Consider the following 72,089-nt stretch of genomic DNA (forward strand, 5'->3'; position numbering starts at 1 on the left):
AAGCTGGGCGGTGCCAGCATAAGGTGGTGGCGGCGGGGCGACGCCGGCCGGGCTGTGTTTTTCTAGTTTTCTTAGATTTTTTTTGAATAGTTTGTAAAATTTGTTGCGGATTATTTTAGATTTGTGGATGATTTTGGGAATAACTTGTGGAGTGTGGACGATTTTGTGAATGGGCAATTGTGGATGATTTGTTTTACATAATTTGTTGTGCATGATTTGTTGTGAATGATTTGTGGGGATTTGAGGGTGATAATAAATACAAGCAGCAAAAAAACAATGAAAAGAAAAAAAAACTAACCAACCAGATTAATGGCGTCGCCATCTTTAGTTCCGGTTAGTGTACTCTCGGTTATTTTAACCAGAGTGAAGAGCCTTTCTCCAGTAGTGGTAGAGTCCAATGCATCGCAACAAACAAACAAGAAAATATGTTGCCAAAGTTGGAGTAACGAATCGGGCAATGCATATATAGTCCATACAGAACATCTTTGTGTGCATGAAAGTGATATTAGGCTAGTGGGGAAGCAAAGGATGACCCGGCCGCATACAGGTCGTGTATTTCCATGGCTGCAGTCACCTTTTCTGCTGGCAGTGGCCATGAAACCCCACTAGCCAGCCATTGGCCTGCTGTACGTCCAAACCACTTGTCTACTTGCTATATGCGCCAAAAGTAATTAAAACAGCAACCACAAACGTGCATGTCAGATCCTTCTGCATGCCAAGTTGGTTCGCATGCTTCGCTTTCCAAATTTGTGGGTATTTACCACAGCGACCGGGATGGAAAATAGAAAAAACACCCAAGAGCAACCAACGTACCACTTCGTTCCAACAGAGCTAATCCGAGCTCGACCAATTTTGTCCACGTGTAAGAGCTCGCCGGGGTGCATGGTCATCGCCTTGGTGACCGGGTGATGTGATGCAGCAACCAACTTCCCGTGACGAAATGGGGGGCACACACCAAATCCTTCTCGAACCTCAATTTAGGCAATCTTTGAATAAGACCCATTGAGCTAAGCCTTGCAAGCAAATCAAAGCTCAATTGTCCCAATTTCCTATGCCATTTCGGTCACCAACCACCAAGAAAGTCTAGAAGAGATAGAAAAATCAGCTTGAAAGACCCGGTTGAAAGGCAAAATTCGGCAAATCAAATCCCCCCATAATCCAAAACTCGAGAAAGAGCCTTCTTAAAACACACTTCGTGGCCGTTCTCAAGGGGTTGCAAAACTGAAAGCAAGTTAAAATGCAAATTGCAAACCAGCGCAACATCCTTGAGAACAAATCTCTCGTTGACCCGAATGGACCCACGAGAGACAACCTTACCTTTGCTGTTATCCCTCAATGTGATGTACTCCTTTCCGATCATGAGGTCGAGATTGGACATCCATCTAGAGTTTTCAGTCATCTGGCGCTATGGAGGTATAACCCCCAGGTACCAACACCATCATACTGTTAACAGTAAAATTTGGTAAGCCTCTAAAAAAATTATCACGTCGCCAATTATCGGATTCCTGCTATATTCGGTTAAGAAAATTAATCTATTAAAGGAAGCTAATCCAAAAGTGACCGAGTTCAAGGAGAATGTGACATGACAGTTTATCTATTAATTAGGCAATATTTATTAGTTTTCTTTTATCTTTAGGAAAGTGTGTTTAGTGTCCTATAAGGATTTTATGATTTTCTTTTATCTTTTAGGAAAGTTTCTTTCTTGTCCTACAAGGACTAATATCTCCCCATGGGTATAAATATATACACCCAGGGTCATTGTAAACTATCTCTAGATCGATACAACAACTCTCGACGCATCGCCACCCTCTTTACCGAAGTTTTTACTTATCATCCGGCGGAATTTGTCACTTGACGTGGGGCTGCATCCGTTTAGTTCGATCTCCGGCGAAGGGGTAAGTCCTACGTTCCGCCGGCCCTAGTGAATCTATAGGCTACGTTGGTGTTGTTCAAGGCTGCATTGCTTCGATCTCTTGGATCGCTCTAGTTTGGTTGATATATTTGCCTACCTGATATCTCAATTCCATCTCTAATTGCATTGTGTTTAGAGACACATCGGTTTATTCTGGACTGTCTCGGTTAGGTCCGATCTTCTGCCTTAGCCGATATATCTCTACAATCACAATGTTGTTCTAAATAGATTTGTTATATCCATCACATTAGACAGATCTATCGCCTCATCGAGTATTAGATTATCATATACAATCTCGTGCTGTATCGGTTAGGTTCGGCCTACTAGATTGTTGTTCATAATATAAATCTTATTGAGCCGATAGGTTCATGCTAGTGTTTTATCGGGGTGCAAGCCGAAAAGTTATATGGACGTTGCATCGGCTTATAAAGATTACATACAAGTTGGGTTTAGCCGATCGTAAAAAAGTTTCACTTTAATCTAATCGTGTGGATTTTATGACATCGGACCTCCAACGGATGTATGCTTTAACCGTCGGATCAGTGCTTATTCTATCATGTCATTGTTAGCCGATTGGTTTCTACTAGATTATATTATTGCTTTCTTGCATTATCATCAGCCGATTGCCTTTACATTCTTATTTACATCAAGCGTCAGAATCTACATCAGAATTATAGCCGATAGCTCAAAACCCTATCGCTATCGGCTAGTATCGGCATCGGCTGGAATTAATCTATCGGCTTGTCAGCCGATTGGGTCATTGATTTGCTATTTGTTTATCTTGTCAGTTGCAGGGTCAAAATGACTGACACGCCCGCATCTCATCAACCTTCGGACCTACACTGGAGCTAACCAGATCTCCCAGGCCAGTGTGTGTTTTTCGCGTCAACACATTTTTGGCACATCAGGTGGGACACGAATTTTATACCCAACATGTCTGAGGAGGAAGTCAATGCCAAGAAGGAGAAATCTCCCAAGCCGATGGCTGACACACTTCAAGATACAACTGATGAAGCGATTCGTCGTGCCTTATTTGATTAGTCTGGAGTTTTGATGAGTACATTACAAGATGTGATCAGGAAAATAGTTCCTGAGTTAGTTGCTCACAAAAATCAGCTTGGGGGGCAAATCGGTGAACAACTTCAGCATCATCGGCAGCAAAAATTTTGGCTCAGGGGGCAAACAGATCAATAACAGCATGATCAGTCGTATCAATATCGGCGAGAGGAACTTCATCAATATGGGTGTTGGCGGTTATTAAATGCCAATTCTATACCGTCAACATCTGCATAAAGTCTAGATAATAAATCATCCAACATAGTGATAGGTGTTAAATCTTACAAATTCTACAAGTGTTGGCGTATATTTATATGCAGGTGATGAACCCCGAAGTTGGGAGGAAAACTAGACTAAAGTGGGAGAAAATATGTGTCCATACAAGGATGGATTATGAACTTCATCAAAATACCAGAGAATCAGCCCAACACTCCGAGAAATGGATAGAGGAGATGGGCCGAAGGCCAGGCCGGGAGGGCCCAGCCCAGCTTCGGCCAAACTTCTCTGATCGCCGTTGATCCTGGGGTTTAGCAGGGACGGTCCAGATGCACTCCTGATGGCGGTTGAGGGGCACTTCGGACATTTCCCCTTCTACAACCGTCATACCTACCTCTATATAAAGAGCTTCACTGCTTCACTCTCACACACACACTACTACACTATTGATTTTCCTGGACGCCCCTACTTTTTGTTTCCATGCGGTCCATAAGTGGAACCGCACGGATAAATAGGGGGACCAGCGCTAGGTTGTCGCCCACACGGGAAAATCGATTTTCCCGTGCGGACGTCCTAATTCAACCGCACGGGATATTCCTCCTTCCTTTCCCTCCCACCCACTTCAATTTTTTCCTATCTCTCTCTTCCTTTTTCCCTTTTATTCCATCTCAACCACTCCCCTCTCTCTCTCTACCTTATCTGTTCTTTTATTCCGTCCTCTCTCTTAGCCACTCCCTCAACCCTCTCTCTACCTTATCTCTTCTCCCTCAACCACTCCCTCAATCGGCCGCGGTGAGGTGGCGGCGGTCGAGAACGGCGGCAGCCGGGCGAGGTGGCCGCCGGGCCAAGGCGGCGGCTGGGCGAGGCGGCGGTCGAGCACGACGGCGGCTTGGGCGAGGCGGCCGTCAAGACCTCGCCGAGGGCGCCGACCGCATGGCCCTCGCCGTCGACGACCACGAGGCTATCGCCGACGATTTCCGCGGTGCCACCATGTGGTGAAGCAAGACCAAGGCGCTCCCCAATGCCAATGTCATCACCTGGTCCCCGCGCAACGCCGAGCGCTGCAACTACCGCCTCACCTTCCACCTCCGCCACCGCGCGCTCGTCAAGAACGCCTACCTTTGCCACGTCCTTGCAAAGGGCCGCGCCGTCACCCTCCGCAACCGCCAGCACCGCCTCTTCACCAACAACCCCAGTCGATAAGGCATGTTCCGTGACGGCAAGGAATACTGCGCCTCCGTCGGCAAGGCATGGAAGCGCGGCTACCTGCTGTGCGGGCCACCCGGCACCGGCAAGTCTAATATGATCGCCGCCCTGGCAAACTTCCTCGAGTACAACGTCTACGACCTTGAGCGCGGTGGCTTGGGCGAGGCGGCGGTCGGGCCAAGGTGGCGGCAGTCGGGCCAAGGTGGCGGCGGTCGGGCGCGGCGGCGGCCTGGGCGAGGCGGCGGCGAGCAGCTTGCCAAGGCTTCGTCATGCGCTCGTCATCCTCCTCCTGGTCATCGCATGCATCGTCAATGTAGCGATGTGGCGGCCGGCGGCGATTTTGGCATTTTTCTTTTTTTGGTTTTTTTGGTTCCGTGCGGGTGGTATAACACAACCGCATGGGATAATCGATTATCTTGTGCAGTCAGCCTGCCCGCACGCGAAAATGCCGATTTTCCCAGACACCCGGCTGCAGACAGGCCGGACAACCGCACGGAAAAATCAAAATGCCCGCACGGAAAAATCTTGTCTGTAGTAGTGACACACTTCCAAGCTTGAGTTGAATTATAAGAGGCTCTATTGTACTATATTGTATACTAGAATAGGAAGAGCGTAGAGTAGAAGAAGTTGGAAGAATTCCGGAGTTGTCTGTAATCTTTTCTCATTTCTTTTATTCTGTTTATTACTCTGATTTCAATATAATTTTCTTCCAGTGTAATTTAGATTTATCTTGTGAGAGTTATCTCTTGGTTAGTTCCTAAATAGCATACGGGATTATTGTTCACTATAATCAACTAAAATATAATGATTGCTTTGGTGAGTTATAAATACTAAAGTAGATATTAATTGCTTAGACATGGTGTTTAGGTAATTGTTATCCAGTAATTGCTGCGTATCCCACAGTACGTTTGAAGTAGGTGTAGAGGTGGTGACAGCCCTCGAGATCACTTAAGTCTTCCTGTCTGGGTACATAGTAGAGCGACATCTGGGAACAGTGGGTTGCCAGTGCCTGAAGTATTGCGTTAGGATTAAACTTAAGCTTTCCCTAGATACTGTTTCTCACTAGTAAATCCTCTCTATCCTAGCCTATCTTGTGCTTGGTGTCCTTGGATGAACCGGAGGAAGATCTGACCACCCACGTTCCCTTGGATTTGATACCCTTTGGAATACTCCGTAGGGAAAGTGGTACATCGGTATATCAGTGCGCTTGCAGATTTTATTTGTGACCGTGAGAATTACTAACAATGGGCACGGTGAAGAATATCAATATATCAATGATTTGGCTGATAGAATTGCAAAGATAATAGAGGAGCATTTTGGAATTAAACCTAAGCAACATATTTATGTGTATCGGCTGCCATATCCCAAGTGGTTTGATAGGGTTCCATTGCCACACCGATACAAGGTTCCAGACTTCTCCAAGTTTTTAGGGCAGAATGGTACATCTACGATGGAGCACTTCAGCCAATTCTTAGTATTGAGAGTTAATTTTTTTCCACTATCTTTGACTGGATCGACCTTCACATGGTTTTCATCACTACCATCGAATTCTATCAGCGGATGGGCTGATCTTGAGAAGAAATTTCATGAGTACTTCTTTGCTGGCATCATTGAGATGAAGTTTTCAGATTTGATATCAGTTCAGTAGCAAGAAGGGGAATCGGCTATGGAATATATTCAAAGATTTTGTGATGTCCGCAGCCGATGTTATAGTTTGAGCCTAAGCGATGAGCCGCTAGCAGATCTTGCATTTCAAGGATTGTCAGTACCTATCAGAGATAGATTCTTTTGCCACGAGTTTGATAGTCTAGCTCATCTAATGCAGAAAGTATCGGCTCATGAAAGCCGATTGCAAGAAGCGAAGCAAGATCAATTTTGGAGTTATCAAGATCAGACAGAAGATAATTTTGAAGCATGAGTTCTCATACTCCAAAATTAGGGGCATGTGTTAACAGTGAAATTTAGTAAGCCCCTAAGAGAACTATCATGTCGCCAATAGTCAGATTCCTGCTATATTCAGTTAACGAAATTAATATGTTAAAGGAAGCTTATCCAAAAGTGACCGAGTTCAAGGAGTATGCGGCATGGTAGTTTATTTATTAATTAGGCAGTATTTGTTAGTTTCCTTTTATCTTTAGGAAAGTGTGTTTGGTGTCCTATAAGGACTTTATGTTTTCCTTTTATCTTTTAGCAAAGTTTCTTTCTTGTCCTATAAGGACTAGTATCTCCCCATGGGTATAAATATGTACACCCGGGGTCATTTTAAACTATCTCTAGATCGATACAACTACTCTCGGCGCATCGCCACCCTCTTTACCGAGGTTTTTACTTATCATCCGGCGGAATTTGTCACCTGACACTGGGCTGCATCCGTACAGTTTGATCTCCGGCGAAGGGGTAAGTCCTACGTTCCGCCGGCCCTGGTGAATCTATCGGCTATGTTGGTGTTGTTTAAGGCTGCATCGCTTCAATCTCTTGGATCGATCTAGTTTGGTTGATATATTTGCCTACCTAATATCTCAATTCTATCACTAATTGCATTGTGTTTAGAGACATATCGGTTTATTTGGGACCGTCTCGGTTAGGTCCGATCTTCTGCCTTAGCCGATATATCTCTACAATCACAATGTTGTTCTAAATAGATTTGTTATATCCATCACATTAGAAAGATCTATCGGCTCATCGAGTATTTGATTATCATATACAATCTCGTGCTGTATAGGTTAGGTTCGGCCTACTAGATTGTTGTTGATAATATAAATCTTGTTGAGCCGATAGGTTCATGCTAGTGTTCTATCGAGGTGCTAGCCGATAAGTTGTCTAGACGTTGCATCGGCTTATAAGAATTACATACAAGTTGGGTTTAGCCGATCGTAACAAAGGTTTCATTGTTTAATCTAATCTTGTGGATTTTATAACATCGGACCTCCGGTGGATGTATGCTTTAACCATCGGATTAGGGCTTATTCTATGATGTCATTGTTAGTCATGTAGTTTCTACTGGATTATATTGTTGCTTTCTTGCATTATCATTAGCCCATTGCCTTTACGTTGTTATTTACATCAAGCGTCAGAATCTACATCAGAATTGTAGCTGATAGCTCAAAACCCTATCGCTATCGGCTGGTATCGGCATCAGCTGGAATTAATCTATCGGCTTGTCAGCCAATCGGCTCATTGATCTGCTATTTGTATATCTTATCAGTTGCAGGGTCAAACTGACTGGCACGCCCGCATCTCATCAACCTTCGGACCTGCACTGGAGCTAAGCAGATCTCCCAGGCTAGTGTGTGTTTTTCGCGTCAACACATACATGGGCCGCACCACCATGGGTGGCCTAGCTCGCGACATGAAGGCCCACGGAGCTCAGTGGCACCAGAGGCGCTTGGCGTGCACCACCAGTCTATTGGAAGATATCTTAAATATAGAGATAGATCTGATTAGATACGCAAGATATTTTATTCCTTCTTGTATTACATCACATTGATTGCCTGAACCTGTCTAAATCTCATGTCTCTCTGTCATGTGTCACCATCTGGTTCCTGATCGGTCGCATCCCCTACAAACAATCTACCACCGCGGTTAACCCCCTTGGTAGACAATCGACTAGATATCATCAACAATCGCGCGCTAGGTAGGCGTTGTGCGCTTGATCCCCTGGCGAGCCAGATGGAGTATTTTTCTTTCTGTCAATCAGATCTAAACGACAGCAGTGGATTCGATCTGCTACGATCGGTCGGTTACTGCCTGCTGATGGCTCCAAGGTATAGTCTGGAATCCCTCACCGTCCACTCGCCACGACCGTCATTGTCAGCATGCCGATTCAACTCGCCATGACCATCGTCGGCGGCACGCCGATGGTTGGTTCTCGTTGTCCATTCGCCATGACCGTTGTCGTCATCAACTTGCCATGACCATCGTCGTCGTCAGCACACCGACGGTTGGCTCTCATCATCCACTCGCCATAAACGTCATCGTCGTTAGCATATCGATGGCCAGCTCTTGTCGTCCACTCGCTGCAACCGTCGTCGTCATCAGCACGCCGACAGTTGGCTCTCCTCAGCCCACGTCAACAATCCGTCACGCGCGCTGCAAGCAAGTAGCAATGGCTAAACTTTAATCTAACAAAAACCAAGAAACCCTGAAGGGGTACCTAGCTATTTAAGGAGGTGAGAGAACGACAAGAGGGTCCTAGGGTCGTGCTCCACCAGATTGTGGCGCACCCCACATGGGCCTCATGATAGGTGATGCAGCACCTTGTTTCTATGGTTGCAGCCAAACGGGATGGAATTCGGAGATGAGGCTATATCCGTTGGAAAGAGCACTCTGAGAGCTTTCCATCAAGTAATCATGGGCTGAAAACGGAGGTCGTATGCAAATTCGGTGGCTGTTTGAAGTCAGCAGTGTAGTAGGTGGCTGAATCGGATTCCAGCACTTGGAGGACTTGATTTTGATATCTTCTGGTTTATTCATTATGTGAGCAACGATTGTATCTGTATTAGCCATGGTCACATCAGTTTGAGTCGTACAACCTAGACATCCCAACTCCTGATGGCATAACCGTACTTGGGGATGCGGTCGACCTTGTCTCTTGGTGGCACAAAAAGGATATAATCTTTGGGACTGGCATTGATGCTCCGCTGAAACCACCAAGACCTCCTATGAAGAAACCGGTGAATGATAATACGGAAGAACATGAGCCACCTAAGGCCACTGAAGGCCTAGAAAAAGAAAAGGAGGAGAAAATTGCACTGGAAAATGAACCGGTGGTGTAAGAACCGGATGTGCCACAAACAGATGTGCAATTGGTGTCATCACTCGGAGTAGACATGGAAGTCGTACCAGGTTTGGAATGGGATGATGTAGAACTAGACGTCTATGAGGACCCAAATCCTGTAAAAGATGTCGTGGGCCAAACCCTGGTTGATAACAAGGAAATCGGGAAGTCTGAAGTGCCTAGAGTGCTCAAAAGCCACAACTCCAAGTCTATGGGTGATCAAAAGGAGAAGTGGATGGTATCCACCTTCAGAGGGGGTAAGAAACGTGCCAAGGAAAGAGAAGATGACCCAAAGAAGGCCGCTAAACTTGCCGGCCCAAAATTCTTTGCAACTGATGATTGTCCGGAAAAGTTCCAACGTGGCAAAGCATTTTAGCTCGATCATGCAATTGATGACGGTCCATGGGAGATGAGAAGGTTACATAAATGGTACAGGACGCTAGCAAGAAAGGCCTAACTAATTTAACAATTCAATCACCACCTGACTTCTTCGCCGGCAAAGGTTTCTTCTGGCTAGATTTCACTGATATTCACGCCATCTATCGTTGGGAAAAGATGGACGTAAACTTTGTCGGTGCATGGTGCCTGTGAGTATGAGTGCACATTTATTACACAAATAAATTGATATAATTCAAAAACATGTGATTATTATTAACATTCTGCTTTTATAGGTTGCAATACATGGATGCTGAGAAGACAAAGCAATCTATCGAATATCTGGATCCAACAAGGATCTGTCAAACACAGCATACCGTGACGCTGTCATTAAATTCCAAGTAGCTCAAGGACAAGACACGTGAAGAGATAGCGGAATATAAGAAGGGCTTGCACAAGTAGAAGCTGATTATTGTCGCACAGTACATTGGACGAGCCTTCTTACACTTTCAAAATAAGAGTCATCCGAGCCGCGTACAACATTAAGTAAGTCCAGTAGATTTTTTTTACATATCTGTGTTATTTCATCCATGACTAACTGCACCGTCATTACCATGTAGCGATCATTACATCTGTTTCATTATCCACCCGAAGTATGACACCGTGACAGCTCCCCTTGATTATCATCACAAGATGTACAAACAATTTCTAATAATCTTACAATAGTAAGTGATTCTTATACTCTTGTATGTCTACTTTTAATGTAATATAATTAAATCTCCTGCTTAATACGAAACGGTAAAAAATCAATACAGTGTGTACAACTACTACAAGAAGAAGGTGTTAACGGTGAAATTTGGTAAGCCCCTAAGAGAATTATCACGTTGTCAATAGCCGGATTCCTGCTATATATTCGGTTAAGGAAATTAATCTATTAAAGAAAGCTTATCTAGAAGTGACCGAGTTCAAGGAGGATATGGCGTGGCAAGTTATCTATTAATTAGGAATAGTTTGTTAGTTTCCTTTTATCTTTAGGAAAGTTTGTTTAGTGTCCTATAAGGACTTTATGTTCTTCCTTTTATCTTTACTAGTATCTACCCATGGGTATAAATATGTACACTCTGGGTCATTGTTAACTGTATCTACCCATGGGTATAAATATCCACACTCGGGGTCATTGTTAACTATCTCCACGATCAATACAACTTCGGCGCATCACCACCTTCTACCGTTTTCTACTTTTTATTTATCACGACGGAACTTGGCGTAAGTCCAAGATCTCCGGTGAAGGGATAAGTCCAATGTTCCGCCCGCCTAGTCAATTGTATTGGCTACATTGGTGTTGTTCAAAGCTGCATCAGCACATTCGACCTCTTGGATTTCTCCGGTTTAGTTAATATATTTGCCTGCCTATTTATTATATGTCTTAGTTAATCAGTCTTAGTATCTCAATTTAGCTCTATCGGTTGTCTCTCGCTTTAGGGTTTCTGCCGATATCGGCTAAATTGTTTTACTCGATTATATTAGCTAAGGCATCTACCACCCTGAAAATCAGTCAACGGCTTGATTGTCTAGATATTGTGTTTCTTTTCATACTTAGTGCTGCATTAGTTAAGTTTGATCTACTGAGTCGTGCTTAGAACCATAATCTCTAGCTGCTTTTTGACTGCCAATAAAGGTTTCATCAGGGTATCAGCTAATGAGTTATGTGGACATTGCATCGGCTTATAAGGATTGCATATATAAGTTGGATTTAGCCGATCGCAACAAAGATTTTACTGTTTAATCTAATCTTGTGGATTTTATGACATCGGATCTCCAACCGATGTATTATTTAACCTTCGAATCAGTGCTTATTCTATCATATCATTGTTAGCCGATTGGTTTCTTTTGGATTGTATCATTGTTATATTATATTATCATCAGCCGATTGCCATTATATTGTTATTTACTTCAAGTGTCAAATTCTACATTGGATATGTAGCCTATTGCTCAAAACCCTATTACTATCGGCTGGCATCAGCATCGGCTGGAATTACTCCTTCGGCTTATCAGCCGATTGGCTCATTGATCTGCTATTTGTATATCTTGACTGTTGCAGGATCAAACTGACTGACACACCCGCATCTCACCAAACCTTGGACCTGCAATGGAGCTAAGCAGATCTCTCAGGTCGTTGTGTTCGTCGACTTAGTCCGCGCCAGCACAGATCTGGCGCCATAGGCCAAGCGCGGATTTTTCGTCAACAGAAGGGTGGAGAGCAGATTAAAACAAGAGAGAAGCTGCTAGTATATACATATTGGCCGGTAGTACTCCACACACTTAATGTATTCTAATTGTTTTACTAATTACAAAATTTAAGTCTTTTCTTCTATGATATGTCATTAAGTGTCACAAGCAACCTATAGGCACTATCCTCTGCGGGTAACGCATAAGAATTCCTCAGGGTTAATGGAAGATATAGGGTTAACCCAGAGGATGTAAGTCTCTCGACTCAACATATAAGTGCATTGGAGAATTGCGCATCTAGATAATACTAATATATTGCCTTTCATGAATGCAGTTGCCTAGAATAGAACATCGAACAAACTTTGACGATACAAGCATTACAAATGTGCAGCGGGACCTCTACCTCTTCATCCACCGCAGGAGGTATCATATCAAAAGACGATTCTTCGACCTAGACAGCATACTAGCTACAAGCAATGAATACAAGGCACTTCAGGAGTGGAGCAATGCTATGCCATAATGTATTTATTAGTTAGACGATAGTGCATTCGAAGTGGACAAATATAAAGTAAAAAATATTGTAACATATTGACGATACTTTGAATGCAATATATGTCAGTATTAAATGATTATTAGTTCCTAATATTATTTATTTATTAATTAATTAAATAATTGCAACATTACTGAAAAAATATTATTGAAAAATTTGGCGACAATTTTCAAATTCTGGTGCCTATTTTCCTAGGAGGCTTAAACACATTAATGCAGGCGGCTTGTGTACATCTTCGCAGGCGACGCATGTTCCTCCTGTCCAGATTATTTTCCCAGGCGAACCGCCCGGCCGCCTGCGGAGATTAGTGATCTTCACTGGCGTTCCACCTGCAAGTACCTTTTTTCTAAGTAGTGCTAGCTAGCATACATCCACCACGTGAGCCGCCGGGGCAGTGGGATGCCGAGGCTCGCGCACAACAACATCAAGAGCACGAACATACTGCTCGGCAAAGCCGGCAAGGCATGGCTCGCGGACTACGGCCTGGCGCGGGTGGTCTCGTCCCTAGCGGCCGCCGCCGCGAGCTCGGCGTGGTACCGCGCCCCCGAGGCACCCCCGGTGCCACGGCCGTGGGCGTCGCAGAAGGGCGACGTGTACGCGTTCGGCGTGGTGCTCTCGTGCCCGGGCAGCGAGCTTCCCAACGGCGACGCCGCCGTGCCCACCAGCTGCGGCCACGGTTGCGTCATCCCCCTTGGCGAAACCAGCGGGCACAGCAACAGCAGCGAGGAAAAGATGAGCCGGGCAGCTGTGGTAGCAATTGTGGCCGGGGATTTCGCCGGTACAGGTTGAGGCGATACAGAAGAAGAGAGGAGAGAGAAGGAAGAAGATGGAAAATGAAGAAGATGATGGAAAACGTGATGGTAGTGGTATGATCGTAGTTTTGTAAAATTTCGATGGCACGACTACGAATAGATAAATTTAATTATAATGGTATTTTTCTGAATAGACAAATTTACAATGGCATGGACCAATTAACCCTACCTCTTTCCCATGTGGAGAGTATGCAAGCATGCAACAACTAGAAAAGATACTCATGATAGTTAAACTCCAAATAGTTTTTTCTTGCAAATTACATATCCGATCAACAATCCGATTATACCATTGTATTCGTTGTAATTAAATCTTATAACAAGATCTTACAAGATTATATTTTGATAAAAAAAATTATATATGTTGTAATTAATTATATATGTAAGTTACTTTATCGTATATATAAATTACTTCTAGATTTAATTAAATTATATTTTGGACATTTGAAAATTTTATTTTATTGGTTAGTTCTATAATGTGTTCATTAAATTTAATTTCTAGACAGTCTTATGTTTTTATCCCCATAATAGATTTGTTTATAATGTCGTGACAAGTTACTTTATTTTTATGTTACTTCTATACTTATATGCAAATTACATTTAGGCTTTATTGAATTTACTTTTATATGTCTAAGAAGTAATTTAATGAAATCTAAAAATAATTCAGATATATTATAAAAGTAATTTGTATTTTTATAAAAATTATAGCTATAAATATTCAATTGTTACGAACAATAGTGTTATCGGATCGTAAATTGGATGAGTAGTTTAATAGAAATTTTTATTTGAATCATAGGTGGGAGGGATATATTTTTCTACTTGCTTTATGGCCTAGTAGTATCGAGATAAACATTAAGGCTGTGTTTAGTTCACACCAAAATTGGAAGTTTGGTTGAAATTGGAACGATGTGACGGAAAAGTTAGAAGTTTGTGTGTGTAGGAAAGTTTTGATGTGATGGAAAAGTTAGAAGTTTGAAGAATTATTTTGTAACTAAACACGGCGTAAGAGGTCTCTTTGATTTAGATTTTGCATAAAACAAGGGACGGTCCCGCTCTTGCTACTTATTTAAGCACCCCCCTCAGTAGTCCTGACTCCAACAAGCTCCACCGCAAAGATCCTCTGTTAGCTGGACGACCTGTGGACTGCGGTACGTGGCGCTGCGAGCAATGGAGTGTGAGACCGGTCTGGTCGACCGTCCCCTCAACGGCGACCCCTTGTACTGGGGCAAGGCGGCGGAGGGTCTTGCGGGGAGCCACCTCGACGAGGTGAAGAGGATGGTGGTGGAGTACCGCGCGCCGCTGGTGAAGATCGACGGCGCCATGCTCAGCGTCGCCAAGGTGGCAGCCGTCGCTGGCGAGGCCGCCCGGGTGCAGGTGGTGCTGGACGAATCCGCACGACCCCGCCTGGAGGCTAGTCGCGAGTGGGTCTTCGACAGCACCATGAACGGCACCGACACGTACGGCGTCACCACCGGCTTCGGAGGTGCCGCCCACCGCCGCACCAAGGAGTTCGCCGCGCTCCAGAAAGAGCTGATCCGGTAGGTAGGAGAGTAGCTGTACACTAATACTATTTTATTTTATACTCCTAAATTGCTCGCAAGCAATAATTAATTATATGCTAATTAATTCGTTCATTGGGTCTGAATGAAAATAACATATTAAAGATACCTCAACGCCGGCGTCTTTGGAGCCAGCCGCAGCGACGGCTACACGCTGCCGACGGAGGTCACTCGCGCAGCCATGCTGGTGCGCATCAACACCCTCACCCAGGGCTACTCGGGCATCCGCTTCGAGATCCTCGAGGCCATCGCCAAGCTGCTCAACGCCAACGTGACGCCGTGCCTGCCGCTCCGGGGCACCATCACCGCGTCCGGCGACCTGGTCCCGCTGTCCTACATCGCCGGCCTCATCACCGGCCGCCAGAACTCCGCGGCGGTGGCCCCGGACGGCAGCAAGGTGGACGCCGCTGAGGCGTTCAGGATCGCCGGCATCGAGCACGGGTTCTTCGCGTTGCAGCCCAAGGAAGGGCTCGCCATCGTCAACGGCACGGCCGTGGGCTCCGGCCTCGCGGCGATCGTGCTCTTCGAGGCCAACGTCCTGGCCGTCCTTGCCGAGGTCCTCTCGGCGGTGTACTGCGAGGTGATGGCCGGCAATCCGGAGTACACCGACCACCTCATCCACGCGCTGAAGCACCACCCTGGACAGATCGAAGCTGCGGCCATCATGGAGCACATACTGGAAGGCAGCTCCTACATGAGGCTTGCCAAGGAGCAGGGCGAGCTTGACCGGTTGACGAAGCTGAGGCAGGACAGGTACGCCATCCGCACGGCGCCGCAGTGGCTCGGCCCGCAGGTCGAGGTCATCCGCTTCGCCACCAAGTCGATCGAGCGGGAGATCAACTCCGTCAACGACAACCCGGTCATCGACGTCGCCCGCCGCAAGGCGCTCCACGGCGGCAACTTCCAGGGCACTCCCATCGGGGTGTCCATGGACAACACTCGTCTCGCCATCGCTGCCATCGGCAGGCTCATGTTCTCGCAGTTCTCCGAGCTTGCCAGTAGCTTCTACAGCAACGGCCTTCCCTCCAATCTGTCCGGCGGGCGCAACCCGAGCTTGGACTACGGTTTCAATGGCGCCGAGGTCGCCATGGCGTCCTACTGCTCTGAGCTGCAGTTCCTCGCCAACCCGGTGACCAACCATGTGCAGACCGCGGAGCAGCACAACCAGAGCGTCAACTCTCTCGGCCTCATCTCCTCCAGGATGACAGCAGAGGCCGTCACCATCCTGAAGCTCATGTCCTCTACTTTCCTCATCGCACTGTGCCAGGCCGTCGACCTGCGCCAACTCGAGGAGAGCATCAAGGCCGCTGTTAACAAGTGCGTGACAAATGTCGCCAAGAAATCCCTGGCCATGGACGATGACGATCTGCTAGCGCTGCTCGGCGCTGCTATCGACCGCGTGGCGGTGTTCACGTACGCAGAAGACCCATGCAGATCCAGCTTGCCACTCATACAGAAGCTCCGCGCGGTGCTCATGGACCATGCGCTGGCCAACGGTGACAACCAGCTGGCCAAGGTGGCTGAGTTCGAGCAGCAGCTCCGCGCGGTGCTCCACGACGAGGTGGAGGCCGCACGCGCGGCTGTGGAGAGCGGCACGGCCCCGAACAGGATCACCCAGTGTCGCTCGTACCCGCTGTACAGGTTCGTGCGCAAGGAGCTCGGCGCCGAGTACCTGACCGGCGAGAAGACGCGGTCGCCCGGGGAGGAGGTGGACAAGGTGGTGATCGCCATGAACCAGCACAAGCACATCAACCCACTGCTGGAGTGCCTCAGCGAGTGGAAAGGCGCGCCCCTGCCACTTAATTAGCTCAACTACGTACGTACAAATAAGAGAAGACGAGGTGTACGTCTGACGGATGAAAAATTATTTAAAGCAAAAGTACTATCCTACTATATATACCCAATAATTCACGCGGCGGGCCGGGGCGTAAGTGAATAAAGAATAATGGACTATATATAAATGTTTGACCACTTATTATAATCATGGTGTACTTGTGTCTTACGTTAAGAAAGCTGCTTATATATAAATAAAAGTCATTTTAATTAAGCATTATCTGTCATTATCTATATATATTTATTTCTCTTACCACCCATCTCACTAGCGCATGCAATTATGGTATCATACAAGTTATTCGCGTCAGCAAGTTAATTACGCATCATTAATTCACTAAACTGCATTTATTTGTCTACGTCAGCATACCATACAATGCAATAAAATTCATTGGTGATACCCACAATATTAACTCGTGAAGTATGCTTCACTACTGGAGAAGTCCTCGTCTCTTCTAGGTTGCAACCCCTTTACCCTCGGGTAGCGAACCGGGAGGGAGAATCTAGGACTAAAGATGGCGGTCTTTAGTCCTGGTTCAAATACCCGGGAGTAAAGCTGCATCTTTAGTCATAGTTGGTAACACCAACCAGAACTAAAAATGGCTCAGCCACGTGGCCGACTCAGCCATCTTTAGTCTCGATTAGTGTTACTAACCGGGACTTTTTTTTAATTTGTTTGTGTTGTGAGCTGCCTATACATATATATATGCATATATATTATGCACATTATGCATATATACGTTTAAAAACATATATATGCACAATATATAAATATATATATATATTACACATATACATGTATGTGTACACTATATGTATCTATACATATATATTGCATATATATGTATATGCACTTAAGTAAATATGGCTTATATTTACTTAAGTGCATATATATGTGTACTATATGTTTTTACACATATATGCAATGTACATACATATGTAGAAATACATATAATATACACATATATGCACTTAAGTGAGTATAGGCCATATGCATATGTTAACAAAATATGAGTTTGCACCGATGTAAATATACGCATATATTATATTACCAAATAAGTACACACAAAAGTGAATGCATGTGTGCATATATAAACCTATACATGTATTACAATTCTTCTAGACTTTGTAATTTTTGTTTCTGTCGTATACTACAACTTCGTGAGATCGGAAGAAGAAGGACCAGCTTGATGAATAGGCTTTCCATCGTAATAGAATTTTCCTGTGGGAGCGAGAATCTGCTCGTTGATGAATCCCATCATTTGTTCTTGAACAACCCTTATGAAATCATCGTGGGTGGTGTTTTCCCTCACATAAATCACCTGTTGTTTGAAACAAATAAGATTAAATATATTAAATAAGCTATGGGAGACATAATTATTGTATGAATAATTTTACGTACTTCTAGGTCCAGGCTAGTCCTGATTTGGTGTGATAGGCAGTGCATATACTGGCAGACATAGTAGCCGCACAAGTTAGTCCCCTAATCCTACTTTGCACATGGAAGGAGAAACAACGAGATATTTGATATGCATATCTAATTTAGAACAAAAAAGTGACTCAATATAATATTGAAGCATGTACTCACCGGGAAATTGAACCTACGGGCAAGTTTTTCATTTCAAGTCCCGCAGACCAATGTACGGAACCGAATCCATGTCCTATGTACAGTTGTTAGCAAGGATTAATTTATTATCCAAGGATTCATAATGACAGTGGAATATATGACAGTGCCTATCTATCACTTCGAAAATCTTTGCCAAATTTGACTCCGGTTTATCCATTGAGTCATAGACATGGATTTTGCATTTGTCAAGGTCAAAAAGAAGAATAACACAGTGGAATCTGCAAATTGCATTAGATGAAAATGTAGATGTGTAGGAAGGAAAATTGAACTTATGACAGTAGGAACTCACGATGTGTTGTAGGGCAGTAGTATGAACGTTTTATAATGCTGCTGCACCAGGAAATGGATGATATTGTCCTCTGTTTGTTTCTCGTAGCGTTGCAGCATCAGCGTGTTCACTTTGCGGGGGTCCATGAATCTAGTATTGAATTTGTCGTGAAGACGGCTGTTGAGGACCAAATTTAGTAATACCATGGGTTGGGTTCGAAATTGGAAACGAAGCCAGTTTGGAAAAAAGCCCGTTCAGGAAAGCAGAGTACATGTCGGCTACGAACAGCATCCGCTACCACACAAATCGGCCACAGTGGTATCGGCTACCGTATATCAGCTAATTAAGCACCGGATCCAACGAAGTCAAACCGACATCAATAATCTCAAGAAAGGTGGCCCCACAACCATCGTCGGGTGGGATGAAGACCTCCATAGCTATTGCCACACAAGGATAGGAGTCCTAAAAAGGGCAATTGTATCTGTTAATTAGGACATTCTCTAGTTTCCTTAGAGATATTTTGGTAAGGGCCCACCTAAAGGGCTCATTCGTATTTTAAATTATGTTAGAGATAAGAGTCGTGTCCAGCAAGAACCTATCATGTACTTCGGGTATAAATATGGCCCGACCCCATGTAATCAAGGCACGATAGTTCAATACACTTCGGCACATCGCCACCCTTTTACTTTCATTGTTTCGACGAGTTTTTGCTTTCGAGTTGGGCTGCATCGGGTTCGATCTCCGACGAAGAGGTAAATCTTGTCATGGCGGCTTGCTTTCTCGGGATTAGTGCATACATCTTCATGACAGTCTAATCCTGTCCACGCAAGCCGCCGAGTTATCATATATATCGCATAATCTAGATCGATCTCATCATCTAAGCTTCATCGGCTAGCCTCTATTATCGAAAACGGCCAATAGGCTTAGGCTTCGATATCAAGCTAGATTATGCGGTATATCTACCATCTCGAACGAGCTTTCATCGGTTTGTTTAGATCTCATGTTTCTCTTTCACACTTAATGCTGCATCGATTAGGTTCGATCTACTAAGTACTGTCCTGAAACATTTCATCAATCCTTTTCTTTGATTGCTAATAGAGATAGTATCGGGGTTTCAGCTGATCATACCTGATTTAGTCGTTTTACTTCCTTATTTGGCTCTAGATCATCTAAATCCACCCCTTATGCCAAGATACCATCCTTCTGAAGTATATTAAGCTAGTTCATCATGCTTGCTAGATCGATTTTAGCTTCATATATTTCATTCCCGCTGGTATCTTGGTATAAGGTGGCATTGGAATACTAGCCGATGCAGGTTAGGTTTACCACATCCGCTATGCTGTCAGCATACCTAATCCCTACTCTGGGGTGCTTTTAGGTATAGAGTGATATATACTGTCTCGGTGCTCCTACCGATCTATCCCAGTCGCTCGACCTAAGTGCGCCCCGTTGGATGGATTATGTATCGCTAACATCTACAGTCGAACGAGTACACTGAACAATCTCCATGTTTTTACCTGCTTCTGCCGGTCTGACTCAAGTTACATCAGTGTGGCCCCAGACGATACGTCCGATCAGCTATCGTTGATGGATTTAACTCTTTGTTGTTTTCTACCTTGTTGGTTGCATGATCAAACCATCTGGCACGCTCAGAACCCGAAGGCGATTCTTTTAGACCTGCACTGGAGTTAAGCAAATCTCCCAGGCCAATGCGCGTTGATTTTTCGCGTCAACACTGTCGATGAGTGATACTCGCGGACGGATGAGTAGAGTATTGGGGTACGTTAGAACGAGGGTCTACGTAGTACGAGATCAAGCAAACAAAAGACAAAGATTATAATGGTTCAGGCCCCCTTATTAGGTAATAGCCCTAGTCCAGTTTATATGGGATTGATGATGATGAGAACAGATTACAAAGAGAGTAGTCGAAACAGATGATACCGACAAGATCGTAGTCGAAGGATTCGACAAGATCTCCCGGTGACTTGGCTCCATGTACTCTGTCTTCGTAAACTTTGGTGGGTGTGTTGGCGGTGGAATTGGATGCCGTGTACCCCTCCCAGGGGGTCCCTTTTATACCGTGGATCATCTTGAACCCCAAGAAAGATCTGAGGATATGTGATTTGATACGGCATAACAGAAATCGTATTCCCTCCGAGTAGGACCTTGAAAATCGCTTGACTCGTAGAGATATTTTCCATAATTCGGAACGGATTCCAAACGATAATTATGGGAACGATCCATATACGTGAAGGTATGCCTTGTCGGTATATTCCATAAGCCATAGGATAGGAGGTATGCCTTATCCATAACCCTGACAGTAGCCCCCGACTTCAACTCAAATGAATTTATGTCGTCATCCGTGACTTCTCTCACTAGTGGCTTGTCATGCTGTTGACGGTCGTTAGCGATTAGTTTCAACCGTCAATATTACCAAAATAGAGGAGAACTAGTTATGCTTGCAATGCATATCCCCATGTTAGAATAATAATATTCTACTAATATTTGGTTTACTACCTTTTGCAGAGAATAACCATAAAGTGGAGGAGAATCGGCATCAAATCAGACGAAAATCAATCGAACGATGCCGAGAATCAGACTTATGCATGAATGCCCAAGAACTCAGAATTGACGTGATCAATTGGGCCAAAATTCACAAGTCTACAAAGAGAAGGAGTCCAGGAGGTTGCCAGCCGAAGATGGGCTGGTTTGGGCCAGCCCATGGTTCGGCCAAACCAGGGGGTTCGGCCGAGGTTCGGCCGAACCCCCTATCTCCTCCGTTGAGGCCAAGGTTCGGTATAGACGTCCAGAATTACATCCCAATAACGGTTGGAGGGCACTTCGGATAATTCCTACCTTTATATAAGGACTTCACTTTCTCACTTCACTCACACACCTCAAGAAAAGCTCTCTCATATTCTCTTAAGTTTATTTTAGTGTTCTTAAGCTAGTGGAATAGGAATAGAGTAGAAATCGGAGTCCGGAAGCCTTCGAAAGAGTTCGGGTATGGCTCTAGTAGCTTTCCTTTCCTCTTTTGTAAGCTTTATACATTTATGGTATTGGAATACTTTCCGAGTATATTAATGCCAACTTTACATTATGTTCATGTTATACTGATTATACTGCTAGCTTATCTGGGAGATGCATTGGTACGGGTATAATGTTTGCTTATGCAATTACTCTATGTCATGACAATGATATTGGAGTAGTATCTGGTAGTATAGGCATGGTATCTAGATTATGGGATATCATTATTTGGGGTTATATGCTGTGGATGAGAGGTGGGCCACTAATGGTGACAGCTCAGTACGGGTATTCCTCCACACGTGTATATAGTCCTAAGTTAATTTCCTGGGGACGGTACTCCTCCGTATTTAGCCCCAGTTGTATGGTCATGACGTGCTGTCGTAAGGAACTCGGCAGTCAGGGGTGGCTTCTCAAAGTACCAGGAGGGCATCGGATAGAGGGTATTAGCTAGTATGTCAGATAAGTAGGATGTATGTATACTATGTATACTAGAAGTATAGGAATAGATTATCTTTCTCTTTTCTTTCCACTTAGCTTAGATACTTTAGTATGAGAATGAGTAGCTCCTGCTTGTGTGTCACTCTACCCTTGATTTATCTTGACCCCTGCTTAGACTATGATTATTACAAGTAACATATAAATTATTAGTCAGGTTCTCTCTACTATGATCTTCCCACGGGATTAAACAAATACGATACCCATAGAATACTCTCGCGTGAAATGCTACAATGGTATATCCGTGCGCTTGCAGATAAACTCTGTAACCATAATATACCAAGAGTGTTTCTGTGCCATTGCTGGGAATTACATTTCTAGTAATGTCGTTAAGAAATACCAACAAGAATTTCTAGCACCGTTGCCGGGGAAGATTTATAATAGAGATTGCCAACCGTGCTACTATCAACACCTGAGACAGATGCTCTACGGCATTCCTCTCGAAGTTCTTTCCGATGGGCAAAACCAACGCCCTTCGTGGCAGAATTTCAAGTTTCCAGCAGACGAGGGACGAGTCCATTCCTGAGGCGTGGGAACGACTCCAGGAATATGTGGCCTCCTGTCCTCATCATGGGATGGACGACTGGCTGATCCTGGAGAACTTTTACAATGGACTCACCCCCATGTCCCGTGACCAGCTGGACGCGGCAGCTGGAGGAGCCTTCTTTTCTAAGACGGTTCGAGGTGCCGTTGATTTAATAGAGAAGATGGTCTCTAATATGGGTTGGAGCGAGGAACGACTCCAAACCTGTCAGCGAGGCATGCATACCATCAAGGAGACAGAAATGCTTGTTGCCAATAGGGATGCAAGTGGGGCGGGCTTTTTTTTCGGCCCACAGTCCCGCCCCACAAAAAAGCCCGCAAATTTGCGGGCTGGCCATCCCGCGTGGACCTTGCAAAATTGTTTGGCCCATCCCGCACAGCCCATTGGGCGCCACGGCATTAGGGCACAGACTGGGAGACGCGAGACGCAGCCGCAGCGGCGCAGCCGAGACGGGAGACGGGAGACGGCGGCGGCGAGACGGCGCCGCAGCGGCCGCTACTCTCGTCTTCCTCGTCGCCCATCCATCCAAATCCAGCAGCCGACGCCCTCCAGTCTCCTGATCCAGCGAAATAGCGAATCCAGTGCATTCCATACTTCAGTTCTTGATAGTTCTTGATAGATCCATCCAATCCAAATCCTGCAGCTTGCGACGCTGCGCTGCTGCCTCCAGATCTCTACACACTAATTAAGGTACAAGATCAAACTAACCTTTCATGTGTTTCTTGTGTATTTATGTGAATCAACGAATTGCTTCTCCAAGAATTGCAGCAGGTTGTCTCACTCACTCTATTTGTTTTTGTATATGTTAAACTTTGAGTGTGATTGGTGATCTAGCCATTGTTATACTGGACATCAGCGTCTGCAAATGATCTATTGCATCTTTTTTTTATCTAATTAATGTGGTGCATGATCAGCTACCACTGGTTTGACATAACAAGATTGATAGGTGCACATTCAGAGAAGTTTCCTTCAGACTAATTTCTTAATTATTAGCTTCAGATTTTTTTTCTTGTTCTATAGTATATAAAGTACAGTTACATGTAGTAGTAATATTCACCCCAGATGTTACACTGGATAATTATTTTTTCATGTTTTCCCTGCATCTGCATTAGTTATTCAGAATTTCATCTTGGTGAAATAAACAGAACACTTACACAACTGTTGGCCCAATCAGACTATCAGAGTACTGTTCTAATAGAGGACCAAGCAGGCACATGTGCTGATAGTAGAGTGCTACGCATTCTTTTTATTATTTGCCCTTCATGATATATAGTCTATTTGTTTTGATTTTTGAAGTGTTATATAGTTCACAAGTGCTCGCAATTTTACTCTTTTCATAAGTGCTCACAATTTTACTATGCTCACAATTTTGCTCTTTTCAGCACAAATTTTCTTCCATGTCGACCCCATCATCGGTTGAAGCTACTGAAGAGGCAACCCTTTTAGGGGCAAAGCAAAAGTCTTCTTTAGATCCTCCTTCAGCCAAGCGACCACGGTCACCTATTTTGCCATTAGTAAGGTCCCCAGGGGTGAGACACATGATGTCCCAAGTGAGCTCTCCATCTGTTAGATCTCCAATGGCAATTATCAATTCTTCAAGGCAAAGAACTCCATCACCAGCCCCAACTTCTAATGATATCGATATGACAAATCAGACAAGAGCGACTCCTTGTGGGAGTCACGGTAAGAAATTGCTGACTTTTCTTTGAAATTATTTGTTCTGATTTTTGTCGTTATCTATCCATGTCTATGAATTATTATTTTTACATTAATTGATTGCATGCATGTACTGCAGTTATATAATATGTATGCAATAGCCATTAATTGATTGTTACAGTAATCTATTCATGTCTATGAATTAAATTATATTAATTGATTGTGTGCATGTACTGCAATTGCACAATATGTATAAACTGAACATAGAGTACTTGTCGAAATGTCGCTGGTATACTTATAATATTCGTATAATACTTGTCAGTGCAGTATTTTTACTTTACTTGTCACTAGTGTATTTATAGCAATATTTTTGTGCTTAGCCACAGGGAGAGCAAGAAAACTGAAATCTACAATGTGGAAAGAATTTGATCCAATACGTACTAATGATAAACTATCACATGCTAAATGTATCCACTGCAATAAGGTTTTCGTGGCTAGCCGATCTTCTGGGACTAGTCAGTGCTTTAGACATTTGAAAGTTTGTAAGGTCAGGCTTAGAGTGCACCATTTGATTGAGCATATGCATGCCAACTTGTCCCCTACCGCCGATGTTATGAAGAATTGGAAATTTGACCAAGAAGTGTCACGGAAAGAACTTCTTAGGATGATTGTGTTGCAAGAGTTACCCTTTAGCATTGTTGAGCATGTTAGATTTAGGAGATTTGTTGCAAGTTTAAATCCATATTTTAAGGTGATATCAAGAACCACACTGAGAAATGATTGTATGGCTGCTTATGAGGATCATAAGTTAGCTTTATTTGATGTCTTGAAGAGCTCAAATTCTTGAGTATCACTTACTGCCGACATGTGGACTTCCATCCAGAACTTAGGCTATTTGTGTGTTACCTGTCATTACATTGATAATGAACGGAAGTTGCAAAAGAGAATTATAAAGTTTGCTCTAGTGCCGACCCCACATGATGGCATCACTATGTTCAGTGAAATGCTAAAGGCCATTCAGGAGTGGCATATCGAAAATAAGTTATTCAGTGTTACCTTAGACAATGCAAGTGCGAATGATACAATGATGATTCATCTGAAAACCAATCTTGTTGGTAAGACAATGTTGCCTTGTGATGGAGTGTAGTTGCATTTCCGCTGTGCTGCCCATATATTCAATCTAATTGTCCAAGATGGGCTAAAAACCATGAGCAACGCCATTAACAGTATAAGAGAAAGTGTTAAATATGCTCGGAGTTCGCAATCACGTGGTCAAAGGTTTGAAGAGATGATTGCTCAAGTGGGAATAAAAACTAACAGACGACCATCGCTTGATGTATCAACGAGATGGAATTCGACATACTTAATGCTCGAGTCATCTTTATTGGTCAGAATGGCCTTTGAAGCCTTGGATCGGCATGACATAAATTATTCGCATCAACCCTTCGATTATCAATGGATAATGGCTGAGAAGCTTTGTGCTTTGTTGAAAGTTTTCTATGAAGCTACTGTTGCAGTATCTGGTACGTTGTACCCAACTTCAACATGCTATTTTCATGAACTTTGGAAGATAAAGATGGTTTTGGACAAGGAGGCTACAAATGAAGATGTCACCATTGCATCTATTGTCAAGGAAATGAAAGAAAAATTTAAGAAGTACTGGGACGCTCAATACTTGCAAATATGTTTCCCGGTTATTTTTGATCCAAGGTATAAGTACAAATTCATTGAGTTTCGTTTGAAGTCTGCATTTGGAGCTGCTGCAACTCCTTACCTTAAGGAAATCAAGAGTAATATGCAGAAATTGTTTGATGAATATTCTGCCAAGTATGGGGGCTCAAACAACATCAATTCTCAGCCCGAAACAAGTGTTGAGCAGAATGTTGATGCAAGTAATCAATTCGCTGATTGGAGACAGTTTCTACATGACAAAAGTAGGAGCAAAGTAAAGAGTGAGCTTAGTCGATATCTTGCTGATATGCCTCAGGAAGGTGATTTCCAAGATGGGCATGATTTTGATATCTTGAACTGGTGGATGGTAAACAAAACAAAGTACCCTGTGATTTCACGAATGGCACGTGATGTTTTGGCTATTCTAGCAACATCAGTGGCATCAGAGGCAGCATTTTCAACTGGAGAAAGGATCATTAGTGACTATAGAAGTAGACTTTCGAGCAGTACTGTAGAGGCATTGATTTGCCTTCAAGATTGGATGAGGGCAGAAGGTTTGGGTGATTTCTTTGCACGTGATCTTGCTGAGAGTGATGACCAAAATGTGCAACATTCAGGTATTTAAATTGAGATTCGTTTGAATTAACTTGGCTATTCTATATTTTTGTATAGTTGTATACTACACCACTAACATCATTGTTTAATAAAAAAGAAACAACATCCAGCAGTCCAGCATGTACTCTTTTTTATTAACTCCATTGTTTCTTCCTAATAGGAAGTTCCTATACAGGTGAAAATGCCTATACACCTCTAGTAACATGTAGTACCAGCACAACAACCAGCAGCAGGTTATATATCTCACTATCCTCGATAACTGCTTGTTATTGTCAATTATGTCCTTTAATTCATATTTTGGATGCATTCTTAATTGATGAAACTTAGTACATATTTACTCCATTCTACAATATGGAATAACGTTGTGATCTGTCGGTTGATGAATTCATTTCTAATTTTCGATTAGTAGTTTCTCCACTCTAACTTTATTAAATTTAATGTGTTGAAGGTAATATAGAAAAAGACCGGAAGAGCTCATGGAGTTGGAAGCAGTTGTTTGTCACTTTGTCAATTGGTACAGTTGGTTTATCATGAAGAGAAAATGCATCATCATCACTCTAACTTTAGGCATGATGTTGAAGGAAAAGAATGGTGTTCTTATTCAGTACTATACTTGTTATGTCATTGAAAAAGAATACTTTCACATGAAAATAATACAGTTTTCATGTGCTAAATTTGGGATATGGAGTAGTTATGTGCTTGTGTGATTGATGAACCTAATTAAACAGAGATGTGCACATTGTGGGCTGTCCAACAGTGCCCGTCGGGCTGAGCAATCCCGCCAAGCCGTGCGGGGCGGGCTGCCGTTTGCCCGCACATGCAGTTTGCGGCTGGTGTGGGGCGGGGCGGGACGGCCCACAACCCATCCCACTTACAATCCTAGTTGCCAAGCTGGACCTCCTCATAAAGCGATTGGACGACCATGACAAAAGGCCACAAGGCACCGTCAAAGCTTTGGACTCACACGTTACGTGTGAAGTCTGCGGTAGCATAGGTCACTCTGGGAATGACTGCCCGGAGACCCGTGAAGAGGCGATGTACATGGGTAACAACAACAACAACGGGTATCGTCCACAAGGAGGTAAGGGGTGGAACCAGCCACGCCCATACTATCAAGGAGGTAACAACAACGGTAACTTTTCTAACCAACCCACATTGAAAGATCTCGTTTTTGCACAAGCTAAGACCACTGATGCTTTAAGCAAAAAGCTAGCTGCCAATGACAAGGTATTAGAAAACATTAATGTCAAGCTAGATGGCTTCGCTTCTGCTTTTCAAAACCAGCTGAGTTTTAACAAAATGATAGAAGCCCAGCTAACTCAATTGGTCGCTTTAGTGCCTGCAAATGAATCTGGGAGGATGGTTCTGATAAACAACGATTTGGGCGGAGTCGCGACACAAATCGATCCGGCTTCTTGAACGCGCACGCTCTTGAGCCCCGCAATCGCAGTACCACGTCTGCTCTGGTTATCACCCGTGTTGAAACGCAAATGACCTTGCCCAGAAGGCTAATCCCTGTTTGCCAATTGAAGAACACAAATAAGAATGAGATAGAATACAACAAAAATTGCAGATGAATGATTAAGCTCACAACTTGGGGTCTTATACACCGATCTAGCGGTGAAACTGTTCTCGACAGAATAATCTAAGCAAAACCCAAACACAAAAGATGACGGCGGGTACTGATATATAGAGTTTAGGGTCGTGCACCCCCTCTTGGCACAACCCTAATGGGTTCCAACACGATACACGGCCCCAAGGCCCAAATACGATGACGCAGCTAGGGGTGGGCATTCGGTCAGACCAAAAAATTCGGTCTCGGTCTGCGGTCTTTCGGTCATTTCGGTCTTTGAAAACTTGGTACCGAATTTCATTAAAAAAAACTCAGGACCGGCAAATTCAGTCTCGGTTTTTTTGGTCTCTTCAGACCGATTTTTTTCCGGAGATGGATGCGGCCGACGGGATGGAGGAGGCTGGCTTGTAACACCCAAAAATAATATTGTTTTTGGTATAATGAGGTAGCAACAATAATTAGTTAAATAAAGTTCCCTTGTAAGTGGGCCAGCTCGGCTTGGATCTAGGCCCATGAGCCCAGCCCACTTCCCTGCCCCTATCTAAAACCCTACAGGAGGAGGGACAGGATTCCCTCTTCTCTCCCCCCACCCCACGACGCCAAGACTGCCGCCCCTCCCTCCTATGTACGGTGTTAGGTGTTCTCTCCCCTTCACGAGATTTCCTCTTCCATGATCTCTTGCACCGTATGATGGATCAAGAAACTAGTTGCAAAAACGGAATGAGAAGGAGGGGAGGAACAAGAGGAGTGGTGAATTGGTGTTTCCCATCATCTTTATTTTTGTTCTCCATAAAACCCTAGGTGAGACTTCCCCACTGTTTTAATGTTGTTTTTGGGTGTTTTGAGAGTTTTAATTCGTGGTAGTTAGGGTTTAGGTAAGGAGGTTTTGTTGCTATGATTCGGATTGGTAATTCTACTCGCGGGCAGATTTACAGGGGTTTAGTATTTCATCAATTAGTATATCAAAACGGCTTTTTCTGGAAAAGTTTATAACCAGGAAGTTGTAGATAATGTTTGGATCTATCTTCTCACCAAAGGGCGCGATTTTATCTCAAGTCGTTTAGGTGATATGAATTTTTGAGTATAACTGTTGTTTTTATGTCATAATCTGGATAGTAGTCGATTAAACTGTTTTTAGAGGGGCTAAACAGATGAATTAGCTTTTGTAACTATAAACGAAGTTGTTGGTATTGCTTTAATATTTCCATATTGGTAAAGTACATCTTTATTGGATTTTTGAATCTTGAGATATAGAGTTTTTACTCTCTGCTGTCTGAATTTCTAGACAGATGATAAACCCTGTTTTCAAGTAGGAATTAGCCCCTTAAAATGTCAGAATTAAAATATTGTTTTCACATACAGTTTGTAGGTCTTTGTCTGTAGATCTTCAGAGTATATTTATTTGTATCCATAATCTTTGTAGTTTTACAGATATAAAAATGTGAAGCAGCAGTGCTGTAGTTAGTTGAGAACGACTTTCGTTGTTTTGTACGTTTCTTGGGTTGTGGACTGCGGGTGTTTATTTATTGCATTGTATGAATTTGGGAGTTTGTATGCTAAGGTTATAATTATGAAAATAGGTTGTGGTGCTCCGGATAATGCTTGGTATCGTCTCTTCGTTGTTCGAGGCAAGTAAACGTAGCGGTGGTTTGCTACAGCTTTGACTTGTTATTTGATTCTACCTCCACTTTGAAATTATATATCATCAACCAAGATATTATTATATGTTACACAGAGGATTTACCTATTTGAATCATACTCATTGATTTTACACTGTTTATGGTTATACTTTATGCTCTTGGTTATAATAACCTTATACTGATCTGCATCGAAGGAATGTAGTTCCGATGTTATACTCTGGAATTCATACTGCATTTGCATCACTTGCATTGCATTTGAAGTTATGTCGTGAACCTATGGTTGCGACCGTACCGGTACAACATCGTATATTGCCGTAATATGATGCAGCTTCACACCGGTGTGAAGGCAGGAGTACATATCATTGCATTGCATATGCACATATTGCAAGATGTTATGAGAATTATCGATCGAAGATATCTTTGAGAAGTGTTTTCTTCTCTGGGATTTGTGAGTATATGGATTTTATTGGTGACGCTATGATGTTTTAGTCCTTGCATATTGAACTTGTCTTTATGTGAATCATATCTTGGTATTTAATTAGTTATATAATAAACGTGTGGCTTAAATAGCTTGTTAAAGCCGTTTGCTTGCTGAGATTTATTCTCACTCCCTTATAGTCTTTTCAGGTACTTGTTGTGATATGTTTGCATGAAGGGATGGGATTAGCTTCACTGTTGCACGATATGATCTCACTTAGTCATGATTATTGTAATATGTTGATAAGATTACTTGTGTTTAGATATAATGGGTTAATTATTTAGTAGAGTTGTCGACCATTGATCAGCTACTTTTTCAAGGCTATCCCTACATGTCAGTTAGTTGTTGTATCATAACCTTAATCTATATGTTGATGCTTCCGTGATGTTTTCTTGTCTAAGGTAGTTGTTGCCGAAAATTGCTTGTTTCGGCACTTATGTATGGTTGTTTAGTGGCATCCCAAGCTTATGTGGTTTTCTGGGGTGTTACATGGCTGGAGGAGGCAGCCCACGCGGCGCCGGTGTGTTAACGACCAAATTTGGTAAGATATGAACCAGGTTCGGCATTGGAATCGAAGTGGATTCAACAAAGAGTTAGATTCGAAGAACAGAGTATGCATCGGCTGCGAAGGCATCGGTTGGAGTCTGCACCGGCTGAGATGGATTGGACAGAGGACAGCCGATACAGTCGATAGAGCCAATACAGCCGATTCTGATAAATATGGTTCTGAGATTGTTTCCATAATCGATCTGCGTGCTTCACAAGGATTGCCACGATAGAGATATGTTCTGAGAAGGGCAATTGTACCTATTAATTAGGATATTTTATGTAATTTTCTTAGAGATATGTTTGGGCAAAAGTCTGCCGCAAAGACTTATGGTATCTTAGAGTTTGTTAAAGATAAGAGTAGTGTCCGACAAGGACATATCATGTATCTCGGGTATAAATATAACCCGAACCCATATAATTTACAACAGCATTTCAATAACACTTTCGGCGCATCACCACCCTTTTTATTTTCGTTCTATTTCGACAAGTTCTTGCTTTCGGGTTGAGCTGCATCGATTTCAATCTTCAACTAGAGGTAAACTTGTCATGGCGGCTTGCGTTCTAGGGATTAGTGCTTCCATCTTTATGACACTCTAATATTGTTTATGTAATTCGTCGAGTTATCATATACACTTTGTAATCTCTGCTAGTTGCGCTATATAACTTGTCATCGGCTGGTTCTTACTATTAAAAAGCAGTCGATAGAGTTATGTTTCGTTATTAATCTAGATTATATCGTGTATCTACCATCCCTTAGAGGTTTTCATCATCTCGCCTAGATCTTATATTTGTCTTTATGCTTAATGTTGCATCGGTTGAGTTCGATCTATTAAGTAATATCTATGATTATGATATCTGGTTTGTTTTATGATCATCGGAAGAGATAGCATCGGGGTTTCAGCCGATCTTATCTGATTTAGCTACTTTATATCTCATATGCTTGATTGATATGCTAGATCTTTCTTTTATATTGAGATCTTATTGCACTAAAGTATATTAGGCTTCTTGTTTAATATATTTTACTTGTTTTAATATCTTAGTATAAAGTGGTATCGGAGTATTAGCCGATACATGCTAGATCTATCTGATCGGCTATGCTATAAACGTTTACATAATCATTACTTTAATGTATAATTCGACTTAAGTGATTTATACTGTCTCGGCATGGTGACCGATCTATCCCAATCACTTAGTTTAAATATACATCGAATGAAGGATTATATATCGTTAATATCTACAGCCGATCGAGTAGATTTAGTCTTATCTTATTTGTTCATGACTGTCGATCGATTCCAATATGACATTGGCTTGAAGATAAATGATATGTCAGCAACAACTAGCCGATCGGCTATCGTTTATGGATTTAGCAGCGGTTTTCTTGTCTTTCTTTCTGTTGATTGCAGGATCAAATCAACTGGCACGCTCACGAGCCTAAAAGCAAGATTTTGGACCTGCACTAAAGTTAATCAGATCTTACAGGCCAGTGTATGTTTTTCGCATCAACACGCTTTTGGCACGCCCAGTTGGACCGAGTTGCGATAACTTTTTCTCATGGCAGAAAACCAATCACCGTCGACGGTTAAGCCTCCAAACCCTCCGGGGACCAAGCATCCATCTTCTGAGGTTGGAGCTAAGAACATCGTCCCAATCACTATAGACAAATTGTCACCAGAACAAAGGCAGGAGTTTGAGCGGATGATGAGCAGCGTGCAGGACAAATTCATGAATTCATTCAAGGAGACCCTCTCAGGAACAATCATTCAAAAGTACAAGCTGAAGGTGGTTGCTGCCGATGAACCTGGAACAAGCTCATCTAAGCATGGTAAAGCCAAGGGCAGTGCAGATAATTCAAGTGATAAAGGTGGGGAGCCTAGGGATGGTGAGGTTGAGGATGTTGAAGAAGAGGACGCTGAGGAGCAAGAACCTTTGAAATTCAATAATTTCCAAGATCAAGTTGACTATGTTGTTCAACATGCTTTGATCAACCAATCAGGAGTGCTTGTCAATACCTTAACAAACATGATCAAATCTATGGTTCATGGCACGATTGCTGAGCATCAAAACAAGGGACTAGTTTTTCTACTAGATGGTGTCTTCCCGCAGTACAGGAATTTGGTGACAGGCAACCAGCAGCATACTGCCAATGCACCTCCAGTCCAACCGACGACATCAGTTTCAGCTCCAGCACCAGGTGCACCATCGTCAGTACAAAGGCAGGTGGTTAATCCTCGTGTGTTGACCAGAGAGCAACCTCAGCACGTTGGACAGAATATCAATCGGCTGACTCAGGAGTAGATTGCTGCAATGTTCGGGCCAACTCAGCCGATTGTTGAACCAATTTAGTCGACGCCGATTGGGCAGCAAGTTGTCCAGCTGGTTAGGCAGCAGACGGTGCAACAGATACCAGCAAGGCAGAGAACACCTATTGCTCAGCAAAATCAGCCTATTGGGGCTCAATTTGTTCCTGAACAACAAATGTATAATGTGCAACAGCCTCCTGAGAACTATCTTGGTGATAATTTGAACTTCCAGTATCAGCCTCGTTCACCTCAAGTTCAATACCAAACAGGAGGATCACCTCAGCCCCAGTTTCTGCCCTAGTTCAATCAATTTGATCCAGTACAGTAGCAGATGCAAGGAGTTCCCCAACAGAAGCCTTGGGCAGACATGATTGCAGATGTGATGAGGGAGCAGTTCGGGCTTAGGATATTGGAAATTTGTATCGGCATCCCTATCCTGAGTGGTTTGAAAGAGTTCCACTACCTAACCGGTACAAGGTTCCAGACTTCTCAAAGTTTTCAGGATAAGACAATGTTTCAACATATGAGCATGTCAGCCGATTCTTGGTTCAATGTGGTGAGGCATCGGCTGTCGATGCTTTGAGGGTTCGATTGTTCCCTCTGTCTTTGCCCGGGTCAGCATTCACATCGTTTTCTTCATTGCCTTATAATTCTATTCAAGGTTGGGCCTATTTGGAGAAGCAGTTTCATAGTTACTTCTACAGTGGGACCCATGAGATGAAGCTTTCTGTCTTGACAGCAGTTAGGCAAAGGCATGATGAAACTGTGCAAGATTACATTCAGAGATTCAGAGATATGAGGAATAAGTGTTACAGTTTGGCCTTGACAGATTCTCAGTTAGCCGATCTTACATTCCAGGGTTTGATAGCTCCGATCAAGGAGAAGTTTTCATCTCAAGAGTTTGAGAGCTTGTCTCATCTTGCACAGAAGGTGACTCTACATAAGCAGAGGTTTGCAGAGGCTAAGAAGAATTTCAAGAAGATCAATCATGCGTATCCTTATATGTATGACTCTGAAGAGGAGGATGACTCCGAGGTAGCAGCAGCTGAGTGGGCGAGGAGTAAAAAGGTTGTGCCATGTCAATGGGTAAAGAATTCTGGGAAAGAAGAAAGGTATGGCTTTGATATCACCAAGGCTGATAAGATTTTTGATTTACTACTTCAGGAGAAACAGATACAACTTCCTGCTGGTAATATAATTCCATCGGCTGAGGAGCTAGGGAAGAGGAAATATTGCAAGTGGCATAAATCTAATTCTCATGCTACTAATGATTGCAAAGTCTTTAGGCAGCAGATTTGTCGAAACATGAATTCGGCAATAATAAAAGGGGGTAGCGCACGAGACCTAAAAGTGGATGGATGCGGAGACAAAGGATTTAGACAGGTTCAGGCCCTCTCAATGAGAGGTAATACCCTACTCCTGTTTGGGGATTTGAATCCGCTGGGTGTGTATTGATCTGACGATCAGGTTGTCTCATACCCCCTAGAGGGCCTCCTGCCCACCTTATATAGGGTGGGGGGCAGGATTACAAGATAGAAACCTTAACCAATACGGTATCGGTTTCCTAAATCAGGACTTTAGGCCGTTCCGTAATATACAAGGAAACGTAACACCCAAGTCATGATCTGTTACATATTACATAGATATAAGTTATCCCCTATAACTAGTCGGATAACCATGCCGTGTGGGTATGGGGTACCCATAATCTCCACAGTAGCCCCTGAGACCTTCACAGTCGGAAAGATAACCTTCTCTCGAACTAGATTACTCCAAAGCCGAGTGCTTCAATCATCTTCGCCATGGTCTCCCGAGTACTTTTACCAAATCTGAAGACTGTGGAGGGCTGAAAAATATAGTCAGGTGCATCGACTAGATGCACCGAGTGGTTTCGATAATTGTAGTCAACCAAGCGACTTAATATTAATATGTAGCATATGCGGTGTGAATCCCTGAATAATATGATCCAAGTGATATACCGACTGCTTTGTAAAATATGATGAGTGTAACCTAAAGTTGGCTACATCATTGAAAATTCACATAGCAAAATAGCTATAAGGAAGCTTGTATGTTGTGAATAAAGAAATTTCCAAAGTATTGGGCATACGCCATGCGCACACTGCTTTAACAGATGTGCTTAAGTCCCTAGAAGACACATGGTTCCACCACACCTGGAAATATATGGCACATGTGGTATAAAATCCGAGTAAATAAACTCATAAAGGATTTACCAACCGCCTGAAAAATGATCACAATATATAATCAGCCTAAGCCATAATATTGGTCAATAAAAATGCACACTTACGTGGCAAAAAGCAATGATATTGTATCCAATCAATTGCTTAAAAACCCAAACAGCACCATGACTATATAAAAAAGTCAGCGGGCCAGCTATATAAAGCTTTACTGTTTGACACCTTTTAAGATGCATTGTACCAACTCCTAAAAAGTTGAGTAACTGCGGTATAAAAGGATTTTAAGGTATTGGGCACTTGATCACGCGCACTTTGGCCTAAGCAAAAAGTGCCTAAGTCCCTAAAAGAACGTGACAGGCCACACCTGAAAATATGGGCTGCAGACATATTAGGCCTAGGCCAAAAAATATGCCTTCGACACCCTTTAAAGGATGACGCATGTAACATGCTCCCGAGTAATAAATCTTCCGGGTAATATAGACCAAGTGTAGCTCATATGAATAGCTTCTGATCTGAATGATTATCCCTTATGGGATACTCCAAAATAAATATAATAATTGAATCCCGACTGGCGCAAGTATTCGGTTGATAGCCCTTACGGGGAATAATAATTGGTCCAGTCTTTGAGCATAGAAAATAGACTCATGACTATGAATCCATGTGGAATGTATCCGGAACAAGTCCAAATTGGAGATATAATCCTCACGCTTGAGTTGATGAGCCCCTGAGCATATAGCTTGTCCTTCTGTCATAGTCAAAATTGTCTATTGGCAATAGCTGACGCAGTCGGCATGGAGATGAAATGACCAACATGAAGACAAAATTGCTCATCAGAAGTAACGGAAGATGTCAGTGGTAGTAAAGATGCCACCAATCAAATGTAATGAAGTTGCATAACCATGGAGGCGAAGAAACCAGTCGGCAACAGTCAGGTCAGCTAGCAGTGAAGATGTAGGCGCCCAACAACAACGAAAGAACAGTCGGTGGTGACAAAAGCAAACCGACGATGAAGACGTAGACGCGCATCAACGGTGATGGCGAAATCCACCAATCATGAAGATGAAGAAAATAATCGGCGGCGACAAACGCATCCGACGGTAATGATGATTAGCGGCAACAGAGATAGCCGACTATGATGACGAAGTTTCCCATCAACGGCAGCAGAGTAGGCTATGTTGATGAGGCTTGACAAGATGTTGATGAAGATGACGATGTCGGTGATCCAGTCAATAGCGATGTAGCAGCCGATGATAACGATGAGATCCTCTATCGGCAGTTGCGTAGTAGGCCAACCGTGAAGACAAATAATTGGAGGAGAGTTGATGTTGTTGCCCAACTCGTCTAAACCGAAATATTTGAAGTTGTTGAAGTAGAATGTCTGTTCCGAAGCAAAGATGAAGATAATGACTCCTGGAGTTGACTCATTGGCTGATTAATTGATTTCTTCAGCTTGACATAAAATTTGTCAAATTTTGAGCCTTATATTTGTGTAGCCCCCGACTCTTTGGTTAGTTGGGGAACAACTGAACATAGAGTCGAGAATTATAGCTTCTTGTCGTCGAGCAGTCATTGCTTGATTGAAGATATGTGTTGAAGGTGTCCAAGTAGAAATCCTGAATATTGGAGAGTCACTTGTTGTAGTAAAATATCATGGCATTGCATGCCGAGATGTCGAGGTTCACAAAGACGTCGTGGTTGGTGAAGTAGTAAAACTTGCGAAGTAGCAGCAATAGAGTTTGCCAGTGCCGAAGATAATAAAGATGAAGTCACTCCACCATGATGACAAAGTTGCATCACCGTGATGAAGTGAACACGAGTCGGCGGCAACAGAAGCAAACTGGTAGCGAAGACGCGCAGTTGTGAAGATAAAAGCACTAGTCGGCGGCGGCATAACCAGTCGGCAACGGAAGACGATGATGTCCATCAGTAGTGGTAGCTGTATAAACCAGACGTAGAGGTGAGGGCACTAGTCAGCAGCAGACGAGACGACCAGCGGTGAAGAAGATAAGGCCAATCAACACTGGCAGAATCATGCAGCCATGGAAGTGAAGAAACCAGTCGGCAGCCATGGCAAACGTAGGCAGCTTGTGTTGAAGATACTGATGCCTATTAGTAGTGACAGCGATGTAGCCAGCCGTGAAGAAGGTAGCATCAGTTGGCGTTATAACAGGCCAGCCGTGCAGGCGGTGACACCAGTCAGCGGCGGATGCGGCGGCCGGTCGGTGAAGACGTAGACGCCCAACAACGGCAGCATAATAAGTCTGCCGTGCAGGCGGAAGCACCAGTCGGCGGCGGCGAAGGCAAGCCGGTCGGTGAAGACGTAGATGCCCAACAACGGCGGCATAAAGGCCAGCCGTGCAGGCGAGGACATCGGTCGGCGGCGACAAAGGCAAGCCGGTCGGTGAAGACGTAGGCGCCCAACAACGGCGGCATAATAGGCCAGCCGTGCAGGCGAGGACACCAGTCGGCGGCGACGAAGGCGAGCCGGTCGGTGAATGTCACGTCCTGATAAATTCATCCCGAAATAAAAATCATCTTCTAAAAGGAATAATAGAATTAATTAAAATTCGAAAAGAAATTGGCAAACCCTAAAATACGTACAAGAAAAATTCAAATGTGGCCCGGAGAATTTTTGTTAAATTCTCCTTGGTCTAAAAGGAGCCCTCAAATTTTAGTGGAATTTTCAGAGCACAAATAATAATTGAAAAGAAATAAACAAAGTTGAAAAGGTTTATAAAAAGAAAAACCCTAAAAGAAGTCCTTTTTCCCCCCCCTTCCTTCTTGGGCCGGCTCGGCCCAGTCCCTCTCTCTCTCTCTTCCCCCGCGGCCCATCGGTCTCCCCCGCGCGCGCGCGCCGCTGACAGGCGGGCCCGCCCGCCACTCTCGCCGACGGGTGGGGCCCACCTGTCATCTCCCTCCTCGCGCCGCGCCCGCCGCCGCCGCCCGTGCCCTAGCGCCGCCGCCGCCGCGGATTCCGCCGCATCCCGCCGTCCCCGCGCGCATTAAAGAGAGGGGAATTACTCCCCGCGTTTCCCTCTCCCGATTCCCCCTCTTTTCCCTCTCTCTCTCCCTCGGATTCGTCCGGATTCATCCCGCGAAGTTCGCCGGCGTCTTCAATGGCGCCCGAGATCTCCGCGCGCGGTTTCCTCTCTCCCCGGCCGCGCTCTCCCCCTCCCGTTGCTATAAAATCGTCCCTCGTGCTTCGCTCTTCCGTTTCCGCCGCTCGCCGCTCGCTCTCGCCGTCGGTTTCGTGCCCGCGCCGTGCTCCTCTCTCTCCGCCGTCGCCGCCGAGCTCCGTTTCGCCGCCGTCGTCGCTCCGGTCCTCCTCCCGACTCGGCGCCACCTCCATCGGCTTCGCCGGGTGGTTGCCGACCCCGTCCGCCGCTCCGCTTCGCCCGCCGACTGCCGGAGCACCGCCGTCATCGTCATCCCGAGCCGCGTCGCCGTCTCCCTCCGCTCCGGCCGCCGTTCTCGTCGTCGTCGTTGTCCCGGGGTGAGCCGAAGACCGCCGTTCGCCTTCCCCCTTTCCTCCTCTCTCTCGGGTGCCACTCCGCCGCGCCGTTGGTCGCCGGCGGCGACCATCGGGGCGCGGGTGCGCGCCACTCCCGTCGGCCGCGCCGGCGAGGCCGCCCTCGGGTGCGCCCTCGCGGCTGCCAAGTGGGCCCGGCCGTCAGCCGCCCGCGCCCGCGGGTGCGGCTGACGCGCGGGACCCACGGCGCCGACCGCCGCCAGCCGCGTGCGCCCGGTCCACCGTGGACCGAGAGGCTGACGCGTGGGCCCCACTCCCGTGGACCCGGTCCGCGCGCCCTCTCCCCTCGGCTGACGCAATAATTCGTTTTTAAATTAAAATTTAAATGAAGAAATTCGCAAATATCCATTTAAAGAGCATATAAACTTCAAATGGCCATATCTTGGCCATTTGAACTCGGAATTGGACCGTTCAAGTCTCTAATTTTTCCTTAAGAAGTCAAGAACCCATTTTTGTGCTTTGTTCCTGCTTGTTGTATGGAGTTTATTAGTGTGTAAGCCTTTTCTTTTCCGTCGGTCGTGTAGACGCTGCAGCTTCGGAAGATCCGCTCTTCGTGGAAGTTGAAGCCGACGTTTGGGAAAGCGAGCAAGGCAAGTCACATCATCCTTGAGCATATTGAATCCCAGTTTATAAAATTATTTTGATTTAAATTATTGCATTATCGCTTTGTTTAAATTCCCGCGTTATCACTGTTTTATTTAGCCATGCCTATTTACCTTTGTTATGACCTTATTATTATTGTTATTGTTATTATTGCCTTGTTCACCCTAGGAAAATAAAAACCCCAACTAGTGGGTACTCTATTCCTGGTTCCACTAGTATAAATTTAGGTAGATGCTTCGCTGAATAATTAGGCAACATTAGGTGGTTTTATAACTTTAGACTTTGGGAATTCTCATATCATTTGGACACTATGGAATTGTTGGATTATGGTGGAGTTGGACATACACCTCTCTTTCTCTTTCAAAACCCCTAAAACCTGTTTTCGGTGGGGTTTGGGTGCATGCCAGTTATGGGAAGTAGCACCCCGGCCACTATAAGGATGAAGCTCGGGCCTCTGTTGCAAAGCACTACCGTACTTCCACATGTCTAATGGGTAAGGCTTAGTTTGTGGCTCAGTCTAGTCATAAACAAAAGTACACGGATTGGAGATGGATGAAGTCGGGCGTCGATGGACATTCTCCAGGGCAAATGAAGGCTACACGAGCTGCGGCCCGGTAGTCGAGATGTCATACGGCGGAGGGTTGGTGCCCAATGCTAGGGGCTCAGTTCTGCCTGCCTGTCCCGGGTATCCCGGCCGTAGGTAGGATTGGGTCGGTACTCTTGTCTAAGGCTAGGATGGGTTGGAAACTATGTCACATCTTTACGACGGGTTCCAAGGCCATGGAATGCGGAGTAAAGATGTGTCTTGTGGGTAAAGATGTACACCTCTGATCAGAGTAAATCTATTCGAATAGCCGAGCCCTCGGATATGGGCAAGCCGAGCAATGTACCCAAGTCAGTGTTACAATTCTTAAAATTTGCTCAACAACTAAAATATGGAATGGTTGGCCTGGGTTGGCTTGGGACGAGCTGGAACCCAGGTCGGGTTGCCAGTTCGGTCCAAATCATCGTAGGCCTTGGGTTAAGGCAGGTTCGTGAGGGTTCACGGCCTTGTTTAATAATACTGTGTAGCTCTAGGATCGTCTTTACAAAATGGCTTTGGGCAACCAAGTGGCTTTTAAATGCTGTTTACTGCAAAACTTAATCCCTATATTATTATTCCCTTGTACCTCCCTTGCATTAATTATGCATCTCCGGTGTGGCTTGCTGAGTACTGTGGTTGTACTCATTCTTGCTCAATCTTTTCCCCCTTCAGTAAGAGAAGCTTTGGAGAAGATGTCTTAGGGGGAGTCCTGGCTTATACCCCAGTTGAGCGCCTGTGAAGATGGAGCCGTAGGCCGCTAGTCCGCTGCTGTTTATTTTTGCTTGTCAGGCCTGAAGTGCCTTTGTAATAATGTAAATATTATCGATATAATAAAGATGTGTCTTTTATATCATGTTTGTATGGTGTACCCCGGCTTTTCCTGGGACGGGGATTAATACACTAGCGTTCGGGAAAAGGCAATTTTCCCGGTCGCGACAAGCTGGTATCAGAGCCATCTCGACTGTAGGATAAGCCAAGTGGATAAAACCTAAGGACATATTTTATGAATAAAACTATTTGCGAAAGTTCCTTTTTCTCCTTCCCCTAATGCTATTTGCAAAAGGTTTACTCCGTTCTTCCTTCTTCGGATTTTCAACTAGTACTAGATGGTCAGGTCAGTGAAGAAGAGGACATCGTCAGTCGTTTGCCGAAGCTCCAGAAGACTGCAGGATCTGCTAGTGAAGTGGAGGAAGCAGTGAAGCCAGCTGTGAAGCAGGAGTGAAGATCTTGGGGAACCCGTCGCAGAACCTAAGCCACCCTCTAGGGTAGAGTCGTTAGTCGTGTGTTTCCTTGTTTGTGTGTGTAGCGCGTGGTTTGCATCAGTGGGGTGTGATGTAACCATGCTAGGTTGTTTGCTTAATCAACTTGCAGAATAAGCCTAACATACATCATAACAGCAAAAGACTTAGATCTGTTAAGGTCCTATCCTTAGTTTCTAATCTGTCTCTCCCCTTTGTTTTCCCTCTCTCCCTCTCCAAACCTTTGCAACAGATGGCTGACAATGAGAAAGGCAATAAGGTCAGAAGTCAGGACATTGGTACCTCCAGCTCCCGAGTGAATGAAGCACCAGACACCAGTTGTGCGGCAGTGGTCCAACACCTGATTAACCAGAACAAATTGCTTATAGAAATACTACAGCAGCATCGGATGCCAACTTTGAACCCGAGTCAGATGCAACCTCAAGTGCAGTTGGAGGCAGTCCAAGCACTCACACCACAAGTCAGCGCACCGCCAACATCCCAGAAGGCCCCTCATGCCAGGCCACATGTTGACCCAAAAGAAGCAAGTATCATCTGTTTTATGTGTGATGAGCAAGGGCACTACGCAAGGAACTGTCCTCAGCAGAAAAGAAAAGCACCAATGCGAACCGAAGATGAAGTCCGTAAGATGATCATTACCAGCACAGAATGGCCTCCACCAGGAATGACAAAACATCGGAGAAGAAATTCCTCCCGAGGTGCACAACAGTTGACAGAGCATCTTTTAGCTAATGGAGGTAGAGTGTCTGGTAGTGAAGATTCAGATCAAGTCTCCTCAGATGATGAAGATGCGAAGTCTCCCCAAGGCTTTAACCAGAATAAAATAGAACTTAAGGCATGCTCTCGTTGTGGAGAAATCGGTCATGTTGCCAGCTCGTGTGCCTCTACATGCGTTCATTGTGAGGAAGACCATCCGCCCGACAGGTGTCCAACGAGCAGGATCACTTGTTTCTTCTGTGAAGGAACTGATCATGTACCAGAAGATTGTCAATTCAGTTTTCTGCTGACGAAGAAGATGGCCAACCAACCCGCCAGTTCCAACGGAGAGAAGCATCAAGGCAACACGAATCCCCGCCAAGATCACCATTTCAGCCTAACTCCAGTGCCAGGACAGAGGAATCGAAATGAGAAAAGAAAATGCCGAGTCCGGGAAGACATCTGTTGCTTCAATTGTCAAGGAATGGGTCATTTCGCCGACAAATGCCCAAAACTGAGAAACATAGCTGCCGGCACGTCAGTCCACGCAACTCCCTGCAATCAGAAGCTTGCTCCTCAACGAATTGTCATCCATGCATCCCGAAGCAGTCCTATAGCCCGCGTTGCAACAGCTCCAATTCCAATGAATGCACTACCACAAGGTGTCAATGCTCAATTTCAGCCCCAGCCACCAGCTGACAAGACAGGGGCCAGTATCTGCGTTGTACCTTTGGAAGTTCCAATACAGCAGCTGAGAAATCAAGTACAAGATGAAGAACCCGGGTGTAAGAAAGTTATTGTTTGTTACAACTGCAGTGAAGAAGGGCCTTACTCCAAAAACTGTCCCCAACCAAGGCAAAATCGACCTCCACATTTCCGCCAATTTACACGAAGCAGACATTCCAACCGTATTGTGGTCACTGGAGCAAACGCCGTACCCGTAAGGCCTCGTGTTAATCAGGACCCATAGCAGAAACAATGCACCAATGCTCCTCCTGCTGCACCTGACTCGGCAATAAATCTTAGCAACCATTCTCTGCATCGACAGCCTCAGCAAAGAATTGTTGTAGATGGAAGAAGTTGTGTCTCTCCCCGACCTACTCCAGGCCTAGCCAAGGGCAATCAACCTCCGGAGGGCGATACCAAGCAGAAGACCGTCATCCGCTTCAACCAGCAATCAGAAGGAAGCTTCTCCTGTGAATGATAGCATTATGCAGTCCTATCACATCATCACAGAACCAATCGAGGATGCAGTCACTGGAACAATGCCAGCTATATCTCTCCAGAATCAAAATGAGCAGCCATGTTTGTGGTTTTCAGTCCGCTACTTATCATGGTGTAATCGAAAGTTTGCAGCAATCATGTAATACATAAATATATTCATGTCTACAAACAGTGAGCTTGCTATGCTTATGGATGATTCATATTGAGAATACAATGTACCGATATTAAGCACCGTCCCTTTTTGTTTAAGGCAGTGCCTCGTATTCTTGTAATGAGGGAGAAATGTGTAATACAGACAAGTTCCATGAGGATTCGTTTGAAAGATGCGGATATGTGATCATGTGTATAATTGTTTACTGACAAAGGAGACCTAGGGTCTCGTGTCAGAGGAACTATATCCTAACCTCGAGTTAATAGCCAACCTGTGGATGGAAAAGAAAAACAATTAAACTGTGTTGGGTTAAAAAGCCAACGAGACAGTAGTTGAGGATAGGAGTTCGGATACGCCTTTTACAGATCAAGATAAGGATTGTTGGAGGAAACCCCGAAGGGTACCCGCCATACCTCTACATTGATAAGATCGGATATACCTGCCAACAGATAAGGAGATCCAGGAGACATCAATATTTGAGAACATAATAGTCGATGGTTGGTAATTAGTTTATCTGGTATCAGAAAAAGGTCAAAGGTGATGTGGCAGAAGAACAATTTGGATGCTCCCCATCTCGAGGAAGCACTAAAGATGACCATCGGCAATTAAACCCTAGTGGTATAGATACAGATAGCAGGCAATGTATTTCCCTGAAGGTAGTCAGTGCAGCTTTTGACGAGCCACATCAAGGTTTCACTGAAAGGCGGCAAGCCAAAGGACCTCATCATCCCCAGAAGCGTCCGCAATCCACATTAAAAGAATACCATCTGTTAGAGATAAGCCGAAAGAAGATTGATAAAAGAGATTGGCAAAGATGTTCTCTAGCATGAAAGAAGTAGGCCGAAAGGTGATTGATAAACAGAAACATGCTCTGCATCGCTCACGAAAGACCCCTGATGGTAATTGCCCCGCAACAGTCACCTTGTCATTAAGTAAGCAAGATGACCTAGGTAAAAGTGTTTCTAGGAAGGCAAAGAGTGAAATCTTCCACTCGGTATCAGATGCTACGCGGAGTGAAAAATGCAAGCACCGGTTACCAGGCAACGCCACGTCCTGGGAGATGATCCAACGGGAAAGAACTCATCAAGGCTAAAGGTGTAAAGGAATACGCTGAATACTAAGTGAGGACAATCTGAAGATAATAATGGGAAGTAAACTGAATGTAAAGAAAGTGAATCTGAGTTGCTTGTTCGTGGGAGCTATTCCCAGTTATGAACCAAGTGATATGTTCGAAGATAGTCTGCAGAGGTCAGTTTAAAATCACATGTAACAGCGAAGCCTCAGATTTGGCAGGATAATGATTAGACAATAACAAATCCAGCAGTAAAGTCATTTGGGAAGACGTCAAAGTATATCAAGTAGGATAAGTTGACTCTCTTGGGGAGCATAATTCAAAGGTAAAGTTATCGACCCTTGCATCGAATAGCCGAAGTACCTAGCACCGGAGACCAGGAAAGCTAATATGAGACAGTTGATGGCAAGTTAGAAGTGAATGACAAGCATGATATTCTTATGATGACAAACATAGTATCCTAGTAATGACAAGCAGGTTACGACGCATGACATGAAGTTGATAACTTGTCCGAGGTTGACTCCGAAGATATGAATCATGAGAAGTTCTGGAACGGAAGCATCACTGAACTACCGCAACCTAGTCTGAGTCAGCCAAAAGGTGCACCCTGGTCCAAGTCAGGTGAAGAAAAGATTCCATCCGCAACAGGAGGTCAAGCCAAGCAGTTCCGAGTGGTAAAGTTTTGCTGGAAGTTCGTCAAGACGCAACGGAAGAAGTCAGACAAGAAGAGAAGACCGCCCAACCTATCTTCTTGCTAGCCTCCTCGAATCTCGGGGACGAGATTCTTGTAAGGGGGGTGGATTTGTCACGTCCTGATAAATTCATCCCGAAATAAAAATCATCTTCTAAAAGGAATAATAGAATTAATTAAAATTCGAAAAGAAATTGGCAAACCCTAAAATACGTACAAGAAAAATTCAAATGTGGCCCGGAGAATTTTTGTTAAATTCTCCTTGGTCTAAAAGGAGCCCTCAAATTTTAGTGGAATTTTCAGAGCACAAATAATAATTGAAAAGAAATAAACAAAGTTGAAAAGGTTTATAAAAAGAAAAACCCTAAAAGAAGTCCTTTTTCCCCCCCTTCCTTCTTGGGCCGGCTCGGCCCAGTCCCTCTCTCTCTCTCTTCCCCCGCGGCCCATCGGTCTCCCCCGCGCGCGCGCGCCGCTGACAGGCGGGCCCGCCCGCCACTCTCGCCGACGGGTGGGGCCCACCTGTCATCTCCCTCCTCGCGCCGCGCCCGCCGCCGCCGCCCGTGCCCTAGCGCCGCCGCCGCCGCGGATTCCGCCGCATCCCGCCGTCCCCGCGCGCATTAAAGAGAGGGGAATTACTCCCCGCGTTTCCCTCTCCCGATTCCCCCTCTTTTCCCTCTCTCTCTCCCTCGGATTCGTCCGGATTCATCCCGCGAAGTTCGCCGGCGTCTTCAATGGCGCCCGAGATCTCCGCGCGCGGTTTCCTCTCTCCCCGGCCGCGCTCTCCCCCTCCCGTTGCTATAAAATCGTCCCTCGTGCTTCGCTCTTCCGTTTCCGCCGCTCGCCGCTCGCTCTCGCCGTCGGTTTCGTGCCCGCGCCGTGCTCCTCTCTCTCCGCCGTCGCCGCCGAGCTCCGTTTCGCCGCCGTCGTCGCTCCGGTCCTCCTCCCGACTCGGCGCCACCTCCATCGGCTTCGCCGGGTGGTTGCCGACCCCGTCCGCCGCTCCGCTTCGCCCGCCGACTGCCGGAGCACCGCCGTCATCGTCATCCCGAGCCGCGCCGCCGTCTCCCTCCGCTCCGGCCGCCGTTCTCGTCGTCGTCGTTGTCCCGGGGTGAGCCGAAGACCGCCGTTCGCCTTCCCCCTTTCCTCCTCTCTCTCGGGTGCCACTCCGCCGCGCCGTTGGTCGCCGGCGGCGACCATCGGGGCGCGGGTGCGCGCCACTCCCGTCGGCCGCGCCGGCGAGGCCGCCCTCGGGTGCGCCCTCGCGGCTGCCAAGTGGGCCCGGCCGTCAGCCGCCCGCGCCCGCGGGTGCGGCTGACGCGCGGGACCCACGGCGCCGACCGCCGCCAGCCGCGTGCGCCCGGTCCACCGTGGACCGAGAGGCTGACGCGTGGGCCCCACTCCCGTGGACCCGGTCCGCGCGCCCTCTCCCCTCGGCTGACGCAATAATTCGTTTTTAAATTAAAATTTAAATGAAGAAATTCGCAAATATCCATTTAAAGAGCATATAAACTTCAAATGGCCATATCTTGGCCATTTGAACTCGGAATTGGACCGTTCAAGTCTCTAATTTTTCCTTAAGAAGTCAAGAACCCATTTTTGTGCTTTGTTCCTGCTTGTTGTATGGAGTTTATTAGTGTGTAAGCCTTTTCTTTTCCGTCGGTCGTGTAGACGCTGCAGCTTCGGAAGATCCGCTCTTCGTGGAAGTTGAAGCCGACGTTTGGGAAAGCGAGCAAGGCAAGTCACATCATCCTTGAGCATATTGAATCCCAGTTTATAAAATTATTTTGATTTAAATTATTGCATTATCGCTTTGTTTAAATTCCCGCGTTATCACTGTTTTATTTAGCCATGCCTATTTACCTTTGTTATGACCTTATTATTATTGTTATTGTTATTATTGCCTTGTTCACCCTAGGAAAATAAAAACCCCAACTAGTGGGTACTCTATTCCTGGTTCCACTAGTATAAATTTAGGTAGATGCTTCGCTGAATAATTAGGCAACATTAGGTGGTTTTATAACTTTAGACTTTGGGAATTCTCATATCATTTGGACACTATGGAATTGTTGGATTATGGTGGAGTTGGACATACACCTCTCTTTCTCTTTCAAAACCCCTAAAACCTGTTTTCGGTGGGGTTTGGGTGCATGCCAGTTATGGGAAGTAGCACCCCGGCCACTATAAGGATGAAGCTCGGGCCTCTGTTGCAAAGCACTACCGTACTTCCACATGTCTAATGGGTAAGGCTTAGTTTGTGGCTCAGTCTAGTCATAAACAAAAGTACACGGATTGGAGATGGATGAAGTCGGGCGTCGATGGACATTCTCCAGGGCAAATGAAGGCTACACGAGCTGCGGCCCGGTAGTCGAGATGTCATACGGCGGAGGGTTGGTGCCCAATGCTAGGGGCTCAGTTCTGCCTGCCTGTCCCGGGTATCCCGGCCGTAGGTAGGATTGGGTCGGTACTCTTGTCTAAGGCTAGGATGGGTTGGAAACTATGTCACATCTTTACGACGGGTTCCAAGGCCATGGAATGCGGAGTAAAGATGTGTCTTGTGGGTAAAGATGTACACCTCTGATCAGAGTAAATCTATTCGAATAGCCGAGCCCTCGGATATGGGCAAGCCGAGCAATGTACCCAAGTCAGTGTTACAATTCTTAAAATTTGCTCAACAACTAAAATATGGAATGGTTGGCCTGGGTTGGCTTGGGACGAGCTGGAACCCAGGTCGGGTTGCCAGTTCGGTCCAAATCATCGTAGGCCTTGGGTTAAGGCAGGTTCGTGAGGGTTCACGGCCTTGTTTAATAATACTGTGTAGCTCTAGGATCGTCTTTACAAAATGGCTTTGGGCAACCAAGTGGCTTTTAAATGCTGTTTACTGCAAAACTTAATCCCTATATTATTATTCCCTTGTACCTCCCTTGCATTAATTATGCATCTCCGGTGTGGCTTGCTGAGTACTGTGGTTGTACTCATTCTTGCTCAATCTTTTCCCCCTTCAGTAAGAGAAGCTTTGGAGAAGATGTCTTAGGGGGAGTCCTGGCTTATACCCCAGTTGAGCGCCTGTGAAGATGGAGCCGTAGGCCGCTAGTCCGCTGCTGTTTATTTTTGCTTGTCAGGCCTGAAGTGCCTTTGTAATAATGTAAATATTATCGATATAATAAAGATGTGTCTTTTATATCATGTTTGTATGGTGTACCCCGGCTTTTCCTGGGACGGGGATTAATACACTAGCGTTCGGGAAAAGGCAATTTTCCCGGTCGCGACAGTGAAGACGTAGGTGCCCAACAACGGCGGCATAATAGGCCAGCCGTGCAGGCGAGGACACCAGTCGGCGGCGACGAAGGCGAGCCGGTCGGTGAAGACGTAGGCGCCGAACAACGGCGGCATAATAGGCCAGCCGTGCAGGCGAGGACACCAGTCGGCGGCGACGAAGGCGAGCCGGTCGGTGAAGACGTAGGCGCCCAACAACGGCGGCATAATAGGCCAGCCGTGCAGGCGAGGACACCAGTCGGCGGCGACGAAGGCGAGCCGGTCGGTGAAGACGTAGGCGCCCAACAACGGCGGCATAATAGGCCAGCCGTGCAGGCGAGGACACCAGTCGGCGGCGACGAAGGCGAGCCGGTCGGTGAAGACGTAGGCGCCCAACAACGGCGGCATAATAGGCCAGCCGTGCAGGCGAGGACACCAGTCGGCGGCGACGAAGGCGAGCCGGTCGGTGAAGACGTAGGCGCCCAACAACGGCGGCATAATAGGCCAGCCGTGCAGGCGTGGACACCAGTCGGCGGCGAAGAAGGCGAGCCGGTCGGTGAAGACGTAGGCGCCCAACAACGGCGGCATAATAGGCCAGCCGTGCAGGCGTGGACACCAGTCGGCGGCGACGAAGGCGAGCCGGTCGGTGAAGACGTAGGCGCCCAACAGCGGCGGCATAATAGGCCAGCCGTGCAGGCGTGGACACCAGTCGGCGGCGACGAAGGCCAGCCGGTCGGTGAAGACGTAGGCGCCCAACAGCGGCGGCATAATAGGCCAGCCGTGCAGGCGAGGACACCAGTCGGCGGCGACGAAGGCGAGCCGGTCGGTGAAGACGTAGGCGCCCGACAACGGCGGCATAATAGGCCAGCCGTGCAGGCGAGGACACCAGTCGGCGGCGACGAAGGCGAGCCGGTCGGTGAAGACGTAGGCGCCCGACAACGGCGGCATAATAGGCAAGCCGTGCAGGCGAGGACACCAGTCGGCGGCGACGAAGGCGAGCCGGTCGGTGAAGACGTAGGCGCCCAACAACGGCGGCATAATAGGCCAGCCGTGCAGGCGAGGACACCAGTCGGCGGCGACGAAGGCGAGCCGGTCGGTGAAGACGTAGGCGCCGAACAACGGCGGCATAATAGGCCAGCCGTGCAGGCGAGGACACCAGTCGGCGGCGACGAAGGCGAGCCGGTCGGTGAAGACGTAGGCGCCCAACAACGGCGGCATAATAGGCCAGCCGTGCAGGCGAGGACACCAGTCGGCGGCGACGAAGGCGAGCCGGTCGGTGAAGACGTAGGCGCCCAACAACGGCGGCATAATAGGCCAGCCGTGCAGGCGAGGACACCAGTCGGCGGCGACGAAGGCGAGCCGGTCGGTGAAGACGTATGCGCCCAACAGCGGCGGCATAATAGGCCAGCCGTGCAGGCGAGGACACCAGTCGGCGGCGACGAAGGCGAGCCGGTCGGTGAAGACGTAGGCGCCGAACAACGGCGGCATAATAGGCCAGCCGTGCAGGCGAGGACACCAGTCGGCGGCGACGAAGGCGAGCCGGTCGGTGAAGACGTAGGCGCCCAACAACGGCGGCATAATAGGCCAGCCGTGCAGGCGAGGACACCAGTCGGCGGCGACGAAGGCGAGCCGGTCGGTGAAGACGTAGGCGCCCAACAACGGCGGCATAATAGGCCAGCCGTGCAGGCGTGGACACCAGTCGGCGGCGACGAAGGCGAGCCGGTCGGTGAAGACGTAGGCGCCCAACAGCGGCGGCATAATAGGCCAGCCGTGCAGGCGAGGACACCAGTCGGCGGCGACGAAGGCAAGCCGGTCGGTGAAGACGTAGGCGCCCAACAACGGCGGCATAATAGGCCAGCCGTGCAGGCGGAAACACCAGTCGGCGGCGGCCGAGGCGAGCCGGTGGTGATGTTCTGACTGATCCATTCCTGGAGCGTAAGAGATAAGCTTAAAGCCATGAATCCCTTTTATGCATATCTGGATCTGGATCCTGCAGAACAAACATATAGGATGAGTAGTATCTGATATAAATATAATACTCGAGAAAAAATCAAGTATTTTAAAATATTTATAAATATGTATTTCTCCTCTTGTCAATTTTGATTACCCCGAGCAGATGATTCATTACGTTTAAACGCTCTGTCCGACTAGTCATAGCCCCCAAGCATCGGGAGTCGGCCTAGGCACTTCCCAGACATGCATATGAGTGACATGAGTTCGCCATTAATAGAACAAAGTTTCACGAATTAGAATTTACTACTCGGGTACTTTTGCAATTATTAAGAGCAGAAAATAAATTATCTTATCTCTATGCTTTTGATTTATTCCGAATAATACTTAGCACCTTGCGTTACTCGGTCCATCCAACGAGCCCCCGGGTGCTAGGAATCGGCCCAAAGGCAACCATCCATTGGCAAACCAAACGAAAAGCATAGGAAGATAGAACTCCATAACTCGATAGGTACTTTTGTACTCAGATTATGTCGCAAGCAATCAAGAAAAATATTATAAAAAATATGATATAACATCTGTAGCCCCCGACTCACTACTCAATGGAAGACCAATTGGTGTAGTGAGGCAGAGGAAAAGGAAAAATATCATATAAAGAATAAAATAAATGATGACTTAGCTTTGTAATATTCCCCTTGGTGATGGCAGAAGTGGCCAATGTGGGAACAAAGTCGTCCATCAATAACAATGAAGACACCAGTCGGCGGCGACGAAGGCGGTCGACGGTGAAAGCGAAGACGCCCAACAGCGGCGGCATAATAGGCCAGCCGTGTAGGCGGAGGCACCAGTCGGCGGCGACGGAGGCAGGCCGGCGGTGAAGATGACGATGCCCATCAACGGTGGTGTGACCAACCGACCGTATAGGCGGGGACACCAGTCGGCGGCGACGGAGGCAGGCCGGTGGTGAAGTCGTAGACGCCCAACAGCGGCGGCATAATAGGCCAGCCGTGTAGGCGGAGGCATGGACGCCCATGAACGGTGGTGTGACCAACCAACCGTATAGGCGAGGACACCAGTCGGCGGCGACGAAGGCGGGCCGGCGGTGAAGTCGTAGACGCCTAACAGCAGCGGCATAATAGGCTAGCCGTGTAGGCGGAGGCACCAATCGGCGGCGACGAAGGCAAGCCGGCGGTGAAGTCGTAGACGCCCAACAGCGGCGGCATAATAGGCCAGCCGTGTAGGCGGAGGCACCAATCGGCGGCGACGGAGGCAGGCCGGCGGTGAAGTCGTAGACGCCCAACAACGGTGGTGTGACCAACCAACCATATAGGCGAAGACACCAGTCGGCGGCGACAGAGGCAGGCCGGCGGTGAAGTCGTAGACGCCCAACGGCGGCGGCATAATAGGCCAGCCGTGTAGGCGGAGGCACCAATCGGCGGCGACGGAGGCAGGCCGGCGGTGAAGTCGTAGACGCCCAACAACGGTGGTGTGACCAACCAACCACAAAGGATTTAGACAGGTTCAGGCCCTCTCAATGAGAGGTAATACCCTACTCCTGTTTGGGGATTTGAATCCGCCGGGTGTGTATTGATCTGACGATCAGGTTGTCTCATACCCCCTAGAGGGCCTCCTGCCCACCTTATATAGGGTGGGGGGCAGGATTACAAGATAGAAACCTTAACCAATACGGTATCGGTTTCCTAAATCAGGACTTTAGGCCGTTCCGTAATATACAAGGAAACGTAACACCCAAGTCATGATCTGTTACATATTACATAGATATAAGTTATCCCCTATAACTAGTCGGATAACCATGCCGTGTGGGTATGGGGTACCCATAATCTCCACAAGATTCAAGCAGCTATTAAGGGAGGAAAGATCAAATTCTATGACTGTATAAATCTGGGAGAGCGGCCGATGGAGGGAAGAATCGGAGTTCTCAATTAAATTCACCCAGGATCATCAATAAATATCAAAGGAGGCACGACAAGCAGCAGGAGAAATATTATGAGGAAGATGATGGTGGTTTTGACCCACATTGGGATTGTGAGTTCTTCAGGTTTTGCTGGAACGAAGGGATGAGGCTGCCATCGATTGAAGATTGCCCTGGATGCAGTGACAATGCAGGGAGTTCAAGCCGATCTTATAACAGAGGTAATCGGCTGAGTCAGAGGAGACTGTCTGTTCACCAGAGGTTGGGCCCGATTAATTAGGATCGTCATCAGGATGAGGACGAAGGCAGGAAAATACAATGGTGTCCTTCTGGTATTTTCACTAAGAATCAGAAGAGGAGGGTCCATAGGATGAGGAACAGGGAATGCTTTCAAGAGGTACAACAAGAGATCAACCATCGGATGAAAAAGACCAAGCAAGAGTAGCGTGTTAAGAGTAAGGTCGCAACAGCCGATGAAGTTGAAGCCGACAAGGTGAAGAGGTTAGCTAAAGGAAAGAGTGTTGCATCTACATCGGTAAATATGGTGTTTTTGTTGACTGCAGAATATGAAGCCAAGCAAGCCGATGTTGCTGACGTAGAAGAAGCCTCTGCTAGATTGATTTTGTCACCAGAGCAAGCGATCTTTGAGAAGCCAGAGGGGACAGAAAATCGACATCTCAAACCATTGTACGTTAATGGATTTGTCATTAGGAAGCCGATGTCCAAGATGATGGTCGATGGTGGGGTTGCTGTAAATTTGATGCCATATGCTAAATTCAGGAAGCTGGGTAGAAATGCAGATGATCTCATCAAGACAAACATGGTTCTCAAAGATTTTGGTGGCAATCCTTCGGAGACCAAGGGAGTTTTAAATGTCGAGTTGACAGTCGATAGCAAAACTGTTCCTACAACGTCTTTTTTGTCATCGATGGGAAGGGTTGCTATAGCCTGTTGCTTGGAAGGGATTGGATTCATACAAATTGTTGTATTCCTTCAACCATGCACCAGTGCTTGATTCAATGCAAGGTGACAAGATTGAGATCGTGCCAGCCGACATGTCAGTTAATGTTGCTAGTGCTGATTTAGCTCTTTGGGAGTGAATGGGATTAATTGCTTATCTGGAAAAGTTTGGGAAGGAGATTATCTAAAAGTGTCCGATTGTGATATATACAGCCAATTGAAGATGGAGACCCCAAATTATTACTTTGAGGGCGTCGTGGAGGGTTCAAATTTCTACACCAAGGACACGGAGGATGATCTCAATGGCAAGTTAGGACAGGGTTTCATGTCGGCCGACGATCTGGAAGAAGTTGATATAGGTCTAGGAGATAGGCCAAGGCCAACATTCATCAGTAAGTATTTATCGGCAGAATTCAGAACCAGGTTGATAGAACTTCTAAAACAGTATAGAGTTTGCTTTGTTTGGGAATATTATGAGATGCCGAGACTCAGCCGATCGATTGTTGAACATCGGCTTCCTATTAAACCAGGGTACAAACCGTACTAGCAACCTCCGAGGAGATGTAAAGCCGATATGTATGATGCTATCAAGGCTGAGAATACTCATTTATATGATGCTGGTTTTATCAGGCCATGCCGATATGCTAAGTGGGTTTCCAACATAGTCCCGGTCATCAAGAAGAACGCCAAGCTTTTGGTGTGTATTGATTTTCGGAATTTAAACAAGGCTACCCCTAAGGATGAATACCCAATACCGATTGCTGATCAATTGGTTGTTGCTACTTCAGGACATAAGATTATAAGCTTCATGGATGGTAATGTAGCTTCACAAGACTGCTTTCAGGTGTCACGCCCTGAAGTTCCCCTTTCCAGCTTTAAAATTTGTAAAATAAATCGTCCGAAGAAATTGTTCTTTTTAACCTAGAGCTAATTCCTCAAATTAATAAATGCAAATAATAATCGGAATCGGCATGTGGAATTTTTCTTGGATTCTACATGTCAAAATATGCTAACAAAATTTTTAGTAGAATTTTCAGAGCCTTAGAGATAATTTTAACCAATTAAAATAAGCACAGTGCAATATTAAATCCCTGGGAAAATCCATTTTCCCTTTTCTCTTTTCTTTTTCCTCCTTTTTTCCTTTTCTTGGGCCGTCGGCCCATTCCTTCCCGCGCCGGCCCGCTTCTCCTCCCTCCCCAAAGTCCTCCCTCCCTCCCTCTCTTCTTCGGGCGCCAACAGGTGGGGCCCACCAGTCGGTCGTCTTCCTCCTCTAGCCATTGGGGCCGGAGCTCCAACCGCCCCAGCGCCGCCGCCTTCTCCGCTCCATGTCGGGCCTCCACTCCGCGCCCGCACCTCGCACCCACGTCGCCGCCCTCTCCCCCGCCTCTCCCGCTCTCGCGCGCGCGCTCGCAAGGGGCAGATTCAATTTTAAATCCCCCCTCCCTCTCTCTCTCCACCTCCCACGCCGCCGGCAAAATCGGGAGCACCCCGGCCACGTCCGCCACTCCCGAGCCTCAATAAAGCTCCCCCGCACTCCCCTCCACCTTTTTCCTCTTTCCGCCGCTCGTTCCCGTGCCCTCTATTGTTCTCACGCCGCTACACCCGCCGCCGCCGCCTTTTCCACTCCTCCGGCTGCCGCTCGCCGCCGCTAGCGCCGCCGCCGAGCCGCACCGTCGTCATCTTCGGGTTCGCACGGCCGAGGGCTACCTCGTCCACCCCTCCTCCATCGAATTCCGCCATCGAAGGCCATCGTTCGTCGTGTGCCGGTGAGCCCTTCCATAGCCGTCGTCGTCGGCCATGGCTCTCGCTCGCCGTGGACACCCTCTCTTCCTCTAATCTCTCTCATTTCCACTCTTAGGGTGTCCTGGAGCTCAGCCGCCGTTCGACGTCGCCCTCCGGTCACTCACCGTCGCCGTTCGTCGTCGTCTCCTCCCGCGTCGCCGGCCGAACACCGGTGAGAACTCCCTCCCCTTCTCTTCCTCTCGTGCGCGCCGCCGCTCCCCGCATGAGCGTCGCCGCGATGCGCCATCGCCCGCGTCGCCAGCCGCCGCCGTCTTCTCGCCGGTCGCCGCCGTCGATGGCCGCTTGCCGCCGCCGCTCGCCTAACCGGCCGGCCGGCTTGGAGCTGAGCCGAGCCCGGCAGACGCCGCCCCCTCCCTTTTGGAGCCGCGGCCGGTGCGGCCCGCCTGCCAGCCGCACCCCCTCCCGCCTTGTGCCACTGCCAGTGGGGCCCACGTGCCAGCGCCCCTCCCTCTCTCTCTCGAGCCGCAGACCCGTGGGGCCCACATGTCGGCGCCGCCCGCCCCCCCTTGCTGACGTCAGCCCTGGGATGCTTTATTGCGCAATAATTCATTAAGGACTTTTCTTTAATAGTAAAAACACAGTTAATCTTCTATAATTCATAACTAATTCATCCGAGCTCCGATTAAGTCCATTCAAGTCTCAGTAAATTCATAAAAATGTATAGAATCCATTAAAAATAGTTTTTTTTCCTGTTTCAGTAGTCTTATAGCATGTTTTGCTTGTGTGCTTTGTTTGTCGTGTAGATTTCGCCCGTTTCGTCGATTCGCGGTTTCTCGAAGACGTTGCTGTGGTTCCATCAGTGCGAGAGCAAGGCAAGTCATGCTTTACATTTGATCATATTGTACCCAATTTACAAACACCCTGCATTTCTATCAAATGTTGCACTCTTTTACAATGTCATGTGGGATGGGTCCTATTACTCAGCCATACATTGTTTACCTTATGCCATTGATAACTTGGGTATTAAAATGACTAGATATTAGTTTAGGAGATGCTTAGCCATGCTTAGTTCAACTAGTGCACAAAAGGGGATCTCATTAAAGCATAGACTTTGATTATTGGCAATAGCTTTGGATTAGTGGCACCGTAATGGTGTTGGCTTATTAAAATTCACTACATGGTGGGCTGTGGGTGCATGGTTTTATTGGTCGCACCCATGGCAGTTAAGGACCGGTTCGCGGGATGCCCTGGAAGAACTTATCGTACTTACGACAAGCTAGCGTGGGCAACGACTGGGCTTGTAGTGTAGCTTTTCTCTAGCCGACGTACCCAGGCGAGGGTGGGCGTGATGGAGTTGGGTCGGCCGGGGTGTCCGGTTGATCGGCTTCCGGATTCACTGCGGCATGAAAGGGGGGCCGCCCGTTGCCTGCTGGGGGCGGGGGCGAACCCTAAGGTGTGGTGCGATCGGTTATAGGGGGTTATGCGAAGGGTCCTGTCACGGCCTCTTTCCGGTATGTCGTGGTGGCATGTCGGCGCACGGGAACGTGTCGTGGGGCTGTGTCTTGTGGGTACAGTTGTACACCTCTGATCAGAGTAAAACTATTCGAATAGCCGTGCCCACGGTTATGGGCGGTCGACCAGATTCACCGTGATTAGTCTCACCCCTAGTTTAGCTTAATGAGCTGGTGTAGTTCAGGTGGTTGGTTGGGCCTGTTGCTACGTGGTGTTGCGTTGGACAGTGACTGGTTAATATTGCTTAATTACTACAACTGTTTTTACTGTTTTCAACTACTGGTTTTAAATGCCTGCTTTATGCAAATGAACCCCGTAGCCTCCTTTGGTTATATCTTGCATCATACCTCCTCTTCCGGTATGACTTGCTGAGTACAGTGGGTAGTACTCAGTCTTGCTCTCTTTTCCCCCACACCAGAGCTGAAGATCTTTCTAGTTGGAGCTGTCTTGTTGAAGTTGGTTTTGTCGCTGCCGTCAAGGATTGCCTGTGGAGTGGAGTCGCCCCGCTGCAGAAGTCAAGTTTCCAAGTCTAGCTCGCTTTTACCTTTTCCGCTGCATTTGTAATCTTTTATATTTTCGTAAGACGTGGATCTGTATGTCAACAATTGTCATTTGTGTACCCTGGCTGGTCCTGGACAGAGGTTTAATACACATTCAGCTTAGAAATTCTGGTTCGTGAATTTCTGGGCGTGACAAGTTGGTATCAGAGCCAGGTTGACCGTAGGACAAACCAACTGGAAACCCTAAGAGCCCTCTGAAACTTTTTCATCTGCATATGCTGTTTGCACTTGGATTTGTTTCAGGAAAATTTTGGGGTTTGTTCTTTTGATTTGTGGGAAAAATCTTGATCGCTATTTCAATTGGATTTATCAACTAGGAATAGTATGGTGTTTTAGAAAAATCTTATTTGGAATTTAATCGACAGTCGGTCGGGAATTTGCTGGGTGATATGCATTAAGTTGTGTCTAGGTTCGTTAGGATGCAATCTTTATGCGCATCATTCCTATCATGCATCTATTTGATGCATTAAGTTATTGTTTAGTCAGTTGCATTAGTGTCTTTTGTCTGGGTTCATAAAAATGTTCCATGCATAAAAATCATCATGCTTGGCTAGTTGTTTGAGTCATTTGTTGCTTTGTTTAAATTTGGATTTGAGCATGCATTGATTCCTATCCCTTGTCTACCTTAGAAGTCAGACCTGTTCTTCGATCGCAAGCGCTGCTCCGAGCTTTAGAGTCGCCACCCTTAGCTTTATCGTCTTCTTAGTCTGTTTGCTTGCTAGTTTTTGTATTTAGGTTTGTTGCTTGTGGGTTAGTCGGCGGTCGATTTCATGTGTGAGTGGTATGACAGCCTTAATTAGGAATTGCGTGCCTCTTTTTCAGTGTTTTAATCAAGATTAAGATAGTTGCACTTAAATTTATAAGAAAGATTAGTTTCCGAGCCATCTGTTTTCTTCCTTTCTCTTATTTCTACCTATGCTCGTCCAGATGGTGAAGACAAGGAATGATCCCCGTGACTCCAACGATGCCAGTGGCAGCGAAGAGCAGACAGATGGAGCTCATACCAGTGGTGCATCTGGCAGCAGATCATCTCCACCGCCCGAGAACCCAACGGTCGCTCAGATGATGACAATGATGATGCAACAGATGCAGCAACATTACCATCAGATGTTGCAGCAGGCGCAGCAGAACCAGCAGTCTGGTCCTCCACCAACATACCTGTCCCACTATTAGATTTTCTCCGTATCCAGCCACCCACTTTCTCAAGCACCACCAACCCAATGGAGGCCAACGACTGGCTTCGTGCGATTGAGAAAAAGCTGAACCTTCTGCAATGCAATGACCAAGAGAAGGTTGCTTTTGCTACACATCAGTTGCAAGGTCCCGCTTCTGCCTGGTGGGATAACTACGTGGTGACCCGTCCAGATGCAACGGAGGTTACTTGGGCAAAGTTTTGTCAAAGCTTCAGGAAGGCACAGATTCCTGAGGGGATTATGGCACAAAAGAAAAGAGAGTTCCGCGCACTACATCAAGGAACCAGGACAGTTACAGAGTACTTGCATGAGTTCAACCGCCCTGCGCGCTACGCTCCTGAGGATGTGCGCACCGATGCTGAGAAGCAAGAGAAGTTTTTGTTTGGTCCTGATGATGAATTGACCAACCAGCTAATCTCCGGAGTCTATGAGGACTTTGAGAAGCTTGTGGACAAGGCTATCCGTCAGGAAGAGCAACGCAACAAAATGGACCGAAAAAGAAAGGCAGCTCAGATCAACTTTCCTCAGGGGAACAATCAGAAGCCTCGCTTCATGACGGGACAGCTAGGTGGGCCTTCCACCCTGATCGTCTGTCAGCACCGTCCCTATCACCCGAGTAACTTCAACAACGACTACAACGGTGGCAGTCACAACAACAGTAAGCAGCACAACCACAACTCGACTCCACCCCCACTAATGGCACCAGCTCAGTCAGATCCGCCAGCTGGGTCAGCTCAGTCAGAACAGCCCAAAAAGGGGGCTGTAGGAAAGCCAGGACCCTGCTTCAACTGTGGCAAGCACGGCCACTTTGCTGGCAAGTGTCCGAAGCTGAATCGCGCTGGACCCAGGTTCATCCAGGCCCGCGCCAATCATGTGTCTGTAGAGGAAGCACAGGCAGCACCAGAGGTCGTGTTGGGCACGTTTCCAGTGAACTCATATCCAGCAACAGTTCTCTTTGATTCAGGTGCCTCGCATTCTTTCATTTCCGAAAGATTTGCTGGGACACATGGATTATCGGTAGTGGAACTTAAAATACCGATGCAAGTTCATACCCCTGGAAATGACATGAGGACAGCACACTACTGCCCCTCGGTGACTAGAGATCAAAAGATCACCGTTTCTATCCAACCTCATCCTTCTCGAATCTAAAGACCTAGATGTCATTCTCGGAATGGAATGGTTGACCAGACACAAGGGAGTGATTGACTGCGCAAGCCGCACCATCACCCTAACCAACGACAAAGGGGAGAAGATAACCTTCCGTTCCCCAGCGTCGCAGAAGTCCGTGGCTAGTCTGAATCAGGCTGCTATTGAGGGTCAGACAGAAACAGTGGAGAAAAGTCCCAGGAAGTTGGAGGATATTCCTATAGTACAAGAGTATCCTGAGGTATTTCCTGAAGACCTCACTACAATGCCACCGAATAGAGAAATCGAGTTCCGAATTGATTTGGCACCCGGAACTGCTCCTATCTACAAGAGGCCGTACAGAATGGCAGCTAATGAGCTAGCAGAGGTCAAGAAGCAAGTTGATGAACAGCTGCAGAAAGGGTACATCCGACCGAGTACTTCGCCTTGGGGTGCTCCGGTTATCTTTGTGGAGAAGAAAGACAAGACTAAGAGGATGAGCGTTGATTATTGCGCCCTTAATGAGGTCACAATCAAGAACAAATATCCGTTGCCTAGAATTGATGACCTGTTTGATCTGCTAAAAGGAGCTAAGGTGTTTTCCAAGATAGACCTGCGATCAGGCTATCACCAGCTGAGAATTCGGGAAGAGGATATTCCCAAGACAGCCTTCACTACTCGGTGTGGGTTGTTTGAGTGCACGGTTATGTCATTTGGACTCACCAATGCACCGGCTTTCTTCATGAACTTAATGAACAAAGTGTTTATGGAGTTTCTTGACAAGTTTGTCATGGTATTCATTGACGACATACTTATTTATTCAAAATCAGAAGAGGAACATGAGCAGCATCTCCGTCTTGTACTCGAGAAATTGAAGGAGCACCAGTTATATGCCAAGTTCAGTAAGTGCGACTTCTGGTTGTCGGAAGACAAGTTTCTTGGTCACGTCATTACTGCTCAAGGTGTGGCAGTGGATCCATCGAATGTGGAGTCAGTTACCAAGTGGACCCCACCTAAGACAGTTTCTCAGATCCGGAGTTTTCTTGGACTTGCGGGTTATTACCGTCGGTTCATCGAAAATTTCTCCAAGATTGCCAGGCCCATGACACAGTTGCTAAAGAAAGATGAAAAATTCAAGTAGTCAGCTGAGTGCAACCAAAGTTTTGAAGAACTCAAGAAGAGGTTAGTCTCTGCACCAGTTCTAATTCTGCCAAATCAGACAAAAGACTTCCAAGTCTACTGTGATGCATCTCGCCAAGGGTTGGGATGTGTGTTGATGCAAGAAGGCAGAGTGATCACATACGCTTCGCGACAGTTGCGTCCACACGAGACCAATTATCCTACTCATGACCTTGAGTTGGCAGCAGTGGTTCATGCTCTGAAAATCTAGCGGCACTATCTTATTGGCAACCGCTGTGAAGTATACACTGATCACAAGAGTCTGAAGTACATCTTCACTCAGCCTGACTTGAATCTCCGACAGCGAAGCTGGCTGGAGTTAATTAAAGATTATGACATGGGGATACATTATCATCCAGGCAAAGCAAATGTGGTAGCAGATGCTTTGAGCAGAAAAAGCTATTGCAATGCCTTATGCACTGAAGGCATGTGTGGCAAATTGCAGCAAGATCTTGAGCACCTAAATTTGGGCATCGTGCAACACGGGTACGTAGCTGCCCTAGAGGCACGGCCTACGCTCGTGGACCAAGTCAGAGCAGCTCAGGTAAATGATCCTGAAATAGCTGAGCTGAAAAAGAATATGAGGGTTGGAAAAGCTCGAGATTTCCATGAGGATGAGCATGGCACAATCTGGTTGGGAGAAAGATTGTGTGTGCCTGACGACAAAGAACTGAAGGATCTCATACTCACAGAAGCTCATCAAACTCAGTATTCAATTCATCCCGGCAGTACTAAAATGTACCAGGACCTCAAAGAGAAATTCTGGTGGGCCAGCATGAGAAGAGAGATAGCCGGTTTCGTCGCACTCTGCGATGTTTGTCAGCGAGTCAAAGCAGAACATCAGAGGCCCATAGGACTGCTACAACCCCTTCAGATCCCGGAATGGAAATGGGAAGAAATCGGAATGGATTTCATCACTGGTTTGCCCAGGACATTGTCAGGGCATGATTCAATTTGGGTAGTCGTGGATCGCCTCACGAAAGTTGCTCATTTCATTCCAATGCACACTACCTATACTGGGAAAAGATTGGCAAAGCTCTACCTTTCAAGAATCATGTGTTTGCATGGGGTACCTAAGAAGATTGTATCTGATCGAGGAAGTCAATTCACTTCAAAGTTCTGGCAGAAACTGCAAGAAGAATTGGGACTCGTTTGAATTTCAGCACAGCCTACCATCCACAAACTGATGGTCAGACCGAGCGAGTCAATCAAATATTGGAAGATATGTTGTGAGCTTGTGCACTTCACTTTGGCGGAGCTTGGGATATAGTCTGCCTTATACGGAATTCTCTTACAACAATAGTTATCAAGCTAGTTTGCAAATGGCACCGTTTGAAGCGTTGTATGGACGGAAATGCCGCACTCCGCTCTTCTGGGATCAAACTGGAGAACGCCAATTGTTTGGGACGGAAGTATTAACTAAAGCAGAGGAGAAAGTCAGAACCGTCAGAGAAAGGCTAAGAATTGCGCAATCTCGACAGAAGAGTTATGCTGACAACCGCCAAAGAGAGCTTACTTTCGAAGTAGGGGATTATGTGTACCTTCGTGTCACTCCGCTCAGGGGAGTACACCGCTTCCAGACTAAAGGAAAGTTGGCACCACGCTTTGTGGGACCATACAGGATCTTGGAACGCAGAGGTGAAGTTGCTTACCAGCTTGAGCTCCCATCTAATATGGTTGGTATCCATGATGTGTTTCATGTATCCCAGTTAAAGAAGTGCTTGAGGGTACCCGAAGAACAAGCCGATTCGGAGCACATTGACATCCAAGAAGATCTGACCTACGTGGAGAAGCCAGTTCGTATCCTTGAGACCAGTGAAAGGAGGACCAGAAACAAGGTGATCAGGTTTTGCAAAGTCCAATGGAGCCACCACTCACAGGAAGAGGCCACCTGGGAAAGAGAAGATGAATTGAAGGCCGCCCATCCGCACCTCTTCGCCAGTTCTTCCGAATCTCGGGGTCGAGATTCCGTTTAAGGGGGGTAGGTTTGTCATGCCCTGAAGTTCCCCTTTCCAGCTTTAAAATTTGTAAAATAAATCGTCCGAAGAAATTGTTCTTTTTAACCTAGAGCTAATTCCTCAAATTAATAAATACAAATAATAATCGGAATCGGCATGTGGAATTTTTCTTGGATTCTACATGTCAAAATATGCTAATAGGATTTTTAGTGGAATTTTCAGAGCCTTGGAGATAATTTTAACCAATTAAAATAAGCACAGTGCAATATTAAATCCCTAGGAAAATCCTTTTCCCTTTTCTATTTTCTTTTTCCTCCTTTTTTCCTTTTCTTGGGCCGTTGGCCCATTCCTTCCCGCGCCGGCCCGCTTCTCCTCCCCTCCCCAAAGTCCTCCCTCCCTCCCTCTCTTCTTCGGGCGCCGACAGGTGGGGCCCACCTGTCGGTCGTCTTCGTCCTCTAGCCGTTGGAGCCGGAGCTCCAACCGCCCCAGCGCCGCCGCCTTCTCCGCTCCACGTCGCGCCTCCACTCCGCGCCCGCACCTCGCACCCACGTCGCCGCCCTCTCCCCCGCCTCTCCCGCTCTCGCGCGTGCGCTCGCAAGGGGCGGATTGAATTTTGAATCCCCCCTCCCTATCTCTCTCTCCACCTCCCACGCCGCCGGCGAAATCGGGAGCACCCCGGCCACGTCCGCCACTCCCGAGCCTCAATAAAACTCCCCCGCACTCCCCTCCACCTTTTTCCTCTTTCCGCCGCTCGCTCCCGTGCCCTCTATCGTTCTCGCGCCGCTACACCCGCCGCCGCCGCCTTTTCCACTCCTCCGGCCGCCGCTCGCCGCCGGTAGCGCCGCCGCCGAGCCGCACCGTCGTCATCTTCGGGTTCGCACGGCCGAGGGCTACCTCGTCCACCCCTCCTCCATCGAATTCCGCCATCGAAGGCCGTCGTTCGTCGTGTGCCGGTGAGCCCTTCCATAGCCGCCGCTGTCGGCCATGGCTCTCGCTCGCCGTGGACACCCTCTCTTCCTCAAACCTCTCTTATTTCCTCTCTTAGGGTGTCCTGGAGCTCGGCCGCCGTTCGACGTCGCCCTCCGGTCACTCACCGTCGTCGTCTCCTCCTGCGTCGCCGGCCGAACCCCGTTGAGAACTCCCTCCCCTTCTCTTCCTCTCGTGCGCGCCGCCGCTCCCCGCATGTGCGTCGCCGCGATGCGCCATCGCCCGCGTCGCCGGCCGCCGCCGTCTTCTCGCCGGTAGCCGCCGTCGATGGCCGCTTGCCGCCGCCGCTCGCCTAACCGGCCGGCCGGCTTGGAGCTGAGCCGAGCCCGGCAGACGCCGCCCCCTCCCTTTTGGAGCCGAGGCCGGTGCGGCCCGCCTGCCAGCCGCACCCCCTCCCGCCTTGTGCCACTGCCCGTGGGGCCCACGTGCCAGCGCCCCTCCCTCTCTCTCTCGAGCCGCTGACCCGTGGGGCCCACATGTCGGCGCCGCCCGCCCCCCCTTGCTGACGTCAGCCCTGGGATGCTTTATTGCGCAATAATTCATTAAAGACTTTTCTTTAATAGTAAGAACACAGTTAATCTTCTAAAATTCATAACTAATTCATCCGAGCTCCGATTAAGTCCATTCAAGTCTCAGTAAATTCATAAAAATGTATAGAATCCATTAAAAATAGTTTTGTTTCCTGTTTCAGTAGTCTTATAGCATGTTTTGCTTGTGTGCTTTGTTTGTCGCGTAGATTTCGCCCGTTTCGTCGATTCGCGGTTTCTCGAAGACGTTGCTGTGGTTCCATCAGTGCGAGAGCAAGGCAAGTCATGCTTTACATTTGATCATATTGTACCCAATTTACAAACACCCTGCATTTCTATCAAATGTTGCACTCTTTTACAATGTCATGTGGGATGGGTCCTATTACTCAGCCATTCATTGTTTACCTTATGCCATTGATAACTTGGGTATTAAAATGACTAGATGTTGGTTTAGGAGATGCTTAGCCATGCTTAGTTCAACTAGTGCACAAAAGGGGATCTCATTAAAAAATAGACTTTGATTATTGGCAATAGCTTTGGATTAGTGGCACCGTAATGGTGTTGGCTTATTAAAAAACACTACATGGTGGGCTGTGGGTGCATGGTTTTGTTGGTCGCACCCATGGCAGTTAAGGACCGGTTCGCAGGATGCCCTGGAAGAACTTATCGTACTTACCACAAGCCAGCGTGGGCAACGGCTGGGCTTGTAGTGTAGCTTTTCTCTAGCCGACGTACCCAGGCGAGGGTGGGCGTGATGGAGTTGGGTCGGCCGGGGTGTCCGGTTGATCGGCTTTCGGATTCACTGCGGCACGAAAGGGGGGCTGCCCGTTGCCTGCTGGGGGCGGGGGCGAACCCCAAGGTGTGGTGCGATCGGTTAGAGGGGGTTATGCGATGGGTCTTGTCACGGCCTCTTTCCGGTATGTCGTGGTGGCATGTCGGCGCACGGGAACGTGTCGTGGGGCTGTGTCTTGTGGGTACAGTTGTACACCTCTGATCAGAGTAAAACTATTCGAATAGCCGTGCCCGCGGTTATGGGCGGTCGACCAGATTCACCGTGATTAGTATCACCCCTAGTTTAGCTTAATGACCTGGTGTAGTTCAGGTGGTTGGTTGGGCCTGTTGCAACGTGGTGTAGCGTTGGACAGTGACTGGTTAATATTGCTTAATTACTACAACTATTTTTACTGTTTTCAACTACTGGTTTTAAATGCCTGCTTTATGCAAATGAACCCCGTAGCCTCCTTTGGTTATATCCTGCATCATACCTCCTCTTCCGGTATGACTTGCTAAGTACAGTGGGTAGTACTCAGTCTTGCTCTCTTTCCCCCACACCAGAGCTGAAGATCTTTCTAGTTGGAGCTGTCTTGTTGAAGTTGGTTTTGTCACTACCGTCAAGGATTGCCTGTGGAGTGGAGTCGCCCCGCTGTAGAAGTCAAGTTTCCAAGTCTAGCTCGCTTTTACCTTTTCCGCTGCATTTGTAATCTTTTATATTTTCGTAAGACGTGGATCTGTATGTCAACAATTATCGTTTTGTGTACCCTGGCTGGTCCTGGATAGGGGTTTAATACACATTCAGGTTAGAAATTCTGGTTCTTGAATTGTTAGGCGTGACATCAGGTGTGCTGGTGCAATTAGCTTATATGAGTGGGTTGTGATGACTTTCGGCTTGAATAGTGCTAGGGCTACATTTTGGAGGGCCATGAATTATATATTCCATGATCCGATCGGCTTGTTGGTTGGGGTTTACATTGATGATGTGGTTGTTAAATCAAAGGAGGTAGAGGACCACATAGCCGATTTGAGGAAGGTTTTTGAGAGAACAAGAAAATATGGCTTGAAGATGAATCCCACGAAGTGTGCTTTTGGTGTATCAGCTGGGCAGTTCTTGGGATTTCTTGTTCATGAGAGGGGAATTGAGGTGAATCAGAGGAGCATTAATGTAATCAAGAAAATTCAACCCCTGGAAGATAAGAAGCAGCTGCAGAAGTTGATCGGCGAGGTGAATTTTGTTGGAAGGTTTATTTCTAATTTATCTGGAAGATTGGAACCTTTTACACCTTTGCTAAGGTTGAAAGTCGATCAAGAATTCACATGGGAGGGCAAAGCAACAGAAAGCTTTGGACAATATTAAGAAATATCTTAGTTCTCCTCCAGTGTTAGTTCCTCTACAGAAGGAAGTACCTTTCAAATTGTATTTGTCGGCTCTTGGATGCAGAGACAAGGTATTCTTCGGTGGAGAAGTTATGTTTGTGTTTATATTTTTCCTGCACAAAGTGGAGGCATTATTTGTTATCCAATGAATGCACTTTGGTATGCAAAGCTGATGTGGTCAAGTATATGCTGTCGGCTCCAGTTTTAAAAGGGAGAATCGGAAAGTGGATATATGCCTTAACAGAGTTTGATCTTCAGTACGAGTCACCTCTCCACCGAGTATATGCTATAGCCGATTTCATTGTGGAGCATCGTGATGATTCAATTGGCTCGGTCGATATTGTGCCTTGGACTTTATTTTTTGACGGATCGGTTTGTGCTCATGGCTGTTGTATCGGCTTAGTTATAATTTCTCCTCGGGAGGCAAGTTTTGAGTTCTCTTATACTATCAAACCTTATGCAACTAACAATCAGGCTGAGTATGAGGCAGTTCTTAAGGGGTTATAATTGCTAAAGGAAGTCAAAGCCGATGCTATTGAAATCATGGGGGATTCCTTGTTGGTGATCAGTCAATTGGCAGGAGAATATGAGTGCAAGAATGATGTGTTGATGGTCTACAACGAGAAGTGCAGGGAATTAATGGATGATTTTCGGCTGATGACTTTAAAGCATGTGTCTCGAGAGCAGAACGTTGAAGCTAATGATTTGGCTTAGGGGGCATCAGAATACAAGCCGATGACGAAGGATATTGAGGTATAAGTTGCTACAATGGCAGCCGATGATTGGAGGTATCATGTGTATCAGTATTCACAAAATCCAACTCAATCGACTTCACGAAAGTTGCGCTATAAGGCTTTAAAGTACACCTTGTTGGATGACGAGCTATATTATCGAATGATTAATGGGGTGTTGCTTAAATGTTTAAGTTCCGATCAAGCTAAAGTTGTGATGGAAGAAGTACATGAAGGTATATGTGGTACTCATCAATCGGCTCATAAGATGAAGTGGTTGCTTTGGCGCGCACGGTATTTTTGGCCGACAATGTTGGAGGGTTGCTTTCGGTATTACAATGGATGTCAAGATTGTCAGAAGTTTGGAGCAATTCAGAGAGTGCCAGCGTCGGCTATGAATTCTATAATCAAGCCATGGCCATTTAGAGGATGGGGTATAGATATAATCGGTCAAATCAATCCACCTTCATATTGGTGGCAACCGATTATTTCACCAAGTGGGTAGAAGCGATTCCTTTGAAGAAGGTTGATTCAGGGGATGCTATACAGTTTGTCAAGGAACATATCATCTACCGATTTGGTATCCCTCAAACGATAACAATAGATCAAGGATCAATCTTTGTGTCCGATGAATTTGTTCAGTTTGCCGATAGCATGGGTATCCAATTGCTGAATTTTTCACCGTATTGTGCGCAAGCTAATGGGCAAGCTAAGGCATCTAATAAGAGTTTGATCAAGTTGATTAAGAGAAAGATTTTTGATTTTCCTCGGCAATGGCATACAAGATTAGCTGAAGCATTGTGGTCTTATCAGATGGCCTGTCATGGATCGATTCTAGTTCCTCCTTATAAGCTTGTTTATGGACATGAAGCAGTTCTACCATGGGAAATTAAAATCAGCTCAAGAAGGATAGATTTGTAGGATGGGTTGACAGCCGATGAGTATTATAATCTTATGGCAGATGAAGCAGAAGATTTAGTGCAGTCCATATTGAGAGTCCTTGCAAAGATGACTGTTGGCAGCTGTTAAATGTCGATTCTATACCGCCAACATCTGCATAAAGTTCGGATAATAAAACATCCAACATAGTGATAGGTGCTTAATATCACATATTCCACAAGTGTTGGAATATATTTGTATTCAGATGATAAACCCTAAAGTTAGGAGGAAAATCAGACTAAAGTGAGGAGAAATGTGTATTCATACAAGGATGGGCTGTGAACTTCATCAAAACATCAGAGAATAAGCCCAAAATATTGAAGAATGAATAGAGAAAGACCAGGGGAGGACATGGGCTAAAGGCCAGGTCAGATGGGCCCAGCCCAGGTTCGGCCGAACCCCCATCTCCACCGTTGGATGTGGGGTTTGGCGTGGACGTCCCAGATGCATCCCTGATGACGGTTGGAGGGCACTTCGGACATTTCCCCTTCACCAACCGTCATACCTACCTCTATATAAAAACATCACACCCTCACTTCACACACACACTTTCAAGCTTGAGCTGAATTATAAGAGGCTCTATTATACTATACTGTATACTAGAATAGGAAGAGAGTAGAGTAAAAGAAGTCCGGGTACGTAGTAGAGCGACATCTGGGAACAGTGGGTTGCTAGTGCCTGAAGTATTGCACTAGGATTAAAGTTAAGCTTTCCCTAGACACTGTTTCTCACTAGTAAATCCTCTCTATCATGGCCTCTCATTTTCTTGGTGTCCTTTGATGAATCGGAGGAAGATCTGACCACACACCTTCCCTTGGATTCGATACCCTTGGAATACTCCGTAGGGGAAGTGCTACATCGGTATATCCGTGCGCTTGCGGATTTTTGTCTGTGATCATAAGAAATACCAATAGTGACCAAGGATAAGGAAAGAGTTGCTTACCATTATAACAAAAAAGTGGTGCCTAAGTCCTTTTCAGAAAGGGAATTGGTTTGGAAATTGATCTTGCCGATAGGAACTCGTGACAATAAATTCGGCAAGTGGTCACCGAATTGGGAAGGACCGTTTCAGATCTACAAGGTTGTATCCAAAGGGGCTTATATGTTGCAAGGACTTGATGGTGAAGTCTATGGATGAGCGCTTCATGGCAAATACTTGAAGAAATACTACCCGAGTGTATGGATTAACTCATGATCGGCTGATGGTTGCCGATACATGCTAGCCGATGTGATGACATCGCCTTCAGGTGGCCGAGATAAATTATATCGCCCTTAGTGGTTTTTTCTTATCATAATCAGTTGTGTTTTGCCGATGTATGATGGCTGATATAAGTTATATTGCCCTTAGCAGTTTTTTCTTATCATAATCGGTTGTGTTTTGCCGATGAATGATGGCCGATATTTGATATATCGCCCTTAGTTTAAATTATAATTTTATCAATGTCTTTAACATTGCAAAATTAGGAGGGCAAAGATATATATGAAATATGGATTTCAAAAAACAAAATTTTAGAAGCAAAGGTTTAACTTCAAATTCATTATAGCCCGAAAAGTTTGCAAGCTTGAAGTTAAAGTTACAAAAGTTAGCTCATCTAGACACATATCTTTGGATGGCTGATATTGCCCTTTGCCTAATTTGATCTACTTCATCAATAGCTTGAACATCGGCTACGTCAGTCCCAGGGATGATCTTCAGAGATTTTATCTGATCAGCTAAGTGTTTGATGGATGCCTTCAGCTTGGATTTTTGATCTTTAATAGCCTTGGGCAGATCAGCAAGTTTTTGTTCTTCAACTGCAAGCTGAGCGTTGCACTGTTCCAATTCGGCAAGGAGCTCTATCTTTCGGGCATTCAGCCGTCTGATATTGGCTTCAGTAGAGTTTGGACCAACCTCCAGTTCATCCAGCTTGGCTTTTTCTTCGGTGATTGAGGCCCTGTTTGCTTGGATAGTTGCTTCAATGCCTTGTCTCTCACGATGATTAGCAATTCTTTGCTTGGCCTTCTCAAGTTTGAGCCGATGCCGTTCAAGATATGCAGCTGGGATAATAGTCTCGGCTAGATCATCTGGGAGTTGGTCATGGATTTCAAGGAATCTGTCTCTAATTGATCCACAGCTGACCACTAGAGATTCTAGAGAACCTTCAAGCCGTTTGGAGATATCAAGCAAGGTTGCTTTTACATCATCGGCTAGGGGCACCAAGGCTCCACTTGTGGTTTCTTCCTCTTCATCCATGAACTGCCTAATGTCAAAAGAGAACATATCGGCTAAAACCTGAAACAAGCATATTTAGATTATGGATTAATAAGATATAGCAGCCGATATAGTTTTCAGATTTAAGAAAAATACTTACAGGGATGGCTGGAGCTGGTGCTGCTTCTTCTTCTTTATCCACATGGTGGCTTCCTACAACAGATGGAGTATCTTCACTAGATTAAGAGATCGGAGTTGGAGGTTGAGGAGGCTGAAAACATAAGTATGGATTAGCATCGATTATTCAAAAAATTGAAAAGAAAGCTGATGAGATTTAGAGGTTTAACCGATGGAATCGGTGCCTGTGGTTTCTTGGTGGCCAGCTTTTTCTATAAGGAGTCAAAGTTAAAGTTGGTGTAAAGATAAAATGAATCCAGGTTATAGATCAAATGCATACCGTCGGGTTATAGGACGTACTGGAGGTGATGGAGTTCTCAGAGGAATAGGAGGATCGGCTGGAGGTGATTGCTCCCTTGTTTCACTCACAATATCGGCAGCATCGTCCACAACCTCTTATATTTCTTCATCCTCCAGGAATTCTGCTACATCTGGATCTATGGCTGGCAGGTCATCGGCGGTTGCTTTTGGCTTTTTGGTCTTCTTCTTTGCAGCCGATGGAGCAGCAGCCGATTTTGTTTTCCACTTCTTCCCAGTGGCAAGAGCTATCGGCACTCGTGGCAAGCCATGTAGCAGTGTTGAAGACTTGGGGGCATGATAACCGATGACTGGAGGGGATAAGCCACCACCATTGGGCAATAGACATGGAGCATATTGGATGTCTATGCCACTCTCGCTGCGATGGGGAGGAGAAGATTCTGTTGTCTGCAAAAGGAAGAAGTTTGAAAGTTAAGATTGATGCATCGGCTCACAATTGACAATTAACAAAAGAAAAATAGTCTTACTTGACGTGATTGATGAAATAGATGTTTTTTCCATTCTATCCACCATCGGTCAAAAGCTGCACTTCTCAACATCCTCAGCTTGATGTTATCGATGTTGCCTAGAGGTGGCCCTGGAATGTTCAACAGCCGATCCATCATAAGTGCCGATGTGATTTCCCCTCTAGTTTGGATCTTGTCGGTGAAGAACAGGCTGATCGGCAGTTGACCCATGCCTAGTTGTCTTGCAGCTCTTGTCGGATGATATAACTCATAAGTTATTTGGATATTTTTGACAGGAAGGATGCAAGGGCTAATGGTTGTTGAATATACTTTTCGGAATTGATTTCCCCAAACCGAAAATCATTTGTGTCAAGGTTATGGATACCACATACCTAATAATAGTTGACTGAATCTCGGCAGGACCCACCACATACCATGTCTTATACGGAAACAACCTTCGGATATAGGAGGTATTCCGGATAAGGAAAGATAAATAGAGTTCTACATGAAAACGACAAGGACTACTCGGATTGTATCCATATTGGTTTCCCTAGTTCTACTTGGACAAGGGGACACCTATGGGTATAAATACAAGACCCCCTAGGAGGAGGGGAAACACGCAACAATAGATCAGCATACAAGCCAACACACATGCCAAGACAAGCTGCCGGATATCAACATCGGAGATAAGCCTAGTTAGTCCCCATACGGTACCTACGACTACCGTCAGGAGGGATCTAGTGCTATCTTTGATCTCGCCGGACACGGATTCGAGGACGAAGACTACCCTATTGTCGACTACGTGATGATACTTCAAACCATCATGTCGACAACAGATAGATAGGCTACCCCAAATATTGTACTGGTGTGATTATGATGAATAAGAGCAACGACTGGCTTCGGCCAACAGGAGTAGGGTTATTACCTAACAATTCAGGGCCCGAACCTGTATAAAAATCCTCGTCTCTGTCTCTTTTACCTCAGTCTCGCATATACCCTGGTGCCAACGATCCACATACTATGCAAATACCCTAGTCGTGACATCAAACGTCGACAATTTGGCAATTCAAAAGAACCAGATCCTTCATATGCAAACCAGATTATGGTGTTCCTGGGAAATTGTCACGCACAGAAATTCACTAGTAATATTGGAACTTATTTGTGCATAAAATTCTCGTCGAGGAATCAGCCGAGGTACAGAAACTGACAATTTAATATACAGATTCATCATAATGCGATAAATACTTACATAAGAGGCACTTTAGTGCTCACCACGAAGAAAACTGTAGCGGAAA

General features: G+C 46.2%; 1 protein-coding gene, 2 long non-coding RNA genes and 1 other non-coding gene across 4 annotated transcripts; 3 read left to right on the forward strand and 1 right to left on the reverse strand.

Annotated features, from left to right (window-relative positions):
* Positions 1-14,141: 14,141 nt before the first annotated feature.
* Positions 14,142-16,736, forward strand: LOC4352358 (phenylalanine ammonia-lyase). Its single transcript, XM_015765275.3, has 2 exons — positions 14,142-14,668; positions 14,795-16,736. Exons 1-2 carry the CDS (start codon positions 14,298-14,300, stop codon positions 16,494-16,496), a joined length of 2,073 nt encoding a protein of 690 aa, XP_015620761.1. The 5' UTR covers positions 14,142-14,297; the 3' UTR covers positions 16,497-16,736.
* A 5,670-nt stretch (positions 16,737-22,406) lies between these two features.
* LOC112937503 (small nucleolar RNA R71) lies at positions 22,407-22,513 on the reverse strand. The gene has a single exon (XR_003240167.1). It is a non-coding gene; the product is annotated as a small nucleolar RNA R71 (small nucleolar RNA).
* Positions 22,514-26,239: 3,726 nt separating this feature from the next.
* LOC107279748 (uncharacterized) lies at positions 26,240-26,937 on the forward strand. Its single transcript, XR_001542061.3, has 3 exons — positions 26,240-26,424; positions 26,598-26,655; positions 26,871-26,937. It is a non-coding gene; the product is annotated as an uncharacterized lncRNA (long non-coding RNA).
* A 27,745-nt stretch (positions 26,938-54,682) lies between these two features.
* Positions 54,683-55,743, forward strand: LOC107279743 (uncharacterized). Its single transcript, XR_003240121.2, has 3 exons — positions 54,683-54,823; positions 54,916-55,011; positions 55,604-55,743. It is a non-coding gene; the product is annotated as an uncharacterized lncRNA (long non-coding RNA).
* Positions 55,744-72,089: the final 16,346 nt, after the last annotated feature.

This window comes from Oryza sativa, chromosome 12 (genome assembly GCF_034140825.1).
Source record: "Oryza sativa Japonica Group chromosome 12, ASM3414082v1".
Classification (NCBI taxonomy): domain Eukaryota; kingdom Viridiplantae; phylum Streptophyta; class Magnoliopsida; order Poales; family Poaceae; genus Oryza; species Oryza sativa.

Bases quoted from the DNA above. Each gene is read 5' to 3' on its own strand.
- LOC4352358 (XM_015765275.3), top strand. From the start codon at position 14,298: ATGGAGTGTGAGACCGGTCTGGTCGACCGTCCCCTCAACGGCGACCCC. The intron at 14,669-14,794 runs GTAGGTAGGAGA...AACATATTAAAG, and splicing joins CTCCAGAAAGAGCTGATCCG to ATACCTCAACGCCGGCGTCT.